Source organism: Pistacia vera, unplaced genomic scaffold (assembly GCF_008641045.1).
Source record: "Pistacia vera cultivar Batoury unplaced genomic scaffold, PisVer_v2 Contig823, whole genome shotgun sequence".
In the NCBI taxonomy this organism is placed as follows: Eukaryota; Viridiplantae; Streptophyta; class Magnoliopsida; order Sapindales; family Anacardiaceae; genus Pistacia; species Pistacia vera.
Window position 1 is genome coordinate 257,061 of NW_022196694.1, and position 72,089 is coordinate 329,149.

The 72,089-nt window shown below is 36.3% G+C and overlaps 3 protein-coding genes, 1 long non-coding RNA gene and 1 pseudogene across 5 annotated transcripts; 4 read left to right on the forward strand and 1 right to left on the reverse strand.

The window, feature by feature from the left end:
* Positions 1–6,149: 6,149 nt before the first annotated feature.
* LOC116117829 lies at positions 6,150–7,868 on the reverse strand. The gene is made up of 3 exons (XR_004126040.1): positions 7,715–7,868; positions 7,407–7,596; positions 6,150–7,278 (listed from the first exon to the last, which is right to left on the reverse strand). It is a non-coding gene; the product is annotated as an uncharacterized LOC116117829 (long non-coding RNA).
* A 15,862-nt stretch (positions 7,869–23,730) lies between these two features.
* LOC116117822 (SNF1-related protein kinase regulatory subunit beta-3-like) lies at positions 23,731–34,275 on the forward strand. Its single transcript, XM_031403832.1, has 5 exons — positions 23,731–24,062; positions 24,265–24,385; positions 29,178–29,267; positions 29,341–29,668; positions 34,124–34,275. The coding sequence occupies exons 3-4, from the start codon at positions 29,241–29,243 to the stop codon at positions 29,665–29,667; spliced, it is 354 nt and encodes a 117-aa protein (XP_031259692.1). The 5' UTR covers positions 23,731–24,062; positions 24,265–24,385; positions 29,178–29,240; the 3' UTR covers position 29,668; positions 34,124–34,275.
* Positions 33,621–34,275, forward strand: LOC116117818 (annotated as a pseudogene).
* A 4,221-nt stretch (positions 34,276–38,496) lies between these two features.
* On the forward strand, positions 38,497–45,738 carry LOC116117811 (high affinity nitrate transporter 2.4-like). 2 transcript variants are annotated; one of them, XM_031403821.1, is made up of 4 exons: positions 38,497–38,597; positions 43,697–44,491; positions 44,602–44,717; positions 44,838–45,738. In XM_031403821.1, the coding sequence occupies exons 1-4, from the start codon at positions 38,583–38,585 to the stop codon at positions 45,502–45,504; spliced, it is 1,593 nt and encodes a 530-aa protein (XP_031259681.1). In that variant the 5' UTR covers positions 38,497–38,582; the 3' UTR covers positions 45,505–45,738. The 2 variants fall into 2 exon arrangements, with proteins under 2 accessions (XP_031259681.1, XP_031259680.1); XM_031403820.1 differs by lacking the exon at positions 38,497–38,597 and having other exon boundaries at positions 43,604–44,491.
* On the forward strand, positions 38,554–40,489 carry LOC116117810 (high affinity nitrate transporter 2.4-like). Its single transcript, XM_031403819.1, has 3 exons — positions 38,554–39,392; positions 39,503–39,618; positions 39,739–40,489. The coding sequence occupies exons 1-3, from the start codon at positions 38,583–38,585 to the stop codon at positions 40,403–40,405; spliced, it is 1,593 nt and encodes a 530-aa protein (XP_031259679.1). The 5' UTR covers positions 38,554–38,582; the 3' UTR covers positions 40,406–40,489.
* Positions 45,739–72,089: the final 26,351 nt, after the last annotated feature.

Sequence of the window (72,089 nt, forward strand, 5' to 3'; positions counted from 1 at the left end):
TTTTTTAGGAATTAATTAGATGTTTGGAGCTATGCCTGTACAATGGCATTTCTGTATTATAATTTGTAATGACTAATAATATATTTACTCATAAATGATTATGTACAGCAGAAAGATATTTGGAATTTCTGTAGCGTAAAAATGAATATGAATATTTGGTGTAGCATTGTAAATTTGTAAGAAGTTAAGAGCAAACGACATGTTCCCACCCAAAGATTGGCGAAAAGGAGTCAGTGAACTCCATATGTGTAGGGGTACAATTATCAAACTACCCTCTGTTCTTCTTCTTCACCTCCCACTCCCCATCTTCACTGCTACTGCCGCCATCATTGGTTGTGGTTTTTTAACAAACACATGGAAGGCGCCGATGGGTGAGTGGAAAATGACCGTTTCAACAATCTAATCTCCCAAAATTCAACAAATCAACTCCAATCAATAGCCAAACAAACTACAAACAAAAACTTCAGTAAAATCACTCCCAAACAACTCCAAAAATCAAATCAAAGCAACCAAAGTTGAACAACAACCCGTTTTGAAGTTCCTTCGCCACACCCGCCTCATCGACGCACCGTCGCACTTCCTTTGCCACTCCCATCGCAGTCGGTGACTTTTGAAGTTCCCTCGCAATAACCCCACCCAAAACCAGCCCACCACCTATCTTTGCCGCCGCAAACACCATGGGTGCCAACCTTCGACGATAAAAAAAAGTTGCGACTGGAGTTGAAGGGTGATCGGAAAAATAGTAAACACGGCAACACAACACAACAATGCAACAATCTCCAGCAAACAAGTTCAAAAAAATGCTTAAAATGTCAAAAAAACAAAAAATCTCAATTCGTCCTTCAACAAGAGCCTTTGAGAGGCAGCGGCGGCAAATCGGTGGTAGATGGAGGACGAGTNAATTGCTTGTTTACAACCGTCGACATATGGAGTGAATGGTGTGAGTTGTTTGGTCAGGCGACATTCGTTGATTTTTTATAGGATATGTTTATCTTTTTTAGGAATTAATTAGATGTTTGGAGCTATGCCTGTACAATGGCATTTCTGTATTATAATTTGTACTGACTAATAATATATTTACTCATAAATGATTATGAACAGCAGAAAGATATTTGGAATTTCTGTAGCGTAAAAATGAATATGAATATTTGGTGTAGCATTGTAAATTTGTAACAAGTTAAGAGCAAACCACATGTTCCAACCCAAAGATTGGCGCAAAGGAGTCAGTGAACTCCATATATATGTAGGGGTACAATTACCAAACTACCCTCCGTTCTTCTTCTTCATCTCCCACTACTCATCTTCACTGCCACTGCCGCCATCATTGGTTTTGGTTTTTTAACAAACAGATGGAAGGCGTCAATGGGTGAGTGGAAAATGACCGTTTCAACAATCTAATCTCCCAAAATTCAACAAAGCAACTCCAATCAATAGCCAAACAAACTGCAAACAAAAACTTCAGCAAAATCACTCTCAAACAACTCCAAAAATCAAATCAAAGCAACCAAAGTTGAACAACAACCCGTTTTGAAGTTCCTTCGCCACACCCGACGCATTGTCGCACTTCCTTTGCCACTCCCATCGCAGTCGGTGACTTTTGAAGTTCCTTCGCCACACCCGTCTCATCGACGCATCGTTGCACTTCCTTTGCCACTCCCATCGCAGTCGATGACTTTTGAAGTTCCCTTGCAACAACCTCACCCAAAACCAGCCCACCATCTATCTTTGCCGCCGCAAACACCATGGGTGCCAACCTTCGACGATAAAAAAAAGTTGCAACTGGAGTTGAAGGGTGATCGGAAAAATAGTAAACACGGCAACACAACACAACAATGTAACAATCTCTAGCAAACAAGGTCAAAAAAATGCTTAAAATGTCAAAAAAAAAAAAAATCCCAATTCGTCCTTCAATAAGCACCTTTGAGAGGCGGCAACGGCAAATCGGTGGTAGATGGAGGACGAGTTCGAGAGGGGTTTTGGAAGTGGAATAGTAGCTAGTTTGAATGGCAGTGGTTGGAGGCGTTTCCGGTAAGTTGGCCGACCAGCGAAAGGAGAAGAAAGTGCGACAAAGTCGCAAATCCTTAACAAGTCTAGCTGTAAACTTAATTTTAGTGGGCTATGGTGTTGGCTCACAGAGAAAGAGACCTAGCAAGGTAAGGGGATGGGTGGGGATGGAAGAAGAAAGGTTGGTTAGGGGGAAAATGGGTCGGAAGCAATTTCCGTTGCTGAAAGTGGCGAAACGGCAGGGGGCCATGTTTGCTAACGTGCATCGAAGGCTGGCCGAAAAGCCCTGCGACTGTAGAAGACAAAAAGTCGTGCAGATGGGGTTTTTCGGCAACTGAAAGATGGTGTTTGAGTCGGCAAAAGGATGGTGGTGGGTTGGTGTTGCTGTTGGTGGTGGTGGTGGAGTTGGAGGCGGAGTGGAAGGATTGGGCTATGAGTGAGTTTTGAGAGGTGAGAGTTATTTTGGATAAATAAAAAGACTTAAATACCCTTTAACCGTTAAATTATATGATTTTCTATTAATTTAAAGGTGAGAATATATAATTTATGAAACCGGGGTGAAAACTTGCCATTTCGCTATTCTTTTGGGTGGGAACATGTCGTTTACTCACAAGTTAATTACTAGGGAGAACGACTTATACATACCCAAGATTTATCGTAACGACAAGTTGGTACCCAAAAGGTTTTGAAATGACAAATAGGTACTTTCCGTCATGTTCTGTTAGTGATTTCTGTTTATTACTGTTTATTAATAGTGAAAAGACTAAAATACCCTTAAAAGTTTGAATTTTAGTTTTTTATAAATTTAAAAATTTCAAAAAACCCCCTAAGTTTACAAATTTCACTAAATACCCCAATATATAAAAGTTTTATAAAATAACAAAAACACCCCCCACCGGCAAGTGCCAGATTCCGGCCACCACCGCCGGAATCTGGCCGGAAAGTTGCGTTACGACACAGACCCGTCGGATCTGTGTCGTAACGCGTCGATCTGGCCTTTTCCGGCCAGATCCGTGGCTGATCTGGCCGGAAAAGGCCAGATCTACGGCTAGATCTGGCCGTCGACGCCGCAAAACTCCATCTGCGGCGTCGAAGGCCAGATCTGGCAGTAGATCTGGCCTTTTCCGGCCAGATCAGCCACGGATCTGGCCGGAAAAGGCCAGATCTGGCTGCTGCTTCGACGGCCAGATCTTGCCTTTTCCGGCAAGATCCGTGGCGGATCTGACCGGAAAAGGAAAGATCGGCACGTTACGACACAGATCCGACGGATCTGTGTCGTAATACAGTTTTCCGGCCAGATTCCGGCGATGGTGGCCGGAATCTGGCATTGGGGGTGGTGGGGGTGTTTTTGTCATTTAACAAACATTTTATATATGGGGGTGTTTAATTAAATTAGCAAACCTAGGGGGTTTTTTAGAAATTTTTAAATTTATAAAAAACAAAAATTGAAACTTTGAAGGGCATTTTAGTCTTTTCACTATTAATAAACAAAAATCACTAACATAATATGACGGAAGGTACCTATTTATCATTTCAAAACTTTTTGGGTACCAACTTATCATTACAGTAAACTTTGGGTACGTACAAGTCGTTCGCCCTAATTACTATAGTAACACTAACAGGTCAGTAATATTTTGGAAGTTAAAAAACATAGTTTGATAATGTACGGTATTGTATAAATTTGTTTTCTTTAACATCAATTGAAACCGCTTATCTTCTGTAAGGTGAATCGAATAAATAATTAAAAAAGGATTAGAAGCAATTCATTTAATCATCGTGAGCAACATATGTATCACCATGCTGTTGCCATTTCATAACCACCAAGCAATTAGTTAGTCATGTTGTAGGGGAAGTGATCTGTATTTCACTCTTTTGTTTTGACAATAAACGACATAATCAATTTTTAAATATTTTTTTTAACTTTTAATAATTATAAATCCTAAATCTTTAATAATTGGAACATTTCTTAGAGAAAATAATCATTCAATAAATTGAATCTAATTATGTAGAAGAAAAAATAAGTTTCAAATTTAAATTTGGAAACAGTAATAAAGAGACAACCTATTAAAAAAAAAATTGAGAAAAAATGGGTGTAAATAAAAACCTTAATTAAACTTACTTAAATAGGGTTATTTTTAGTATTAAATAGAATTTAAAGATTTTTTTAAAAATAATAATAATAAAAAGATATTGATTAAATATCATCGTGACTTGGGTGTTTTAAGCCCATGTTACTCTTATTAATGGAAAGACATAAGGTTTGTTTTTTAGTGGTTAATAAATGAGAAGTAATGATATCATACCCCAGTGGCGTATGTTGTCACCAAATTACATCATTATTTGGCATCTGATATGAGTGATGCAAAACTGTCAGTGCCCTCTTAACTCAGGTCAAAACTTCAGACCACTAGGACCTACTTTTGGCCCTCAGGTTTCGTTTAACTGACAATTTCATCCTTGAGGTTACTTATATCATCAAACCTTAGGGATTAAATTATTTTCCAAACTTAAAAACTATACAATTTAAATTTGTAATTTTATATATATAAATAAAAGGAAGGTGGCTACCTAATGTCCTTTTTTTTTTTTTTTTGTATCTAAACTAGTTTGCGTGCATCTCAACTAATCGTTCGAACTCTAAAGTTGACAATCAGGTAAACCATTTAGTGGTCATCCCTATTAACGTCCGTGAAAATTGAACTCAAGAGTTCATATAACTTTATTTTGCTCTACTCTTTTATCGCCGGGCAATTGTGGCTACTTAATGTGAATAGAGGCAGAGGTGCAGAATATAGCAGAAACAGAAGGCGTAGGGTGAGTTGATAATGGAAGAATAAGAAATGGTCCTCACTTGCATGTCTGCCACGTGAACCCGCTCCTTGTGACTACATGGCGACCATTTTCAACTCCTTTCTCTTTAAAACTTCGCCTTTCTCCCACACCCACACAAGCATGCATATAATAAGACTTGTTTTAATTCAACCAAAAACTCTAATTATAATCCTCAACAATTGAAATTCCAACATTTTATGCAAAGAATCAGTGCCACCAACATTTAAAAAAAAAAAAAAATCCCCAAAAAGATATTACTGCTTTAGTAATTTTAATTATCATACTTTCAATCACCAAATTCATCTATGATTGCCTATTGAATGAAAAATAATAACAGGTCTACACTAATCTATTGATTCATGAGCTATACTTGCCATTTTTATTATTATTATTATGTTTTTTTATGACTAGGAAATCCAGACCAGTTTATACTCACCTCAACTAATCTTTCAGAACCCTAAAACTACCGACTAGGTAAGTAAGAACTCTATTGGCTACTTCTATTAGTACCTGAGGAGGGACTCGAACACAAAACCTCCTAAGTAATATACCCAAAAGTCTTTATCGAACCACTCGACCACAGAGGTAGTTGGTATACTTGTACTTGCCATTTTTCTAGACAAAATCAAATTAAAATTAGGAATGATGATCTATTAAACTCCATTCTTTCCTGTAAATTAGAATGAAAACATTCTGATTTTTTAGTTTATTAAATTCGCAATACCTGCCAGTAAACATCCATACACATATAAAAATAAAAACCAGTATGTTCCGATGCTTTTGTGATTACAGGAAAAGGAAATGCAAAACATAAACAAGTAAAAGATGGACAAATCTATTGTGCATATGGTATATAAAAAGAGGATGGGATTATATATGGATTTTGAACTTGTTAAAGATTCCATGAAAATAATGGTAATGAATGAAAAAGGAGTTCTAAAACCGAAAGACAATGGTGCTATAACAATTATAACACTAGACCATTTTACGGAAGAAATATATAGATTTATACATTAACCAAACCAGAATGCACTCGAAGACCTCGATTATTACAACTATAAAACTCATCAATTAGAACCATAGAAAGAATTGGTGGAGAAATTTGATGAACAATAGTTCAATAAACCACCCAAAAAAAAAAAACTGTATCTATGAAAACTAACGCATGCAAGTATATATAAATCCTACACGTGTCTGGTTTTACTCTTGATTACACATACAAAAGTAATTAGTCATTAATTAATAATTGGAGCAAATATATGAAAAGATTGTATGAAACATATAATTAAACAACCACCACCCAGCAAAATAGCTAGTTTAAGCAGTATTTTTATTTCTATTTTAACAAATAGGGATCATCTCAAACTTTAATTTGGACGTGAAATATGCAATTGCAGTCCATTATACTTCACAGAGGAATTTAGTATATTGTCAAAGGAAAATTGCAGTCATATAAGCAATAATGCTAGCTAGATAGAAATGGTTCAACACATGAATGCGATTAGAGGAGAAGCAAGTTCAATTTACCTACAAAACTCTTTTAAGTTGTAATATCAGACTACACAAAAACTCCAAACAAAAGACCTATTTGCATGTTGCCACAATATATATATCTGCCTAACCAAACAACTCACATACAACTACAAACAATTTGTCAAACAAGAAAACTGAAAGATTCTAAAACAAAGGATGATCCACAAATCAAATTAAGGAATTACACAAATCCTCATTATGATTAATTATATATGTTACCTAAACATTACACTAAACTCCGGTGTCTAAAGGATTAATGGAGAATTGTTTTGGGCATAGAGGACAGTGAATAGTGACAGGGGCACACAGATCTCCACAAACTGAAAATGGGTAGTGAATGAGCAGTTTGATCAATGAATAAGAAGTTATTTTGAGAAAGATTTGGGGTTTCTCTTATTGAAGTAGAGGTGAAAAATATGTGCACAGAAAATTGTCTGCAAGAGAGAGAAGCAAAAGTGAGAGTAAATATACGGGGTCCAAGCTACAAGAAGGTGACTGGAGGTTTGGTCCACAAAGGAGTTTGATAGGTTTTTAATGGTAAAGCCAATAACAATGGCTGTGCAATGTGACATGTCTCCACCATAAGCTTTGCATATGGTACTAAAGTTCTCAGAGCAGTTTCAACTTTCAAAGATCTACTCTATCCACAGACGAAGGATGTCCATAAAATAATCAATTTTTATTTTGAATAACTTCTAGTGAAGACAAAGGTGGTGGGAACCCCAATTAATTTTCAGTAACCAACTCATATAGCTGATATCATCAAACCCCATAAAGAAAAACCAAAAAACCTGAAACACAAACAGAAAAAGAAAACTTAACCATTTATCTCACCTCTTGTTCTGAACTTCTTCTGCACTTCAGTGGATCTTGTAAGCAGAAAATTGTTCTTCTCCCTTTCTGGCACTCCTGAGAGAGCATTGAAAACCCACAAAAATTCACCATTAAATAATAATAATCAAAATCAAAAGATCTGTAGGGTTTGAGATGGATCTGAAATTAACATACATGTAAAAGATTTGAGGAATGAAACTCACCTTTTGCTTATGCTTTGACATGCAGCTTCACCAAGAATCTTTTATCTCTCTGGTTATTAACAAAGTGCCTTCTATTTTCCATCAGAGTATAGTGTGCTCAGAAGAAAATGATAGATCTGCAAAGTCAACTCATGAATAAGGAGCTAGCTATATGTATCTTCAATAGCCTGCAACAAGATCTTATCGTTCCCTGCAAAGTGGAAAAGGAGCGTATGTATAAAAAAAAGACTGAAACCCATTTAATGGATAGGCCTATTATAGAAAGGCAAAGGAAATAGAAATAGAAATAGAAAATAAACCACACCCACCTGACAGCAACAGAAAGGAAAGTAGATGGAATCATCTTGTTGAATACAGAAGTGCAAAGTGGCACTGGTGAGATGTGGATTAATACTTTTCAGTAGTCCTTTATAAGTCGTTTATTGCCGATGCAGCATCATCAAGATTCTCACTTTCAAAGAACTTTGGCAGAGATTATTGCATCACTACCCTGCATTTGCATGTGAATCTTGATGATGCTACATCCGCAAACAACGACTGTCAATCTATCCATGCACTCAAACTTTACATTCGTAACCAAATACAGAAGAAATATCATCTCATCAAAAACCCAAAAAAAAAAAAAAAAATCTCGTTGAATAGTTATACAAAACTATTTGTACAGCTTAGAAAGTAGCCGACGTGGCCGGTTGCTAGTGGTTGAAACATAAAGTGATTATTGTGAAACGGCACCAAAGAAAGAATCTACCAAGTTAAACTCCAAAAGTACTCCGAAACCAAACAAACCAAAACCAAAACCCTATTTTTATTCTCAAAAAAAGATAAATACAAAAGTAATCAAAAGATAAATAAGTACCATCAAAATCTACAGTTTTCGATATCTGGGTAAGATTTCTCCGATTAGATTCTGGCAAGAATACACTTTGCAGCAATACCCTTGTCAGATTCCGGCGAAAATGGCCTTTGAGAGGGAGAGTTATCAAACAATTTTCCAGATAAAAAGAATATAATCAACAGAAATGATAAATTTGAAGAGTAAATAATAAGTGGGAAGAAATAAAAGAAAGATGTACAAAAGAGAGTTATTAGGAGACTCACAAGAATGATAACAGTAGTATTGTAGAGGAAATGAAGTGTGGAAAGGATATATATACAAATGGCTACTAGTTTTATTCGCTTTTAATGTATTGGCTTCAATACTATTGGTGCTTTTCTGTTTTTTATTTTCAGTGGCTCATGCTTAGCTGTACAGTGAACATAGCTTTATTACATACTAATTAATTCCTTTTAATCTTTCAATTTTTAGGAAATAAATGTTAGAAGTCAATGTTATTCTTATAGCCATTTAAGAAATGATACCAAAAACTTTCCATATGTTTTCATCAATTATGACTTCTTTTTTTTTTTTCAGGGTATTCGGACCAGTTTATGCATACTTTAACTAATTTCTTTAAGTCTTGAAACTGTCAATCGGATAAAAACCTTGGTGATCATCTCAATTAGTGCCTGAAAAACTTGAATTCAAGAGTTTATAGAGTCTATTTTTACTCTTTTACCATTAGGTCACGTAATTGTGGTTAATTATGACTTTTTCTACTCCACAAAAAAACTTACAAATATAATCAATACCTTCGGAAACTAAATAATAATTTTTATCCAAAATTTAGAGAATACGGAAGAGTCCATGAGAAGGAGGGTGAGGATGCCCATTTGAGAGTATTTCCTTGACTTAATTTATGGTAAAATAGGGTTTCCCACACGGGTTCAAACTCAGTGCTTTTCTTTGCTTGGCTGCTTAAAATTTAACCTTCTCTTTTTATGAGCCCTCGAGGTTGGTGTGTTCAGTCACCGCTTACCACTTGCCCACCTGCCATTGCCCTTTTGTTTTTTGCCTTTTTATTTTATTTTAACTCTTCTTATTTTTAAGGGACTTTTATTTCAATTTTGTGTGGGTTAATTAATGGAAAACAAAATAAATTGCAATTAATATTATCTTTTAAGTACGTTATACGTCTCAAACAAGGTTAATACATATATTATTTGTTCTTAAAATGACTTTCTTAGATATGTTCTTATTAACATAGATATATAGCAGTTATTAATTTAAAACTCAATAATTTTTCACAAAATAAATTGTAATTAATATTTGTAAAATGACTTTATATGAATAGTTTTACTCACATTAATTATTAATTTAAAACATATATATTGTATGTTCTTAGAATTATGATGAGAATATATGCTTCCCGGAAGATACTATTCACAACTTTTTTAGCACACTAATTATTAATTTAAAAAACGAAAATAAATTCACCTAAAATATATATGGTAATATCTATTTATAGTAATATTAGTAAGATCAAACTGATTTATTACTATAAAGAAATTATAATTTAATCAAAATATAGTTACAAAAAATACTGTTTTGATTTTTTAATTTATAATTCACGTTTTAGTAGTATTTATTGTAATTTCAATTCATTATTTTAGTATAGAAAGGTTAATTTATTGTATATTTTATATACTCAACAAGTCATGTATGGTTGTATGTTTTAATTGAAGAAAAAATCGTTATTACAATTAAACAAAAAGATAAAGGAGATAATCCCGAGGACAATAATACGAAAATACAAAAAGTTTCGTGTAAAAAAACTTTAAACATGCTTGAGAAGTGAGAAATATTTTGACTTAAAAAAGAAGATGTCTATACTAACAAGTTATTACGTACCTGCAAATTAAAAGATGTGATAGTAATTTTAAAGCATAAATTATTGTCACAAACAACTTTAGATAAATATCTTATTTCATTTTAAATTTTTAATGTAACATGTCGTATATTTTTTTGCAATAGACAAATAATTATTATTATGTGAAAGCAACTTTCTTAGGATGAGAATTAGAAAAATTAGAACTTATTACAATATGGAGTTTATTATAATTTATAATCATCCCAAGTTGGGACTATAATTTGTTATGACTACATAAAGGTTATTCCTATATAGAGTACCACTATAAAGAGGTTTTACTGTATATGATTTTAAAATACCCAATTTAATAAATTCATAATGAACTGTTAGTAACCAATTACATAAAAATACAATTAAAACAAAAAAGTATTAGTTGACACTGAATGAGAAAAGTAAATTGTATAATAACATTTTTCTGTTTTATTTTCGAAGAATTTTCCTTTTCGATCAAATATCAATCTATTAAATTTACATTGGTTAAGTTAATTTATTTTCAGAAACAGCCAGATCGGTTAGATCCAGTCGGTCGTGCGCCGTTTCGGCCACGTCGGCTGGCGATGGTCGTCGACAGGCGGTGGTGGTCTTGAGTAGATTAATTTTTAGATGAGAAGGAGAGAAAAATGAGGACAGAAAGAAAAATGTTTTCAATTGAATTAAGTTGGATAATCTGAAAACAAGTCCCACCTAGGAATGAGAAGCGAGTCGAGTAGTTCGCGAGCTACTCGAGCTCGGCTCGTGAAAAGCTCGAACTTGATTCGAAGTTAATTGAGTCGAGCTTGAGCTCGAGTGGCTCGTTTAAGGAGTCGAGTCGAGTTCGATCAGAGCGAAGCTCGACTTGATAGGCTCACAAGCCTCATCATGCTCGATGGGCCAAATTGCAAGTTTTGTAACATTTTTTTATTTTCAAGTTTTTAAAATAACAAACAACCCCTTCTCACAATAAACTCGAAGCTCGAGCTCATTCAAGCTTGATTACTCGAGCTCAAGCACGAGCTCAAGTACCCACCCATACTTGCGAGCTCGAGCTCGAGCCCAAGTATTCAAGCTCGAACGAACTTGGCTTGAACTCGATACTATTCATCACGAACCGAGCTTGAGTGTTCATATACTCTACTCGGCTCATATACATCCCTAGACTCTCACCCTAAAAAAAAAATCTTATTTGAGTTGGATTAATTTTCAAATTGAATTGACCCAATAAGTAAATAAACACATATCCTATTTTTTAATCCAAATAGGATAAAAGAATTATGATCTAGAATAGTGTAATAAACAGGGACTTAGTTCTTCAAATTTTAAATTTTGAGGGGATATAGAGAATACTTTTAGAGGCGCATATAATATCCCCGTTAGTATAAATTTCATACATTGATGATATGAACTATAACATTTTTTTATTAATGCACCACCTTGTATTTAAGTAATTAATTGTATACCTTAAATTAAATCTATGCAAATTGATTGACATATATTCCAACAACTAACATTACAAATTTTAATTAGATTTAATTTTTTATTCTCCTAATTTAAAAAATAAAATGTCAAATTTTACTACATATATTTTCCTCCCTAATCCATGATGTACTAAAATTTTGTTTATATGAGTAAACGACAGATTCCCACCTAAGGTTTGACGAAATCCCAAGTTGGTACCCCATGTTACATTTATTCCAGATTCTCATCCTTAAAGTAACGGAAAAATGTTTGATGTAACAGTAAAGGGGTAAATTGGTCATTTTACATGGGTGGTGCACGTTAGCAGATTGCCACCTCTAATAGTCCTCCGGCGTACATTAGCAGACGGCGTCCCCGACATTTTTTGCCTTTTTTCCGGTGATTCTTCCACCCAAAATCACCCTTGTCACCACCATTTGAACTCCTACCCTCCCCTCTACAAAACCATACCCTTCACAACCCCTCATCACTCGCCAATCGCCGACCATGGCAGCCGCAACATGCGACTGGTTTTTGCCAGTTTTTTACTGTTTTGAACAGCGACAACCCGAACCACCACCACCATTTGACTCCTCGCATCCTCCCCTACAAAACTCCTAACCTTCCCAGCCACGACAGCTCATCGTTTGTCGTCCACCACTTCACCAAAAAAGGGTCAATGAACATGAACTCTCGGCCGACGAACGGCAACAAAACGGTTGCTAGGGACATAGGGGTTTTATAGATTTGGAGACGGTGGTTGCATGGTGGTGTCCAATTGGATTTTCGCCATCGGAATCGACTGGAATCCAGTGAAGAACACCGAAATCCTAAGCCTAATGGCGCTGACGATTGGAGGGGCTAATGAGTTGGGAACTAGAGAGATTTTGGATGATGGACTACGGGGAAGGTGATGGAGGTGACCAGGGGGTTTGACGCCGTCAAAAACAACTCAGATCAGGCTGTTTCAGATGAGGGTGTGTAGTGACCGAGGATGTTTTTGATATAATTTGAAAATGAAATAGTAAGTTTTATAATTCTACTAATTTAGGAGTTAAAACATAATTTATTAATTTAGGATTAATGACATTATGATAATTACATCTTTTAAACCCTAAAAATTGCTAATACTGTTATTTTAAAGGTGTGAATTTGAGATAAACATAACCTAGATTACCAATATAACAATTCGTTAAATTTTGGGTGAGAACATTTCGTTTACTCGTTATATAATATACTTAAAAAAGAATGTTCTAATCCTAGCTATATCACTCCCGCTTAAAAGTAGTTAAGAGAAAATATCTACTAAAATCGTACCAACATCACATGATATTAATGAGAACCCTAGCTCTACCATTCGGAAGGAATTTGATAAAATATCTTTAAAAATCTTATCAAACATCACTTCATAAACATATAAATAAAATATAACTTATTTTTTATTTAATTTATTTGTTTTACGAAACGTTGAGCACCTTTTGCTTTTTAACGACACACAGCCCGTGATGGATAACCTAAATAACTGTTTTATTATATCAAAAATAAAAATAATATAATAATAAAATAAAATATTAAAAAATAAGTTGATAGATTCTTTCATCAATCCTTCACCTGAACAGAGGACCCATGTCCGTACAACTATGACGTGGCTGGTGCAGATTTGAGATTTTTCTTTTTATTTTGTTGGCCACTGAAACTTGGCTTTTCTATCTTATCAAAATCAATCAATCATGCTCGCCCTGAAACTTTATTTGAGTTTGTACACGGTACACCTGCCATCTTTTGATTTTTATCTGTTTAAGGGTGTGCCGTGTGCTTACATACACTCTCTACGGATTTTGAAATTACAGATGAAATAAGAATTTATGTGATTATCTCTGGTAGCATTTAACAATTACAGATGAAATAAGAATTTATGTGATTATCTCTGGTAGCATTTAAAGAGGAATTTAAATTAAGAATTTTTGAAATAATACACTCAACTCAAGTGTGGTTATTAGAATACGGTATCCGCTATATATCATATAATACGATTCGATATAAGTCATTAATAATATGTATTAGAGAGTTAATCTTAAACCTTTCGATACGTTAATATATATCCTACGATACGATACGATACGTATCCGTTTATATTCTTAAAAATATCGATACAAATTGATACTACTTTATTAATTTGGGCCAGAGACCCAAAAAAAATTTCAGGTCGAAACCAAGTCACCTAACCCGATACATTAAAACTTGCACAAGTTTACCCATTTTGCATGGAGAAAGTGAAGAGGAACATGTGCTACCTATTTTGCATGATAATAATAATAATACAAGTGGAAACATAGATATTGACATTGATCTTGAAATTAATATGAATGGTTGAGAGAAAATAATATAAATTCTTAATTTTGTAATTAATTTTGATTATGTAATACCATAATTTAAAGTCAATTATACTACAAAATTCTTTAATTAATTTTGGGGATGCTATTCATTTTTAGAAAATTTTAATAATTTTATTAATTTTTTTGAAAAATGTGTATCCTATGATACGATCCTATACAATACACGATTCAAAAAATTAAGTTTTCGATACACAATTTGACAATCATACACTCAACTACTCAAAAATAGTTGGTATTAAATTATGAATAATACTACACATACAGCATTTCTCATACAACAATATATGGTAAAATATAATTGACTAATTTAAAGTTAAAATTAAACTTTCACTCAATCACATTTTGCCACATAATGTTGTATAAGAAATGTTATATGAAAATGATGTATGTGTGACATTACTCTTAAATTATTATATAAATTTGTTTTGTTTTATTTTCAATTTCTGATTATATGATTAACCCGTTATAATTGCATTGATAATTAACATAAGTCGGATTGTTAAAATTAAAAAAATTTAACTTCATTTTCATATATGTATTAACAACCTAACCTGGTTTATTCTTTTTCTTTTCCTACCAAATCCTAATATACAAATATGTAATTTGGTGAATAAAAACGAAAGATGGAATCTTGTACACGTTGCATAATATAAGGAAAGTCATAAAAACAACACACAAGAGGCTTAATGCTTTATGACTATATATATTGTCAATTTTTGGTATAGAATAGGGATCCCACGCTCTTAAAATCAAGTGGAGTGCATGGCAAATCGTGGGGTTTGATTGATTTTAATTTCAAAAATTTATATCTTGAAAATGAAATGTCCATTTTTCTATATCAATATCAATATCATTGCTTGGTTGTGATGGATGGAAGGCGGTTTGCCATTAAGATGGTTGACGTTCATTTGCAAAGTGCCACATGTGAAGTCTTTGCCGCCCAATTTTGTGATTACCACTTTCGGTTTTCTTCTTTAAAGATGCTCTCCACAAGCTTCCCATTGAATTTTGTCAGGAAAAAGTCCTCTCGAAGTCGATTCTCAAAATGTAACTTAGCAAACACAAATGAATGTCTTTTGTTCTGATAGTAGTAATTAGTACATATGAAATGAGAAAAGCAAAATTGGTCATGTTTTGAGATTGATGACAAGACGAAAGAAGAGTTATTACTGTGTCAATTCTAGTATTATTTCACGTCTTCATTTCTTGTCTACTATGCTATAGTCAATGTTCTTTATTGATTACTGTGTTTATCAACATGATGTGTTTCTTATTACTTTGATATGTTGTTGTTCTAGTTCATTATCAATAGAGATTCGCTTATAACCTTACTTTATAAATTTTCATTAGTGAAGAAGGGATAGTTGCCTACTTGGTGGCATCTAAACGTGGAAATAAAATCTTTCCAAGTGGCATAGGCGGTGATAAAATCTAAATTGAAATGAGATTTTTTTTTTTTTTTCATAATTAATTTAAGAAATTACTTTTGAAGAGAGGGTTGTCGTTCTCAATATAAAGAAATGGAACTATGGAAGGAAGAAGAAAGTGACATCGATGAAAACATGAGTATAGGTTAAAAAAAAAAAAAAAAAAAATTATAATATATATGATATGATTATATGAATCTTCTCTTTGTGACCACATAACCAATATATATATGAATGAATGATAACAGTGAGGCTTGTGCGTGCATTTAATGAGTAAAAAGTTGTGACTGTGAGAGGGTGGAGGGGGATGGCGCGTCACGTGGGAAGAAGGGTGGTTTAGTTAAAAGAAGTAAGAAAGAGGGAAGGGAGTTGTACGGAAGGGGCCACCAAGCCACGTGACTGTGGTCGGAAACGAGTGTCCTGTCCAAATCTGATGCATTTTGAAGAGGGCAGAACCAGAAACAGAACAAGAGAAGAGATAGATAGAGCTTTGGCAAGGACAACGTTTTTGTGATTCTGATTCAGAATACACACACACACGCACATATATATATATATATATATATAAGCGTGAATAGTTCTTAATTAAAGATTCAAATGGGGTCCTCAAATATTGTAAGTTAATTTGGCTACAAAATCTGAGTCATGGTGGGGGATATTCAGATCGATTTTGACGAACGCCAGCTAGCTAACTATATTCAACTCAATCTCAATCAATTTTCTTTCTCTCGGTATTTAAAATTTCCCATCACTACTCCTAAATGCATCCTCAGATTGCTAATTGCTATTATATATATCTAGGGTTGAAGTTTGACTTCAACGTTTTAATGTTGACCACAAAGTCATAACATTTAATTGCTTTACTATACGTTTTTACGTTTTAATGTTTAGCTAGCTAGCGTTTGGGGGCACGTCAGTATGATAATCTTGCATGCATTGAATATCAAGATTCAATTATTCTTATTTTTCTTTTGAAATTTAAAATAATATTATTGCTCCTGTTTCTGTTTTATTTTATTGCCACGTTTAAGACCGTCTCTATAGGGTCGTTATTTTGGCTCTTGCTGAATCAGTTTGTTTAATTTCTTCACAGTTTGCATCCACATCACCTTCTTTAATTTAATTACACTTAACGCATTTTATAAAACAATATCAACCATAATTCCAATATTTTTTTCAATATTTTTGACTGCATTTTTTTTTTTTTTTTTTTTGGGGGTAACCTAATTGTCCAAACTAGCTTTCGCATACCATCTCAATTAATTTTTATAGTTTATTGAACACCTTATAAATCCAAAGAATTAGATAAATCATAATATTATTGTGATAAGTGATCCCAAAATTTGAATCTAAAAGCTCAAGTAAAGGAGCAAACCTCTTTAACCGTTAACCAAACCAACCTTTTAGGGTTATTTTTTGGCTGCATCATTTTATGTTAGAAATATTTAATTTTTGAGTATTCAATCTGGACAACCATACTGAAATTGACTAGAAAGTCCAATGACAAAAATTGAGATGAAAAATTCGGCCAACATTTAATAAGAGATTAATAGATAAATAAGATAAAACTTCGTTAAATAAGCATAAATTTTTTTGAAAACTTAATATGTACCTTTATTTAAGTAATGAGATAATTATAAATTGATATAACAAAAAAATTATGAATATATTTATTAATTTCGTATATATTATTTATGTGAAATGCTTTTTTCTTTAAATTTCTGAATCTGTCCTGACTGGGACTGAGGGTTCGTCCAAATTAGGTGAAATTAATAACGGGATCAAGACTTATTTTTGTTTTTCTCCTGCCAAGGACAAACGGGGCTAGATTTTAGCCAGCTATGGCTATCCAAGCAGTTTCTTAAACTCCAAATATTTAAAAATAAAGAATCGATATTAAACATAGGAATGTGATTCCCATATCTACAGGTACAGATAGGTCCAGATCCTAAGCTAAAATAATAATTGGGTATAGATATGAGAATATTACTGAAGCAGTTTCACATGGCCACCAAATGCCATGTTCCTTCATCGTTTTGAGTGGAGCTATCTGCTTTTCTTCATGCCCAAAAAATAAACCTAGTACCACTACCGCATCTTAATATCTCCGTAATCATCCACCATATATTATATGAAGATTTATGTCGTTATGCATAAAATTTATATGTATATTTTGACGACGTTGGTGTCTTAAGAATATATTCTTTTTATTAATATATATATTGCTCCTTGATTCACGGGTCACCACCATCATCGGTTTAGGTGGTCACCGACAATGTTAATTAAATATTCAGACCCAATTAAATCATATAATATACATAATTAATCCACATTGGGAATATTTTTTTTTCCTAACTGCCCGTTTTAAATACTAAAGAAAACAAAAAAAGAATCTTGCCTTCCAAAAATAAATCTATACCAAATATTTTAGTTAAAGAATTAGTATATAAAGTACTGACCATTAATATATTATTTATTCTCAAATGAATAGTGGATCTTTTTGAAGATAGTCATGAAAATGATATTCTAAATTTTTGGGACAAATTTCTTTTTCATTCTTTATTTACTTGGTTTAATTTTGTACTATTAACATTCATTTTTTAATTGTTTATTTATTTATTTTTTTGGGACCATGGCATTAATGATGCAAAATGAGAAAGACTTGGACATTTGAGTGGACCAGTCCAGGTCGAGGCCTGTAAAATAAATATGGGAGTAAATGATATGTTCTCACCCAAGGTTTGACGAAATCCTAAGTTGGTATGCCAAGTTCTATTTATTCCATATTTTCACCCCTAAAATAACACTGTTAACATTTTTTGGGTAGTGAGGGTGCAATTACCATAATGCCCTTAATCCTAAATTAATAAATTATATTTTAGCCTCTAAATTACTAAAATTATAAAATTAACCATCTTATTTTGAAATTACTTTAATTACACGCTCAGTGACTAGGCACAGTCTCTATTTTCACTGGATCTGGGTTGTTTCCGATGACGACGAAACCCCTGGTCACCTCCATTAGCTTCCTCATCGTCCGTCGTCCAAAACCCCTCTGATTCCTGACTCATTGACCTCTCCAATTGACGGCGCCGTCAGGGTTAGGTTTTCGTCATTGTTCGTCGGATTCTGGTTGATTCCGGCGATGAAAATCTATTCGATGTCACCACTACAACCAGCATCTCTTAATATACAAAATCCCTATGTCCCAGCAAACGTTTAGTGGTCATTCGTCAGTGGAGATCGACGAAAACCAACCGCATGTGGTGGCTGTCGTGGCTGGCGATCGGCGAGTGATAAGGGGTTGTCAAGGGTACGGTTTTGTAGAGGGGAGGATGAGGGTTCGAATGGTGGTGACAAGGGTGATTTTGGGTGGAAGAATCGCCGAAAAAGCGCTAAAAACGTCAGCGGTGAGGTTGGCTAACGTGCGTCAGAACTATATCAAGGGCTACGATTTGCTAATGTGTGCCTCCTTTGTGAAATGACCAATTTAACCCTAAGCCGTTATATCTAACCATTTCCCGTTACTTTAAGGGTGGGAATATAGAATAAATGGAACTTAGCGTACTAACTTAGGATTTCGTCAAACCTTGGGTGGGAACATGTCGTTTACTCTAAATATTGTTCAAAAACTATTGAGATTTGAGTGTGTGGAAGTATAAAAGTAATGAAAAATGTGGGCAAATAGCAAATATATGGGCTTTTTAGGCCCAATATATAACTGGTTCCAGTCCAAACCCGTTTTTTATGAGCAACAACGATGATTATATATATATAGTTACATACTACTTAATGAGCCAGAAGAAAAGGTGGGCTTGAGTTAGTCATTTCCCAACCATTTTAGAGCAAGCTTCATTAAATCTTAACAATAATTAAAATTAATTTATAAAGGCCTTATATTTCATTTCAAAATAATCCCTCCATAATATTTTTCTTTCTAGATCTCTTTGCTAATCCCATCATCGGTTTTTTCTCTTCGGACACCATTTTGTTAGTTGAGTACAAAATTTAAACACATTCCTTTAACAAAATATTTACACAGAATATTTTTTGTTCCAATTAACAAGCTTCCATGGGAAGAAAGAAATAAAAAATTGCTTTCAATTATGTATTTATTGGTAATGGGTAAGTGTTAAAGTAATTATTTTTCCTCTTTTCCTTTTCTTTGTTCTCCTTTACCAACTATATAAATATTGATGATTATAAAAACAGATTTTGAAATTTGATTCCTATAATAACTAAACTGAAAGTTTAACTCTTAAAAGTGTTTTTTTTTTTCTTTAATCCATAGTAATGAATCATGCTAGAAAATAAATGTAATGTACTATTATTTTAAGTTGATAATAAACTTTTGAATGCAATTTTTTGATCATACAGAATAAATATTTGCATTACTTAGAAGTCAGCATTTGTCAGTTTCAATAACAATGTATCGATTTAATTCAATCGTGAGTTTGCTAGTAGTTTTATCAATTTAATACAAATTAAATTTAAATACAACATAACCTTTATAAATTAATATCTGATAAATTAATAACTTTTATTATATAATAATTTCTTACGTCCCGACTTTTGATTATTAATAATTTTGATAAATTAATAAAGTAATATTTTTCTGTAAAACCTTACATAATTATGTGGTCTCATTCATAACATAAATAAATAATTTGTTAATTGACTATGATATTTTATTAACACATGACTCTATTGTTACTTGTTTATATAAATAATTTTTTTGTTGAATACATTTAATTAAATTAATGCAATTATATACAATGAATAATATTTAATTAAGTATATAAGTACAATGAATTTATTTTATACAATGAATATTATTTAATTAAGTACATAAGTACAATGAATTTATTTTATACAATGAATGTTATTTAATTAAGTACACTATACATAAGAACAATAAATTTAAATTAATGCTTTAATGTATATTTAGTAGATTAATTTATATTCATTTATTAAATTGGTAAAATACAATGAATCGTTAGTTGATTAAACGTATGTTCGTCGAATTTAAATACACTTTTATAAATTATTAAATTATTAATTTATTGATTAATTAATAACTCTTTTAATTAATAGAACTTATATGATCCCAAAATTATTAATTTAAAAAATTTTAATGTATTTAAAAAATTTTAACTTGTTCAAAATTTCTTTTTCATTTCATTTTAAAGAAGTGTGTCGAATAAAATACATGAATAGATAATTCTACTGATGCAAAATAACTCAAATACCAACAAATAAGAGAGAGAAGAGAAAGTGTTTTGAAAGACAAGGAGACAATTGTCAATAGGGGAATAGAAAGGGGCAGAGTGGAGAAAATAATAACTAAATTACATTTTCATACCCTGAAGTTTGAAGAAAATTATTTGAGTAACACTACACTCACAAACACTAACTTTCTCTTACAAACGTTACATGTCAGCTTATAATTCGGTAATTCACATGACTCTTGCCTGTCAAATAATAAGTCACTAAGCCAATCACAAACTCTATAATCCCTGTCAAAGTGCTACCGTTATCGTTTATCAAACAATGTAAGAGTATTTTTGGCTTTTCATGCAAGAAATTTTATAAAATTGTATATTAGAATTTTTGAAGTAATAAAATAAGATTTTAAAATTAAGAAAATAATAAAAGAGAGGTTAAAAAACAAAAAGACCAAAACCCCCACCCCCATTGTGCCTCTGGTGGCCCCCATTACACCATCATCGTTTCATTGTCATCACACTTTGCTATAGCCCGCCCCAGGTTAGTACCAGCAACGAAGGTGGCAATGAGGCCTCTTAGACCCCTATTTTATCCAACACAATGACACAATGGTTGGATCGTGAAACCTAGGTGTGAAAACCAAACAAAATAACGCTAGACTGCCACATCACGTGGCACTCGTCGTATGTGACATACTGTGTTGAGTGTAGTAGTTGCGAGAGATGTGAAGACTTTTATGTTATATTGTGGTTTTTATTTTGTTTTCTAATTTTTTTTAAATTTTTATTTATTATAAATTTATAATCAACCCAAATGGGGGTACTTGTGTCTTTACATAAGAAAATTAAGGGATCGTTCATTTTTATTTCTTTTTTTTTTTTGTGATTCTTTTTATTTCGTAATTCGTGCAATTTATACAAAAATTGTTCACTAATCTAAATCCTAATTTGGTTCTAAAACGGTGATCTAGATGAAATATAAAAAGACAATTTATAAAATATTTTATACAATATGTTATGTCTTAAAAATCACGCTTATGTCAGCCTAATAAATGTGTTGCCAAGCCCATATCTCCTTAAAGATATTCACACCAACTTTATCTCATTTCAAAGAAATGAATGGATGAGATCATTCCATGTGTCAAGACAACTTTTAAAACACTAATTACATTGAGTGTTTAGGTGTATAAATTGGCACTCATCTTCCCAAAGAGGGGGGCTGGGCATATGAGAATTAACCATAGATAAGAGCTCAATTCTTTTTCTCTGTAAACACTGTATTTCTTCATCTTTGTATGCCTTACGGGCAATATCATGAAAATAGTCAGAGATCAATAAAATAACAGTGGATGTAGGAGTCGCTTGTTGAGCATCCGAACCACTATAAAAACCCCTCTTGCCAATCTTTTATTTATGTTTTCTGCGACATATATAATCTCAACTCCATATTCAAATCTTATGGATCCATCACGTGTGATTCCTAAGTTCGCTTAGCGGTTCTCACGTGCGAGTCGTTGGCGTCCAAAATCAAGCGTCAACAGTTTGGTGGCCCATGCAGGTCCGATTCTCAAGCCTGCGTCCAAGTTCCCTGATGGTGTGCTCAGATCTCAAACCTGCGTCAGAATTCTCCAATCGTGTGGCCAGATCGTAGATCGCACGCGTCAGAATTCTCCAATCGAGTGGTCAGACGCACGTGTCAGAGTTCTCAGATCGTGTGGCCAGATCGCAGATCGCACATGTTAGAATTTGCCAATCGTGTGGCCAAATCGTAGATCGCATGCGTCAAAGTTCTCCGATCACGTGGCCAGATCGCATTCAGGTCGTGCTCCTGACAGATTTCAGGTCGTGCTCATAATAGATTTCAGTTCGAGCTCTTCAGGTAAAGACTGTAGCCATTCAGATCAAAGACCTTAGTTTTTGAAGTGCGATTACGCACTCCAAAAACTAGGGGGCTTCTGTTATGCCTTAAAAGTTACGCTTATGTCAGCCTAATAAATGTGCTGCCAAGCCCATATCTCCTCAAAGATATTCACACCAACTTTATCTCATTTCAAAGAAATGAATGGATGAGAGCCTTACATGTGTCAAGGCAACCTGCAAAATACTTATTACATTGAGTGTTTAGGTGTATAAATTGGCAATCCTCTTCCCGAAGAGGGGGTTGGACATATGAGAATTAACCATAGATAAGAGCTCAATTCTTTCTCTCTGTAAACACTGTATTTCTTCATTTTTGTATGCCTTACGGGCAATATCATGGAAATAGCCAGAGATCAATAAAATAATAGTGGATATAGGAGTTGCTTGTTGAGCATCCGAACCACTATAAAAACCCTTCTTACCAATCTTTTATTTATGTTTTCTGCGACATATATAATCTCAGGTCCATATTCAAATCTCATAGATCCATTACGTGTGATTCCTAAGTTCGCTTAGCGTTTCTCACGTGCGAGTTGTTGGCGTCCAAAATCAAGCGTCAACACAATATTTAATTAAAAAGGTGAGAAAAATTTCAGAACTTGAATTATAAATAATAAAATTTTCAAAATTGATTGTTAAGAATACTTTTGTTTTATGTTTGAATTAATCTTAATAAAAAAATTTAATTTGATTTTTAAAATTATTAATGATGTTAATAGATTAGTCTAAGCCAACGTTATTCCTTTTGTTTGATTTTTTGTATAATTTGGTCTAACTTCAAAAACAAAATGGCTATACGTTACTTTTCACATATTAAATTTATCCTTTCTCGAAACTCATTTTGTATTATAATTAGTGAATACATTTTCTCTATTTTTATTTTTCAAGTTCTGTGTTTGAAAATGATAATAACCGCATTTTCGAATTCTAAAACACACAATCAAATTACTTATATTCATTTTCGCATTTATTTTTGAAAACAAAAACGTAAAACGGGAAAATGAACGGCACCTAAATTTTTAGGTCCCCACGGTATTCTGATAGGGACGACGGTATATACTAAAAAAGTGTACTGGACCTTTAGGATATCGGCCAAACCGTAGGGACGTAAATGTATTTTCCCCGAGTTGGCATCTATGTCATCATGCCTGCGTCTTGCTCCTTTTTACTTTTTAGGCCTTCTCGCCTGCAATTTGTTTCCAGCTCTGCTTGTTAATATTTTCTCTTTAAAATTTAAATCCCTTTTTAATAAATAAAAAAAATTTGGCAGGATCTTTAGGACTAATTGATCCTACCACTTTTATTCTCGTCTTATATAGTTAAGGTTTTCAGAAATAAAAAAATTTGCTAAATTTATCTTTTTAAACTTTTTTACTCTTTCCGTTAATGACAATCTTTATGTCAGATTCTGTTAGCCGATTTTCCTAGAGAAAATAGTCTCTGTTTTGGTCTTTCTGCGACTGTCTTACTTATTAATCTTTCTTTGAAAAATTTATCTCTTTATCAGGTGAGGTTTTTTCTTGCTAAAAATTGCATCTTGGTTTATACATATTTTAAAAAAAAAAAAAAAAAATTAAAATTGGGATATTAGTGTATGGTCAGTTTTTCTACTTGAAACTGGTGCGGTGTAAATTGATGGGTAATTTTGTTTTGGTAATTTGTCTGATGGGTTCCATTTGATTTCATCTGGGTTTCGCTTATTTTTGCAGATAAGCTTTGGAAATTAATTTCTTTTACCTAATTGTTGTTTTTTACTGGGTTATGTTAATCTCAAGAAGACCGTGGCACTGAGAGTGTCTCATTGAACAGATTGAATCTTAGCTCACTCAGGCAAGTCTTATTCTTATGTTAAAGTTCACATTTTTTTTTCTTTCAAAGTTAAATTTATGTGTACGCGTGTTAGTTGAAGTTCAAACTCTTTGGGGTTTGGTTATGCAAATGTGAATGTGTTGACATATGCTTTTTCGAGGAGATTTAAGTTCTGTTTGATTTTTTTGTGCATTTTCATATTGAATCTTTTTATCTTTCTAATGTATGTTAACAGATTTGATTCTCAAAATAAGTGTTTGCTAGTGTTTTTTTTTTCTTTTGAAATTACTGTTCGTCCCATGGATTTGGCAAATGCTGAAGAGACTGATTATTATTGCCAATTTTTAAGTTGGAGAAATTATTAATTCCAGTGATGGTCACAGAATAGAGTGTATTTTGACATTATGGCTTGGTACTTCAGGTTGGTGTTCTTTTGAAGTGAGTCTGGGTTTGTTCCGGTGAACTATGTTTCATATAAGCCGTAGTCCATAAGTTCTGTCTTGCAGTTTTTAGTTGCTGTTGCACATATTATATATGGGTACACAAAATGTTGGAATTTAGAGAAGGGGATGGCATTTTTATGCGTTGGGAAGGAGTGAGATGCAGAACAGAAAGGATTGAGTGCAATTCCATTTGTTTTTCTAGGCACGAATGGGAATCCATTCAATTCTGAGTTTTGCATTGTCTTGGAGATGGAATTAGTGCGATCTGTGGGAAGTAGATTTTAAAATGCCGTTATGTTAATTTTGTAAGTCTGGGAGTAGGAGTTCAAGCTATCTGTAATGAAAAAAGAAGTTTTGCATACCTTTACCCCAACTCAGCTCTGGTACCTCTTCTCACTCATTGGAAAATAGATCATTAAACTTTCAAACCTCAATATCCTGACAATGGACCAATTCAGAACTCTTGATTTCATAGTAATAGATTGACTCAGAACTGACAATGGACCAATTCAGAACTCTTGAGTTCATATATATATATATATTTGTATGTGCATCAGTTTATAGCCCTTTGGTATATATGCGGGTCAGGCCCTCGTTGATTTTTGGCCTTTGTTTCAGTATGCTGGTGATGGCCTGATGTTGTAATAGGTAACATATTAGTTCAGGTGTATTGTAGTGATCAATGGTCTTGGTAGTACATCTGATGCGTTTGATCAATTAAACAGAAGGTCATTTATGTCAGTTGAGATTGATTCCAATTTTGTTTACTGGTGAAATGCCAATGATGTCATTGAATTCTTTTGTGTCCTATTCCAGGAAGTCAGATGCCAAATTTTGAGGTCCAATTTCTATTAAAGACCTTGATGAAATAATTAGGGATGGAGTGATTTTAAGTGAATGTGCTTATTGTTGTATATCTTAATGTTTTAATCTAAATTGATATCAATAGGAATGAAGTTGCTTTCCTGATTGTGCATGATATTGTTCTCTTTTCAAGCAAGGTACAATTTGCTATGATATTTTAAGCTATTCTCATGTTGGAATAAGGGTAGGTTTTACTTTTGAGTAAATGTGTTTCGAAGGTGGATATTGTTACAAATAAACTATATTTGTAGCGGGCTGATTCTTTTAATACCTCAAATAGTTAAAATGTTTTTTTAAAACTTTATTCCACTTTGCAAACTAATCAAACTCCTGAACCTTCTAGATGTTACTTGTACCTGAATAACACTTGCTTTCTATAAGAAATCAAGGATCTATCTACAAGAGATGAAAGCATTTAAGTTTATGGTACACGCCTTTGATCTATTTTTGTAATTTCATTATTATTGATAGTGTCTCACTTTTTTGGTTGCATTTTTGACTGATCTTTAGTCTCTATTGTTTAAAATTTTGCTTTTTAGATTGTGGAGATGTATTTTACATCTAAATACTAAATCTTTTTCTCTTTGTTCATTAGGCCTTTTGTTTCCTAAACTTGTAGGTTATGTTACACCTTTTTATACTGGTACACTTAAATTTTATTGTACCTTTTCACTTTACCAAGTTAGTGAAAGGAAGTTGTTCAATTATGTTTTGTGTTGTTTTAACATTGAAGTTCTACTATTGTTTTAGTCTACCTTGAGAGTAGGGAAACTATTACCTTTCTCCTTCATTTAGCTTGCATCAATGAAAGCAAATTGGACTTTCATTGTTGCTTAATTCCAACGATTAGTTTGTTAGTTAATGCTTGATCTCTTAGGCAAAAGAAAAGGAAAAAATATCTAAAATCAGTGAACCATTTCCTCTTATTATTCATTGGAGGCCTTACATTGTGTTCGAGAGGTAGGAGCCTTAACTTAATTTGCTATAAGCGTAAGCATGGTGTCCGAAATACAAGTTTTAAGTTTTTTAATGATGATGTCTTTGTTACATTCTGTGAAGAATTAAATGGCATTCCAAATTTGAAAATGTTGATTGCCTTTCTTTTACTGTTTCCTCTCTTTGGAAGCTTTATATGATATTTGCTAACAACACTATTAGGTATATGAACTCTTTTATATAGAATAATGGGGATAACATGACTCACATTGTTTCTTTTCTTGCAAAAGTTCTTATATAAAGCACACTTTTTGTGACATATTGGGTTCCACCAAACATATAATTTGTTTACTTCAGTGTAACGCAAACATTCTTCTCTCACAGTTTATTTTTGCACTTTATACATCTGTCTTTCACTTAGAATATGTCTCCTCCATCTAAAGTATAAACAAGCTCAAAATCTTGTTTTATAACGATGAGGGATGTGATAGAACTTTATGATTTGTTGACCTCATGTTCTTATAAGGTTTAGGCATTCCATACCATTAGATAACGAGCCCATTCTGGTACTCATTATAACAATCCGTTTTCACATATTATGATATTGTTCAATATGGATTGAGCACTCATGGTTTGCTTTTGGAATAACCCAAAAAATCTCATACCAATAGGAAGAAATCTCTTACATACATAAGTGGTGACCCTCTCTAACCAGACTATATAGGATTTTGAAACCCTGTCCTTACTTCATTTATTTTGACCACTATTTGTTATGACTTAGCAGTGGTAGGTCTTGGGTTTTACAAATGTATCATTTACAGGGTCGAATGTCCTCGTTTGGGAATTAAGCCCGAGTTGTTGGTTGTTATGTCCACACTATTAGGTAGATTTGAATCATATACCAATTGTAAGAGTCAAAGCCCAATCAAATAGATATTGTCTGTTTAGGTTTTAAGCAAGTATTTTTCATCTTAACGGTGTTATTTTTGGGCATTATGCAATTGGTTTTGACCCAAAACACATATATTTAAATGATGAAACCTAAGTTATAAACTAGCCACTAGCCTAGATTCTTATTTGGTACAGATAATGAGATGTGACAAAAGGTTGGAATCATGACTTGATGAGGCATAGTGACTAAACCTCACAAGGAAGTTAGTTCTTTAAAGTGGAGAGTTTATCACATCTCTTTGGTAAGAAATGAGAGTAAGTTGGTTTGTAAGTCTTTTGAGTCCCTTTTAAGCACTTAGACATGTTTTGTGTAAATCATAGTTGCCTGGAGTAAACCAAATTTTTAAGGGTGAAGAACACTTATATGAAGCGTGAGCTGACAATAGTTACTTGGTTGGACTCGGGCTATTAAAAATAGTTTTCGAGCTAGATCTACCTTATGGTGTGGACCAAAAAGCCCAATAAGCTGAGCTTAGTTCCCACACAAGTACGTGTGGTGCTTTAAAGTGTAAATTTATAAGACTTCATAACCAGTACTTTTGAGGCATAACATAGAGTGGTTAGGATGGATACGATAGATGAGGTGAGGGCAGAATTTTAGAGTCCCATATCGCCTGGTTAGAGAGTTAAGTGTACTATATATGCAAGAGACCTTCTTTTAGTATGAGAGCTTTTGGGTTATATACCCAAAGCAAAGTTGTGTGGGTTAGACTCAAAATGAATAAATATCATATTATGTGGGAGCGGGTTGTTACAATTGGTATCAGAATGGGCTTATTACTCAATGGTGTGGAGTCACTAAATTTCATGAGAATGCAAGGTCTTACACTGCACCCTTAGGTCACCAAGTCCATAAGTTAATTTATAAGCTTTGGGTGAAGATTGGTTGCTTAATAGTGCAAAAACCAATTTATCTGGGTGAAGATTGGTTACTTGTGAATAATGCTTGTGTTAATCCTGAACACGTAAGTGCCACCTTGATAAGTGCTACCAAACTTGTGTTTAATTTTGAATTACTTAAGTTGTAATTAATTTTCACCTGTGTTGGTTCACTATGACTATATATTGCTTATGTAAGAATAAATTAAATTATCATAGATTTATAGAAATGTTTAGTTGTATATATATGTTGTTATGAATAATAATTTGGAATGGAGCTTTCTCTGTTGACAATGCATAATAATTGCACCAAATAATCAGGAGATGAGAGGGCTATGTACTTGATTGCCTAGTAGTGTCTTAGTGGAATGCACTGCAATTCTGTTCATGCCTTTTAGAGCTAGTGTTTTGCAGTAGCCCAAAGAAGTTTTTATGGGCAGATGATTGATATAAAATCTATTATGAGCTGTTATGAGCACAAATGCCAGGCACTCAGTATCTATGTAGCTGATTCCGTCTTGTTGAGTTGAGTTGAGACTGTGAATGAAGTTTTAAATATTACACCTTTTCATTGTACCAGGGAATCTTATATTTATTTCGTACTGCCATATTGCATTTTGAGATGAGACTTCATTGAATTGACTCTTAAATACTGTTGTTATTATACAATGCAATATTCATGTGGCATATTATTGCTGTTACATATTTTTTGCTGACAAGATGTTGCTGCATCTTTCCAGGGTCATTTGTGTTGCAATCTTCGTTTGTTGATGATTTTGCATCATTAGGGGCCACTCTCCAACATGAACAACCAATATGGTCAAGATCATGTAAGCAATGCAATTTTGTGATAATTTGGACAACTGAAATAAAATGGATGTTAAATATACAACCCTTATGCAGGATGAAGTAACTGTAGCTGGTTTCGAAGTGCCAAACTCACCTGATTCAAGTTACAGTAACTTGCACCCTGGGAATGAAGACGAGGCTCGTGACCCACCTCTTGTCCCTCCACATTTGCAACATACCTTGCTTAGCCTTCCACCGAGTGGGGACACCTCTGAAACTCTCCCTTTGCCTCAAAGTGTGATCTTAAACCATCTTTACATTGAGAATCGAGAGTCCCCACGATCTGTAGTGGCCCTTGGGTTTACTCATCGCTTCCGATCCAAATTCGTTACTGTTGTTCTATACAAACCGGTTCCTAGAAGGGGGAGTAGCAGCACATAACATGCATATACTCTATCTCACTCATTGGAAAATAGATCATTAAACTTTTCAAACCTCAATATCCTGACAATGGACCAATTCAGAACTCTTGAGTTCATATGTATATATATATGAACTCAGAACTGACAATGGACCAATTCAGAACTCTTGAGTTCATATATATATATATATTTGTATGTGCATCAGTTTATAGCCCTTTGGTATATATGCGGGTCAGGCCCTCGTTGATTTTTGGCCTTTGTTTCAGTATGCTGGTGATGGCCTGATGTTGTAATAGGTAACATATTAGTTCAGGTGTATTGTAGTGATCAATGGTCTTGGTAGTACATCTGATGTGTTTGATCAATTAAACAGAAGGTCATTTATGTCAGTTGAGATTGATTCCAATTTTCTTTACTGGTGAAATGCTAATGATGTCATTGAATTCTTTCGTGTCCTATTCCAGGAAGTCAGATGCCAAATATTGAGGTCCAATTTCTATTAAAGACCTTGATGAAACAATTAGGGATGGAGTGATTTTAAGTGAATGTGCTTATTGTTGTATATCTTAATGTTTTAATCTAAATTGATATCAATAGGAATGAAGTTGCTTTCCTGATTGTGCATGATATTGTTCTCTTTTCAAGCAAGGTACAATTTGCTATGATATTTTAAGCTATTCTCATGTTGGAATAAGGGTAGGTTTTACTTTTGAGTAAATGTGTTTCGAAGGTGGATATTGTTACAAATAAACTATATTTGTAGCGGGCTGATTCTTTTAATACCTCAAATAGTTAAAATGTTTTTTTAAAACTTTATTCCACTTTGCAAACTAATCAAACTCCTGAACCTTCTAGATGTTACTTGTACCTGAATAACACTTGCTTTCTATAAGAAATCAAGGATCTATCTACAAGAGATGAAAGCATTTAAGTTTATGGTACACGCCTTTGATCTATTTTTGTAATTTCATTATTATTGATAGTGTCTCACTTTTTTGGTTGCATTTTTGACTGATCTTTAGTCTCTATTGTTTAAAATTTTGCTTTTTAGATTGTGGAGATGTATTTTACATCTAAATACTAAATCTTTTTCTCTTTGTTCATTAGGCCTTTTGTTTCCTAAACTTGTAGGTTATGTTACACCTTTTTATACTGGTACACTTAAATTTTATTGTACCTTTTCACTTTACCAAGTTAGTGAAAGGAAGTTGTTCAATTATGTTTTGTGTTGTTTTAACATTGAAGTTCTACTATTGTTTTAGTCTACCTTGAGAGTAGGGAAACTATTACCTTTCTCCTTCATTTAGCTTGCATCAATGAAAGCAAATTGGACTTTCATTGTTGCTTAATTCCAACGATTAGTTTGTTAGTTAATGCTTGATCTCTTAGGCAAAAGAAAAGGAAAAAATATCTAAAATCAGTGAACCATTTCCTCTTATTATTCATTGGAGGCCTTACATTGTGTTCGAGAGGTAGGAGCCTTAACTTAATTTGCTATAAGCGTAAGCATGGTGTCCGAAATACAAGTTTTAAGTTTTTTAATGATGATGTCTTTGTTACATTCTGTGAAGAATTAAATGGCATTCCAAATTTGAAAATGTTGATTGCCTTTCTTTTACTGTTTCCTCTCTTTGGAAGCTTTATATGATATTTGCTAACAACACTATTAGGTATATGAACTCTTTTATATAGAATAATGGGGATAACATGACTCACATTGTTTCTTTTCTTGCAAAAGTTCTTATATAAAGCACACTTTTTGTGACATATTGGGTTCCACCAAACATATAATTTGTTTACTTCAGTGTAACGCAAACATTCTTCTCTCACAGTTTATTTTTGCACTTTATACATCTGTCTTTCACTTAGAATATGTCTCCTCCATCTAAAGTATAAACAAGCTCAAAATCTTGTTTTATAACGATGAGGGATGTGATAGAACTTTATGATTTGTTGACCTCATGTTCTTATAAGGTTTAGGCATTCCATACCATTAGATAACGAGCCCATTCTGGTACTCATTATAACAATCCGTTTTCACATATTATGATATTGTTCAATATGGATTGAGCACTCATGGTTTGCTTTTGGAATAACCCAAAAAATCTCATACCAATAGGAAGAAATCTCTTACATACATAAGTGGTGACCCTCTCTAACCAGACTATATAGGATTTTGAAACCCTGTCCTTACTTCATTTATTTTGACCACTATTTGTTATGACTTAGCAGTGGTAGGTCTTGGGTTTTACAAATGTATCATTTACAGGGTCGAATGTCCTCGTTTGGGAATTAAGCCCGAGTTGTTGGTTGTTATGTCCACACTATTAGGTAGATTTGAATCATATACCAATTGTAAGAGTCAAAGCCCAATCAAATAGATATTGTCTGTTTAGGTTTTAAGCAAGTATTTTTCATCTTAACGGTGTTATTTTTGGGCATTATGCAATTGGTTTTGACCCAAAACACATATATTTAAATGATGAAACCTAAGTTATAAACTAGCCACTAGCCTAGATTCTTATTTGGTACAGATAATGAGATGTGACAAAAGGTTGGAATCATGACTTGATGAGGCATAGTGACTAAACCTCACAAGGAAGTTAGTTCTTTAAAGTGGAGAGTTTATCACATCTCTTTGGTAAGAAATGAGAGTAAGTTGGTTTGTAAGTCTTTTGAGTCCCTTTTAAGCACTTAGACATGTTTTGTGTAAATCATAGTTGCCTGGAGTAAACCAAATTTTTAAGGGTGAAGAACACTTATATGAAGCGTGAGCTGACAATAGTTACTTGGTTGGACTCGGGCTATTAAAAATAGTTTTCGAGCTAGATCTACCTCATGGTGTGGACCAAAAAGCCCAATAAGCTGAGCTTAGTTCCCACACAAGTACGTGTGGTCCTTTAAAGCGTAAATTTATAAGACTTCATAACCAGTACTTTTGAGGCATAACATAGAGTGGTTAGGATGGATACGATAGATGAGGTGAGGGCAGAATTTTAGAGTCCCATATCGCCGGGTTAGAGAGTTAAGTGTACTATATATGCAAGAGACCTTCTTTTAGTATGAGAGCTTTTGGGTTATATACCCAAAGCAAAGTTGTGTGGGTTAGACTCAAAATGAATAAATATCATATTATGTGGGAGCGGGTTGTTACAATTGGTATCAGAATGGGCTTATAACTCAATGGTGTGGAGTGACTAAATTTCATGAGAATGCAAGGTCTTACACTGCACCCTTAGGTCACCAAGTCCATAAGTTAATTTATAAGCTTTGGGTGAAGATTGGTTGCTTAATAGTGCAAAAACCAATTTATCTGGGTGAAGATTGGTTACTGTGTGATAATGCGTGTTTATCTGAACACGTATGCCACCTTGATAAGTGCTACCAAACTTGTGTTTAATTTTGAATTACTTAAGTTGTAATTAATTTTCACCTGTGTTGGTTCACTATGTATATATTGCTTATGTAAGAATAAATAAATTATCATAGATTATAGAAATGTTTAGTTGTATATATGTTGTTATGAATAATATTTGGAATGGAGCTTCTCTGTTGACAATGCATATAATTGCACCAAATAATCAGGAGATGAGAGGGCTATGCATCTGAGTGCCTAGTATGTCTTAGTGGAATGCACTGCAATTCTGTTCATCCCTTTAGAGCTAGTGTTTTGCAGTAGCCCAAAGAAGTTTTTATGGGCAGATGATTGATATAAAATCTATTATGAGCGTTTGAGCACAAATGCCAGCACTCAGTACTATGTAGCTGATTCCGTCTTGTTGAGTTGAGTTGAGACTGTGAATGAAGTTTTAAATATTACACCTTTTCATTGTACCAGGAATCTTATATTTTTTCGTACTACCATATTGCATTTTGAGATGAGACTTCATTGAATGACTCTTAATACTGTTGTTATTATCATACAATATTCATGGGGCATATTATTGCTGTTACATATTTTTTGCTGACAAGATGTTGCTCATCTTTCCAGGGTCATTTGTGTTGCAATCTTCGTTGTTTGATGATTTTGCATCATCAGGGGCCACTCTCCAACATGACACCAATATGGTCAATCATGTAAGCAATGCAATTTTGTGATAATTTGGACAACTGAAATAAAATGGATGTTAAATATACAACCCTTATGCAGGATGAAGTAACGGTAGCTGGTTTCGAAGTGCCAAACTCACCTGATTCAAGTTACAGTAACTTGCACCCTGGGAATGAAGACGAGGCTCGTGACCCACCTCTTGTCCCTCCACATTTGCAACATACCTTGCTTAGCCTTCCACCGAGTGGGGACACCTCTGAAACTCTCCCTTTGCCTCAAAGTGTGATCTTAACCATCTTTACATTGAGAATCGAGAGTCCCCACATCTGTAGTGGCCCTTGGGTTTACTCATCGCTTCCGATCCAAATTCGTTACTGTTGTTCTATACAAACCGGTTCCTAGAAGGGGGAGTACAGCACATAACATGCATATATAAAAAAAAAAAAAAAAACCTTATTAGGTTTTGCCCCCGCACAATGAAATCAATGAATGAACCCAAATACGAATTAGTTGCAAATAATATTTATTATTTCAAAACATCTTATGATCTTAGATTTATTTGATGAACCTAAAATAGCCATTATGTGATGAGTAGATTTGGTATACATTTATATTTGTCCATTCTTGTTGTTGGTGTGTGGGATTGAAGTTTTTGCTTATAATGGAAAACTAGAAGTAGTTGGCTTTGTGTGTAGTGAATGGCTGGTTTTTGAATGCCAGCCTTTTGTTTATCTAACAGTCACCCCGCAACCAGTATTATAACTGATTAGATTAACAGTGAGTTAGATTTCATGAATAAAAATGTCACAAAGCTTTTCATTATGTAGTGGTTGATTACATGTGCAGGCTGATGATTTCAGCAAACGGTTTGTTAGGTATTAGTTTAAGAATATTTAAGCCAATCATTCTGTACTGTAGGTGCTTATCCTCTTGAAAGGACAGACAAGGATCTGTACAGTGAATTTGTGATGAGTTTGGAATATAAATGTTTTAGTCAACGCAATAGCATTGCGTCCTCATAGAACTGTTCTGGCCTGTAGATAATGTTGAAGTGTATATTATTAGAAATCTGATTATGAGCGTGCATTTTTTATGAAGCTTTACATATATTGCAATGGCTGCTTGGCATTACATTATTATTGTTTTTGATAACTGTAGTGTCTGGATCAGTTTGTGTGCATCTCAATTAATTATAGGACTCATTGAACACTATATGAGTTCAAAGGATTAGGTAAACTACAATGTTATTGTGATAGGTAGTTCCAAGGTTTGAATTTAAGAACTCAAAAAAGAGAATAATCTTCTTTGACCGTTAGGCCAATCCCTTGGTATGTATTTTTAGCGAAACTTTACATATTGCAAAGGCTGATTGGTATTGCATTATTTTCTCTGCTTATTTTAAGGAACTTGCCGCATGATTCATTCTTTCTTGATTATCTTATTTAAGTAATGGATACATCGGCTTAACTGTGTAAAAAAGTCTATTTCAGTTGTGATTCTATAATATATATGAATAAACAGATGGAAGATCAGAACGATCTCATCTTCCTTTATTTTAGGTTTCATAAATGAGTAATGCTACAATTATCGAAGTGTGTGTACCGAATTTGTACATCGAATGACATGACGAAATCCTGACCGTTGATTCATTATAAGTTAATATTAACCAACGGTCAGGATTTTGTCACGTCATTCAGTGCACAAATTTAGTGAGTAACTTCCAGTAACTCTGTCATTTTCCCACATAAAAACCCGCTACAATGTATTGTTAAAAAGGCTGCCTTACTCGAAATAGGGTGGCTGTAATTTTTCTAAAGGATAATAAATTGCTGTCCGTTCTTCTATAAAAAGTTTGTGAGTTTTATCCATAAACTCTGTGATAATTTCTGTTTTGTTAATTTATTTTACAACCTTTGTTAATTTTATTTAACGATGAATAAAAATAAATTTTAGAAATTTTAGAAAGAGATTTATTTATATATAAAGAGAAGGAATAAGCATTTTCATTTTAAAACCTTTGTTAATTTTATTTAAAGATGAATAAAAAAAAGCATTTCTATAATTATGAAATTCGAGATTGAGTCTCTACCCTAGCCTCCAAGTATGCCATCCATCCTCAACTTAGAGCCATCTGGAGCCTGTTTGATTAATTCGTCTTGTTTTATCGGGTGCCTGTGCTCGTTCCTCTTTTTTGTGTGGTTTGAGCTTGGGAGCTCTGTTAGGGTGCTTGAGCCCATCTCCCTCCTTTTTTTGGAGTTTTTATGCTGGGCGATTGCTCTCATCCTTTTGTCCAAAAAGATGGGCATATCTATTTTAGTTTTCTTTAGATCTCTTCTGGAGGTATGTCTCTAGTTTTTTTTGTATATTTTCTCTTCTTTTATGAAATTTACCTTTTCCAAAAAAAAAAAAAAAAAAATTATATTAGTTTATACAAAATCTATAAACAAGTTTATAAGCACTCATAATTGAATAGCCAAATACTTTATCCAAACACAGACAAACTTATCTGCAAACATGGATCGTTGTCCTGCCTATGCAATCTGATACATAAAAGCTCTTATAATGGAGCTCTTATTTATTATTATCTTCTAACATTCTTATCTTACTAAGCAGTGCTGAAGTCATTTCTTCAATCTGATATAATGGAGCATTCTCATTTCTTCACATAATGCAGCTTTAATTTAATTTAAAAAAACACAAGAAATGCTGGTAAGATGTTCACAAAACAATACTCATCATTTCCCAACGTCAAACTATTTATCTTTTGTTTAATTTATTGAGAGGGGCCAATTATGACATTTGGTCGACCTGAAAAGTCTATTAGAAGTATAAACACCCTTAAATAATGCAAAAGGGCCTTATCTACAGTCCTCACTTCATTTCCAGCAAATCTCAACCACAAACCAAGTCATCTTGTCTACAATCTTGAAAATTATACACCAAAAAACTCTCAAAGCTCGTGAAAGGTTAAGCTGGAACTATATGATAATAATAATTGTCTGCATCACAATGGTAAGTAACTAGTTAGAAAACTAGAAAACGGCTGTTTAATTGTAGAAAAGATGTATCATTTGACCTGCAAAGTAGTAGGAGTTTTGTGGGCCAATTTTTAATTGGAAGAATTATATCCGGAGAGTTGGCAAAGTGTAAAGAAACTGAAATAAAAAGGACGATTATCCAAATTATTGGGGCAGGTTTGGTTGACTTGGAATATTTCCTAAAATATCAATAAGTTGGCCCCTAAAGTTGTGCATATCACATATACTATGAACTTGGTTGCACATTTTATAAAAAAATATAATTCCTATTGTTGACAATGTATGAACAAATCTATCAAGTTATTAACAAGTGCATGACAAAGAAAGATAAAACGTGAAACACATAAGACGGTGGATGAGGTGAGCATATGCATACTTGCAGTGCTTCTGTGAGAACACTGCTTAATTTCAGCGATCAATAACTCAGGAGTTGAATGCAAATTGTGCAACTTGGTTAATAGATATAACCTGGACGGCAGGACCTTGTAGATATTGGTTCGGTTTATCAATTTGTATGATTGTATCCAAAGAATAAAAAAAAAAAAAACATAATAATAATAAGGAATGAAAAAACATACGTAACTCTAATCTACTAGAAAACAAGCATAGCATGCAACTCAAAAAGAATCAAAAACAAGGTGGGCATAATTTGAAGAATTTGACAGTAAAAATTAGTCCAGAGTTAATAATTAAATAACATTGTCCATATTCTTAGAAACTTTTATACAAAGCTTTACCATCTGCAGATCGATCAAACCAATTAATTCTTCATCCAAGCGAATAAATTTTTTTCTCAAGTCCAAAACTTTGATTAGTTAACTTAAACTAGCCAACGTTTTTGTTAGCATATTAAATGATGAGGTCGACTTTAGATTATTAGACTATAATCGAAACTTTAAAACATCACCAACTGTTAGTATAAAATTTATATACAAATAATCACCATTGGATGAACTAATGGTAAGAGAGTAAAATGTGGTTTTATGAATTCCTAAGTTTGAGTCTCTCTAGTCATTAATAAGGGTGGTCACTAAGACTCTTACCCGATTGATAGTTTCAGGATAACGGGAGATTATTTGAGGTATGTGCAAGCTGATTTGGACACCCTCGGTAATAAAAAAAAAAAATTTATACACAAATTACTTCGAACAAGATGCTTGGTTTAGATAAAGATTATTTCATGATCTCAGTTTTATTTGAACAAAATATATTTTTATGATTGATGGTTAATAGAAAAAAAAAAAAAAAAAAAAGATAAAGAAAAAATAATAAATCTTGACCGTAAATTTTTATAAATGTATAAATGTTACTTAATTTTTAAAAGTTTAGAAGAGCTTCGATAGGGATCTTAATTATGTTATATTATATAAGTATTGTAATTTGTATTTACAAATCCCATAATTTCCTTCAAAAGTTACCGGCTTCTCCATAGCTTGACGCTAAAGTATAAACAAAGGGGAAAGGCAACTTACCTATAGATTAATAAATCATTAAACATGGAAAGTGTCAATAATTTTGAATTAGTTGGCTAGTGGGGCCAAAGAGGTGATATGATCCTTTGGGATATACGACGAGGCTTCACTGTTCATAGCTAGATGCGGCGAAATGGAATCCATTACTATGTGATTTTGTTAATTCAATTACATTTTCATAACTGTTGGGAATCTTGATATGCTCTTAAGAGAAGGCACGTATAATGTCAACGATTACCACAATATAAATACCACGCATCCTTGCCGATTCCCTTCACCACATCAACACAATTTCCTTCAATATTTCTCTAAGTCGCTTAGTTCATACTCCTAAATAGCTCCCACCTCCTCTCTTGCCATAGAAGGAAAGAAAATGGCCGATATTGAGGGATCCCCCGGAAGCTCCATGCATGGAGTCACTGGGAGAGAACCAGCCTTTGCTTTCGCTGTTGCTTCACCCATGGTTCCAACTGATACCACTGCAAAATTTGCTTTACCTGTTGATTCTGAACACAAGGCCAAAGTATTCAAACTTTTCTCTTTTGCTGCACCCCACATGAGAACTTTTCACTTATCCTGGATTTCCTTCTTCACTTGCTTTGTCTCCACTTTCGCTGCAGCCCCACTCGTTCCCATCATTCGTGATAACCTTAATTTAACAAAGGCAGATATTGGTAATGCTGGGGTTGCTTCTGTTTCTGGGAGTATATTCTCTAGGCTTGTAATGGGTGCAGTTTGTGACCTGTTGGGGCCAAGATATGGTTGTGCTTTTTTAATCATGCTTACAGCTCCTACAGTATTTTGCATGTCGTTTATATCATCTGCAGGAGGGTATATTTCCGTTCGTTTCATGATCGGGTTTTCTCTAGCAACCTTTGTGTCATGCCAATACTGGATGAGCACAATGTTTAACAGTAAAATCATTGGACTCGCTAACGGAACTGCAGCTGGATGGGGTAACATGGGAGGAGGTGCAACTCAATTGTTGATGCCTATTGTTTATGATATCATTCGACGGGTTGGAGCAACTCCTTTCACAGCCTGGAGAATGGCCTTCTTCATCCCTGGGTGGCTTCATGTCATCATGGGAATTTTGGTCTTAACTCTGGGCCAAGACTTGCCTGATGGGAACCTAAGCGCCTTGCAAAAGAAGGGTGACGTTGCAAAAGATAAATTCTCCAAGGTCAGTTTCTTTGAACAAACACGCACCTTCATTTTTTTTTTTTTTTATTCGTTTAGCTCGGAAGATCAAGTATACTCGTTTTTAATTAATGTTCTATATTATGGTTGCAGGTGATGTGGTATGCCATCACAAACTATAGAACATGGATCTTTGTCCTCCTCTATGGCTACTCCATGGGTGTTGAATTGTCTACTGATAATGTCATCGCAGAATACTTTTTTGATAGGTAATTTTGTATATCCTAGCTCCTTTTCATTAGCCTAATAAATAATAGGAATGACCGCAAGATTCATTATTAACTTTATGAAATTTGTAAATTAATCTGGAGTAATTCTACATGTCACAGATTTGACCTTAAACTTCACACCGCTGGAATCATTGCCGCTACTTTCGGAATGGCGAATCTCGTTGCTCGTCCCTTTGGTGGATTTGCTTCAGACAAAGCTGCTGTTTACTTCGGCATGAGGGGCAGGCTGTGGGTTCTATGGATCCTTCAGACTATGGGAGGGGCCTTCTGTATTTGGCTTGGCCGCGCCAATACACTTCCCATCGCTGTTTTGGCAATGATCCTCTTCTCTATTGGAGCTCAAGCCGCTTGTGGAGCAACTTTTGGCATCATTCCTTTCATTTCTCGACGTTCTTTGGGAATCATATCAGGTTTAACGGGTGCTGGTGGCAACTTTGGATCCGGATTGACTCAGTTAATATTCTTCTCTACGACAACATTCTCCACTGCAGAAGGTTTAACATGGATGGGAGTTATGATTGTTGCATGCACTCTTCCTGTTGCACTTGTGCATTTCCCACAATGGGGAAGCATGTTCTTGCCACCTTCAAAAGATGTGGTAAAATCAACTGAAGAACATTATTATGTTGCCGAGTGGAATGAGGAAGAAAAACAAAATGGTTTGCATCAAGGTAGTCTCAGGTTCGCGGAGAACAGCCGATCGGAGCGTGGCAGGCGTGTTGCCTCGGCACCAACGCCACCAAACACTACACCTTCCCATGTGTAGTGCTGCAGGCAAGATTACAATAATATATTGTTCAATTAAGCTGAACTCAATAATGAGAGAAAGAATGTATTTTGTGTGTGTTTATATTGTTTTAATCTAATTCCTTTGAATTAGAAAGCCCTTGAGAATTAGTTGTATAGATGCAACTTATTTTATGTTTGACCAAAAAGGAAAAAAAAGGTTGCAACTAAATGTTTGTAATGAAGAAACAAATTCATATAATTAATAGTTTTTTACTGGTATCGACATAAAAAGAATCTTTTATCAATTGATGTAAGTTTTAATGTTTAATATAGCTAGGTGAGGCTCTACCTGGACTAGAATTACCTCAGCAGTACGTACTTGGCATTTCATCATTGGACAGAATTATTAGGAATAAAGAATGACAAATTGACAATGTAGCAAGAAGAATCCTCAATTATTGGCCAGGTTTCAAGAAAACTCGACTTGTTTGATTAAACTTAACCATAGTTTACAAATAGGTAAGCGCAGGCCTTTTCTTCTTTTTGACAGCATTAATTACTTTAAATAAATAAATAATGTTTTATATAATATAAGTGTCAAGTATTAGTAGGTTGAAAGCGAACTGGTTAATAACTTAATATCAACTGCACATTTCTTAGCTTCGAATTGCTTGTTAATTTCCATGCCAAATTTTATATAAGACTGCTGGAAATTGGAGTTACAAGTGTAGTGTTATGATATGTATCTGTAAGAGTTGAAAGGTCAGACAGAATTACAAGATGTCCTGGCACTAATGAGATCATGCACCATCTTGTTGTTAGCCTGGAAAGAGCCGAATCTAGATTCTGATGTGCTCCAGTATCTCAATTCCAATATATATATATATATAGGTTTCGGCCACACCTGTAAGAATCAGGCGGCAAAAACGTGTTATGTGGAAAAATTGTAAACTTGTTTTCTGAATGCAATTTCATAAAATCATTCTCGTGGTTTAATCATGAAATAAATTCTTATAAATTCTTCCATATTAGATAGCTATATATAAAATTTGTTAAGATCTTATATGTAGCATGTGTGGTTAGAATTCTCCAAATTTGTATTTCAAGTGATATAGCTAACACCAATAAATGATTATCCTTTAATTCATCATATTATTTCATCATCTATATGGTAATTTAAGAACAATAATACTATACTTACAAAGAAATCTTACAAAGATTTTCATACAAAGTGAGGTGGCAAAAAATGAATAGAAGAGTGAAACAAAAAGTCAAACTCATTAAATTCACTCTTCCATTCATTTTTTGCCACATCACTTTATATGAAGATCTTTGTAAAATTTCTTTGTAAGTGTAGTATTACTTATTTAAGAACTTGCCACACCATATATTTAAGACTCAAATATAGACGCACTTGAGATATATAATATTATTCCAGCAAACAATCGTAATGGGCCAAAAATCGTGTAGGCCAAAATTATAATGGGCCTCACTAAGTCCAAACACAAAACATCTACTGCATAGCCCAAGGCTGTAGCCCAATTCCGATTGAGCTTATGCTAAGGTTCACACCACAAGTCAACCCATTGCACCAACTAGACTACACACAAGTTGGACCATCCAATTACGAAGGCCTTGCTCCAAATTGGGCCTATCGTTATCCCACTTGGGCTTAGGCCCATCGGCTCGTGGTCTCTTCAAAGGGACCAGAGTTCCATTCAAATCCAAATTCATCTACAAATTTTACCTTCATCCCAATCCGTCCAAGGGTTTCATCTACGTTCTAATTCATCTAAGATTTTAAGTCTTACTTGAATTAAGACTCTTACTCGCAAGTAAATCATGACTTTCCTATTTACTCAAACTCCGCTATTATGAACTCAAGGTTCTACTAGGATTCAAGCTCCTAGGCTCACTATATAAACAAGACATGACATTTACTTGCTCCTAAAATTCTTGCTCCTAAGAACCATTGTCACATTCGCCGTAATTTTAGTCTCTGACAAGACTCCGGTACCCTTTCCTCCTTTAGCCCTCACTAAATTGCCTTTCAAAGCCTCGTTGACTTGAGCGTTGCAGTGCCTATGATAGACACCACACATGTGTCTCCCGTGAGCTTCGTGCTTATTTTTTTTTGTGTACAGGTCCAACAGATCATCAATAGCCTCAACCTCACAGGATTAGTCTGTTCCGTAACCGTAGATTTTTACCATCTACACTTACACACTTGAGATATATAATATTATTCCAGCAAAAAAATTTCAAAATCGGAGGTATACATTTTTTTCAAAGTACAAACTCTCCTCTAAATGCGCTAGACTAACCCGGTAACGAATTTTTTATGAAAAAAAGTTCCAATAATTTTTTTATTTTAACATTTACTAACAATAATAAACACAATGCCAATAAACAAATTAATTATCTTAGATTTGATTATTACTTTGTCATATATATATACTCTACCCATGATACTACAAGGGTGTCATGTCACTGGTCACTGGTTAAAGATTGATGAGAGAAAAAAAATATCATAAGTAGCGTGAATGGTTGATAATACAAATGATGTGATACTGATAACCCATAGTATTCTAGATTTTTTCACTGTAGAAATATCTTATCCGTCAACTAACTAACTAAATTGCAAAATATATATAATTTATATGCTGCAATATTTTTTCTAAATCAACTAGTGATAGCCTAAAAACTTCTACAATTGTGTCCCCTACGTCATTAGATCAGTGTAATAAGCGCTTTACATACTAATCAAATGATAAAGAACAAAAGCATTATGTTAATATACATCAAAGTGTCTCTTACTCATGGTATCAAGCAGTTATGCAAATTTGATCAGCTATGTGATTACTTTGAAATAGACTTCTGGCTTTATCTGAGTGCGGAACGGTAGTCAACTTAACTATATCCATCACCTACTCACAACAACGTAATAAAACTCAGTTGCAATAAACAATTATAATTAAGAAGATATAATAAGGTTGATTTGAATAATTTATTCACAAATGGACCTCGCTGAAGGGGCAAAGTGATCCTTTGGGATATACGATGAGGCTCCCCGGGTCCATTCCAAAGATGCGTTGATGTCTTTTTTTGGCAGTTCCCTAAATTAAATATCTAATGAATTGGAATAACTCTGGCTCCTTGTATGCTTTTTCAAACATCAACGCCCAAATTCTTTATAAATACCACTCATCTTGAGCCCTCTTCAGGCAACAAACACTTCTTGCAGTATTCTTTATTTCTACCTTCATTCCTACAAAGGTCTTAGCTTGTGAAAGATAGACTAAGAGTGAGAGGTATGGCAGATATCGAGGGATCCCCCGGAAGCTCCATGCATGGAGTCACAGGAAGAGAACCGGCCTTTGCTTTCGCTGTTGCTTCACCCATGGTTCCAACTGATACCACTGCAAAATTTGCTTTACCTGTTGATTCTGAACACAAGGCCAAAGTATTCAAACTTTTCTCTTTTGCTGCACCCCACATGAGAACTTTTCACTTATCCTGGATTTCCTTCTTCACTTGCTTTGTCTCCACTTTCGCTGCAGCCCCACTCGTTCCCATCATTCGTGATAACCTTAATTTAACAAAGGCAGATATTGGTAATGCTGGGGTTGCTTCTGTTTCTGGGAGTATATTCTCTAGGCTTGTAATGGGTGCAGTTTGTGACCTGTTGGGGCCAAGATATGGTTGTGCTTTTTTAATCATGCTTACAGCTCCTACAGTATTTTGCATGTCGTTTATATCATCTGCAGGAGGGTATATTTCCGTTCGTTTCATGATCGGGTTTTCTCTAGCAACCTTTGTGTCATGCCAATACTGGATGAGCACAATGTTTAACAGTAAAATCATTGGTCTCGCTAATGGAACTGCAGCTGGATGGGGTAACATGGGAGGAGGTGCAACTCAATTGTTGATGCCTATTGTTTATGATATCATTCGACGGGTTGGAGCAACTCCTTTCACAGCCTGGAGAATGGCCTTCTTCATCCCCGGGTGGCTTCATGTCATCATGGGAATTTTGGTCCTAACTCTGGGCCAAGACTTGCCTGATGGGAACCTAAGCACCTTGCAAAAGAAGGGTGACGTTGCAAAAGATAAATTCTCCAAGGTCAGCTTCTTTGAACAAACACGCACCTTCATTTTTTTTTTTTTTTATTCGTTTAGCTCGGAAGATCAAGTATACACGTTTTTAATTAATGTTCTATATTATGGTTGCAGGTGATGTGGTATGCCATCACAAACTATAGAACATGGATCTTTGTCCTCCTCTATGGCTACTCCATGGGTGTTGAATTGTCTACTGATAATGTCATCGCAGAATACTTTTTTGATAGGTAATTTTGTATATCCTAGCTCCTTTTCAATAGCCTAATAAATAATAGGAATTACCTCAAGATTTATTATTAACTTAATGAAAATTGTAAATTTATCTGGAGTAATTCTACATGTAACAGGTTTGACCTTAAACTTCACACCGCTGGAATCATTGCCGCTACTTTCGGAATGGCGAATCTCGTTGCTCGTCCCTTTGGTGGATTTGCTTCAGACAAAGCTGCTGTTTACTTCGGCATGAGAGGCAGGCTGTGGGTGCTATGGATCCTTCAGAGTATGGGAGGGGCCTTCTGTATTTGGCTTGGCCGCGCCAATACACTTCCCATCGCTGTTTTGGCAATGATCCTCTTCTCTATTGGAGCTCAAGCCGCTTGTGGAGCAACTTTTGGCATCATTCCTTTCATTTCTCGACGTTCTTTGGGAATCATATCAGGTTTAACGGGTGCTGGTGGCAACTTTGGATCCGGATTGACTCAGTTAATATTCTTCTCTACGACAACATTCTCCACTGCAGAAGGTTTAACATGGATGGGAGTTATGATTGTTGCATGCACTCTTCCTGTTGCACTTGTGCATTTCCCACAATGGGGAAGCATGTTCTTGCCACCTTCAAAAGATGTGGTAAAATCAACTGAAGAACATTATTATGTTGCCGAGTGGAATGAGGAAGAAAAACAAAAAGGTTTGCATCAAGGTAGTCTCAGGTTCGCGGAGAACAGCCGATCGGAGCGTGGCAGGCGTGTTGCCTCCGCACTAACGCCACCATACACTACACCTGCCCGTGTTTAGTTCACCATGCATGAGCGAGATCAAAGTCATGGTTCAAGTGGAAAGCCCCCTTTTTGTTTTTTTTTTTTCTTTTCTTTTAAATAACCTTACTAGATTGCGTTTTAGTGCTTTTGCTCTTGTTGTTCTTTCATTCCATGAAATAAATTTTATGTTTATGGTCGTAGTTATATATATGTAGATTGTAATTTTAAGTTACATTACTTAAAACCAAAGTTTTTATCAGTTATCTCTGAATAATAGGTCTTTCAAGTTGGAGTTAAATGGAAGAATGCTGCGTATTCTTATTTCAGGTTTGATTAAAGATTTTTATTTAATATTTTATGAAAATGTAAACTTGTAAGGTTTCTAGTTTTTAATTATCATTTAGGATAATTTTTTTTTTAAATATTATTAATTAAGATGTATAATACTCAACTGAATGCATATTACAATAAGTTGCAGGTTATAGAATACGCTTTAAGAAAGACGTGGAGTAGCGTCTCAGTCATTTATTATGACACCTTTATTTTGTACTAATGTTTTTTCTCTTTCATTCCACACAACTTTTGGGAATATATTATTTACATCGAAATTAATAAAACTATCTTCTTCTTTTTTTAATCATATTTTCAGATTTTCCTCTCCTAAAATTAAGTTCAATATTATTTTATTTTATTTTAACTTAAGATTCTTTATCAATATAGTTAAAGAAATTTTGAATTTGGTGTTTCTTGAAGAGTCTGTGAATCCGATGTCGGCAGATTCAAGCGTGGTATCTCTCAGATTTAATAAAAAGAAAAAAAGTAGGGTTTTGTCCATTTCCTTTTATTAATATATTGCTATTTGCTGCATTGTTCATTGACTCGAGATAATTTAGGAATTTTAAATACAATGTGACTCTTCAAATTAGCCAAGAACAATCCAGAGATATTAGTTTAATATTTCTTAGATTCTCAAGATATACGGGGATATTCAGGAGAAGTGTTGGTGCAATTTAATTGCTTGAGATTTCTAAAACCAATAAATCAGTAAACAACACATCTCTTTTTGTAACAGACCAATAATAGTGTAACACCACAATATTAGATCTGCAGGCAGATGATGAAGCAATAATTTAGCGATCCTCATTTATTTATAAATCACGTTAATTATATGTTTATTTTATAGTCATAAATTATCAAGTTATGATACAGGTAAGAGGCCGGCAGAACAGCGTTAGCTTGCATCCTTAAATAGTTTTGACTGGCCATTAATCGACATGCAATGCATAATGTGTTACAGAAGTTTCAACTTTCTGGCAATATCAAGATCATAAGAGATTCAGAGTGTAATCATCTTCACGCTCAATTTCAAACGATACTTAATTTGTAACAGTTAGCCATGAATTTCCAGTGAAAACATAGATACTTGGAAGAGCTTTACACCATTTGAATTACTTGCCCCGTTGTTTGAAGATTGTTGTATTTTAATAATAAGAAATAATTATAACAAAAAACTTGACTCTAATTTCTAATTTTCTCAGGTCACAACTGAGCTGTACCAGTTATACATAACTTTTACATAGTATTTCTACATCCTTTTACAAAATCTACGTACTAGAAGCAACTTGATTGTGGATTACACAAAGAATGGCGGATGAAATGAGGAGCTAAGAGCTGGATGATGCATTTATGCCTATGATTTATGAAAGTAAAGGAAGTGATGTGACATCTGAATTCTGATGTGCTTCTCTGAATCAATTATTATGAAACCTCTATATTATGTACCTATGTCTGTTCTCTTTTAGGAATATTTTAGCATTGATAAAGGGTTATATTTCAGTATTCTTAACTGTTTTGTTCCGGCCTTTTTCCAATTTTGTTTTGCTTCGGTAAATAATTCATCATAGAACTAGTTAACGGATTAATAAAAGTGTTGAACTCCCTTTAAAGTATTAGTTTTATCTAGACTTAGCATTTGGGACTGGTCCCAAAAAACCAGTCCTACGACCGATCCTCACAAGGATCGGTCATATGAGACCTGGTCCCAAACCCAGACCAAGCCCATGGAGGAGGGACCAGTCCTTAGATTGGGCCCTCCTCCAAGGCTCGGGCCTGGGACTGGTCTTAATACGGGCCCAAAACCCTTTGTATTTTTTTTAAAAAGTCCTCTAAAAAATATCCAAAAACCCCCATATGATTTTAAATTAACCAAAATATTGAGGGTTAAATTGATATTTCACAAAATTTACTAATCTCTGGAAGAATTTTCCAGGCCCTTAAAATTACATAAACCCTCCTACATAATTTTTTTAACCCCTTAAATATAAAAAAAGTTGGGGGTGGAACAAAATTTTTCGGGCCTATGGGACCGGTCCGGGCCTTGAAATTTCGTTCCACCCCCAACTTTTTTTATATTTATGGGGTTAAAAAAATTATGTAGGAGGGTTTATGTAATTTTAAGGGCCTGGAAACTCATGGGCTTGGGACCGGTCCCAGGACCATGAGTGACTAGTCCCAAATGGGACCAATCCTGTTGGGACCAGTCCCAATTGGGCCCAGACCCGAACCCGGTTGAGACCGTTCCTTGCCCAAGTCTAGTTTTATCATATTTTAAGTTTTGCCTCTCCTAAATTAATTTAAAAGTTCAATGTTATTTTATTTGTTTAATTTATAAAGAATCTTATATTTTTATATTTTGGTGTTTCTTGAAGAATCTGTCAATCTGATGTCAGTAGATTCAAGCCTGGTATCTCTCAAAATTTAATAAAAAGGAAAAAGAAGTAGGAATTTGTCCCTTTCTTTTATTGATATTTTGCTGTATGAGAAAATTTAGGAATATTAAATACAGTGTGACTTTTCAACTTAGCCAAGAGCAATCCAGATTTTTCAATGATGTGTCGAGTTTGTGCAAACAACATACCCCTGGTAAATATCATTCAACTCCATCAAGAATTCTAAAATAGGAGCCTTATAGATAATTACATAAACATCAAAGGACTAAATAACACTTCACGGTGCCGTTACAACAATGTGTTTTTGAAAAAGGTGACGACATCGTTTTCTTCACCTTGAAAATACAAGGTTTCCTTTTCTTCATGGTAAATATCACATCAGTCCATCATAATCATAAGGGAGTTAACTATAGTTTAAAGACAACCTTATTTGCTTGTCTACGAAAACGTCATTTATCTTCCCACCCCATCTAAAAGATATTGTTCAGATTCTCTATGGTGAATAAACTTAAGTCCACCAGAACTCACAAGATAGGGGCTCTCAAATATTTACTGACCCCTAAGAGAGTTAACGAATACTTCTGAAATGACGAAATCTTTACAAAAAAGACGTCATTTCTCTCTTCAGAAAACAATGTCGTTTCATTTTTAGTTTTACAATGATGTTTGCTTCCCCAACTCAAATGATATCGTTCCATTTATTCATGGTAAATATCACTGAGTCCATTAAGATTTAAGAATCTCAAAAGTAGGGGTTCTATGGATATTTATTTAACTATAATGGGGTTAACTAATATTCATCCAAGTTCCGATTGTTGAACATCGCTTTTTTCCAACTCTAAACAATGTCGTCTTCTTTTGTAGGAACGATGTCGTTCTGGAAATTGAAACTGCGTCATTTTATATCAGACGATGTCGTGTGCTTTGGTTAGACGACATGTCGTCCGATTGGCTGTGATCTCTTGGTTTTGTTTGGCTATTTTTCTTTGGTCTCAGTTTCAAGGTAATTCAAAATGCTGGCCGTAAGTTGCTAACTTTGTTGTTTTTGTGTTTGTTGTTTCTTAAGGTTATTTATTTGTTCAATTTTCTTCTACAACTCTTTCCTTTTTGGTGATGTCTTGAGACCGTATATTCTGCCTTTGTTCCTCAATTTGACAACTTTTTTTTTTTTTTGGTTCTCTTTAAGCGTTGCTCTTGGTTTTTATTTTTGAAGGTGTTGTTTATTCGTGTAACTTTTATGTAGTGATTTCATGTGTTAGTAAGTTTCATCATTATTTATTTCCCAGGTAAATTGTATATGTGCTGGTCTCATGGCGTTTTCTTGGTTTTGGATTTACATTTGGGTGGTAGAGAATGTGTTATGTGTTTAACTAATGTTTTACTTAAACTGCCCCAATTTTGTATGTTGTTTCATACTTTCATTCAAGTTTTTACCGTTAACATATTCGTCTGTGCCGATAACTCTCAAAGGCAATTGCTCCGAGGTTGAGTGACTTGTATTAAAAAGACTGGCTGGCTGAACTTTGAGGTGAGGTACTTCTATTTGTTTCATGCTGGGGTTCAATTCAATCCCTTTATTTTTTTACATATAATCGTCAGATTGTTTGTTAGGTAAGGGGAGGGATAGATATAGCCTTCCCGGGTAGAAGAAATTCAACTTGATGGGCGTCATAGGATTATTAAAAAAAATTATGGTTTTTGTTGTTTACCTTTAGCTGCGCTTGGATAACTGAAAAAATTGTGTGATTTATTTCCCCGTTTGCACTTCAAATTAGCTTGATTATGTCTTCTGGTAGAATTCTTCCATATTTGCTGAGCCAGAACTTCTTGTACAGTCCCCAAAATAAAAATTAAAATGAAATACGGTCTTGATGGTGGTAGTCTATTGACAATTGACAACACAAAAGAATCATTGCGTAGTGAAAAATTTGCAAAACTAGCAAATTGTGTGGTGTGAGTACAAGTGAAAAATTTATGACAAAAAATTCATTTATTATTTGACGGTGTGTAACCTAATTATCTAATTCATTTCTTTTTGGCTAAAACACTAGTTCAGTAAAGTATGAGGCTCAGCCCCTGATTATATATATAAGAGTGAAATCCTCTTTGACTGCTTTACAACGAAATGGTAAGCTGTCCTTACCTTGAGGACATTGGAAGTATCATTTTGTGGCTCCATGATATTTTGTTAATTGATGCCGATGAGATCACTAAAAACCATTCTCATCATTCTCATTACCACCCCTCAGCGTAAAGTGACGGCTTATTTTTGCAGTATCTCTTTTACCATTTATGTTCTCCTGAATCTCAGCAATTCATTCTTTTGTTTTTGTAAGATATTCGACTCCCAGAGCTCCGTGTGTATTGGTAATGACTGGGGAACCTTTTTAAAGGTGTGCAAGTTTCTTGAAGTGGCAACAGTTTAACGTTTGTCTATATATCTTAAATTCTTAATTTTATTTGTTTTTACAAAATGGGATTGTTGGTGGGGATATTGGCATTGATGATGGATGGTGACTGTGATGGAATCAAACTAAATGCAGTATATTTAAGTGAGTTTGGTGATCTCAGAAGTATTTTCTTTCTCTTTACAATTAATATACCTTCCATTTTCAATTAGCTTTTTGGTGAAAATTCTATTTCATAAAATCTGAACTAGAAATTATTTAATTAAATTGTGTTTATAAAGAAAATCTTGTTTAAATTTAGAGTAAACGACTTTGTCCCACTCAAATAATAACTTAATAACATCTTCTTGTCCACTGACTTTTAAAATACCACTTTATTATCTAAATTTATATTCTGTTTCCGATTATGATATTGTTGCAATCCTACACCACTACTATTTTCTTCCTCGATCATCAATCATCAAAACCTTTCAAAATCTACTCCTATCGACCCTATCAATCGCTACCAACCGAGTGATTAGGGCAACCACCAAAATCCATTATTCCACCACCAAAAGACTCATCGGCATTTGCTCTTCAAAAACCTAAATAACCTAGACCAAGTTTGCTCTCTGTTCGCCATTAGAATATAAATTTAGGTAATAAAATGATATTTTAAAAGTCCGTGGATTGAAAAATATCATTAAACCATTATTTAGGTGGGAAAAAGTCGTTAACTCTTAAATTTAATGAATTATTAAAAATGGGTTGTTTGTCTAGCGGAACCAAAACAATTCTGCATCGGCCATTGATTTTGCAAACTTTCCTAAAGCTTCAATATTTTTCTTTTTAAAAATGTAAGATAAATACAGATACAAGACGAAGTTACATTTATGTTCTAGTTTAAAATTGATGATGGGTTTTAAAGATAAAATATATGCTAAAGATCACAACTCGCCCTACATTTATTGAAGCCCAATACGCTGCTTGTTCCAATGCCAATACCCAATAAATTAAGCATATATGTAACGGGCCATAATACAAGACTGGACCTAGTGTCCATTCACACCACATTACAATCGTTACAAATTTCAAGTTCAAGGGACAATCACAAAACTATTTACCAAAAATGACGAAGGGAAACGAAACCTTATACGTTATCCTTTGAATAATTTACATTATTTTCCCTGCAAGGGAAATTGCTTACTCAAGAGTGTTGAGGTTAGAATGGAATTTCATTGGAGACCGTCTCAATGCGAGAGGTGCTGTGTTTTGGACATCAAGATAGAACTTGCCCAAACTAGCCCAGGGCAACGGAAAAAGTCCCCATGTCTGAGATGGAAAGGACTCAGATGGGGGATAATGATAGTTTCCACTTTGTTTCTCGAAAGGGCAAAGGAACAGTGTCCTTTGGGTCTAAGGAGGGTCCAAAAGCCTTCAATAGGTTGGCGAAACGGCTTATACCTACCTAAAGTTTGGCAAAACTATAAATTGGTACCCAAAAGGTTTCAAAAAGACAAAGAGGTACCTTCCGTTAGTGAAAAGACTAGAATGCCCTTTAAGAAATATTAATCTATTTTTTTAATTACTTTTAAACCCCTTAAGTTTATTAATTCCATCAAATACCCCAAAAAAAAAGTTTAAAAATTAACAAAAACACTTCCACCCACCCATACTTGCCAGATTGCAGCAACCACCGTCGGTGATAGCCGGAATCTATCACAACAGTCTACACCACCACCGTAAATGGCAGGTAATTCACCGATCTGGCCTTTTTCGGCCAGATCCACCACAGATATGGCTGGAAAATGCCAGATCTGGCCGTCGACGGCAACAACACCCCATCTTTGGCCGTCAGCGATGGCCAAGATTTTGTCGTCGTTGACAGTCAATAATAGCCATTTCTTTAGCTGTCACTTTCTGGCCAGATCTGGACTTTTCCGGCCATTTCCATGGTGGATCTGGCCGGAAAAGGCCAAATCGGTGAATTGCATGCCATTTACGGTGGTGGTGTAGACCGTTGTGACAAATTTCGGCTACCACCGGCGGTGGCCACCAGAATCTGGCAAGTATGGGTGGTGAAGGTGTTTTTGTTAATTTTTAAACTTGTTTTTTGGATATTTGATGGAATTAATAAACTTAAGGAGTTTAAAAGTAATTAAAAAAATAGACTAATATTTCTTAAAGGGCATTCTAGTCTTTTCACTAATGGAAGGTACATGTTTGTCTTTTTGAAACATTTTGGGTACCAATCTGTCGTTACGCCAAACCTTGGGTAGGTATAAGTCGTTCGGCCCAATAGGTTTAAGTCTACTAATAAGAATGACAAAAAGAAGCTCCCCACCACTCACCTTGATGAGGTGTCTAATTTTTCTAGACCCGAAAAAGTTTCCACCCCTCAAAAGGTTAACTCTGATCGAGACCTGAGAGGGACGACGGGAGTGAGTATAGAGAATTCCTTTTTTTTCCTTGCTTCGACCTCGGAGGAGGTGGATGAGATGGTGACGGGGGGTGGGGGAGATCAAAATGCTTGGTTGGACTTCATAACAAAGGGATTGATGAAGAAAGGAATGCAAAGAACAAGCGTTCCTGTGAAAAGGGCAGTCGTTCGTCGGGTAGCGGTTGAGGACCTCTTAGGCTTTTGCTATCTAAGCCTTTTTGTAACCGAACCGATTTTTCTGTTTGGAGAAAAACCAAACCGAAAACCGGATCGGTTTTGGTTAAAACCGAATGTGAACCGAACCGAAACCGAACCGAATTTTCGGTTCGGTTACCGGTTAACCGGTTTTCAAACCGATTTTCAAATTACCCTTTAATCCTTAAAATTCTTCAATGTTTCATTTAAGTCCCTAAATTCAAATATTTATTATTTTATATATAATTTCATACTATGTTTCCCTTTTATTTTGTATTATTGTTGTATTCTTTGTATGAAAAATACATTAAATTACTTATTTGCAGATACTGAATCCAGAATATGAAATAAAAACATAAAGAATTCAATTACACATTACTAAATAGTCAATATCCATAAATAAACTCAAATACATAACATAAAATTACAAAGTAAAAAAAATTAATATGACATAAATCATTTTCATCCCACAATGTTGGTTTTAGTGGAGTTTCTTGATTCCGCACTCCCCGGATTTGTTAATGGTAGTACTGTATGGCACACGAAGAAGATCATCATCTGCAATTAATAACTATAAATATTAATAAATGAAAATAATAAAACATATGTGTTATGCCTGGGAAATCAAGGGCTGACGTGGGAAATCACGTGATGGGGGTGACCTGCTCCTGTCAGAACGGTAAGCACACATCAGGCATGCAAGGCGCCGTGGAGCTCCCACGTGTCCATTTCCTTGCTCCAAATCACGTAGAATCAGCTTGGAAGGTGGGCAATGTGACGTAAAGCCGGATTTAGTCCTGACATTCGCACCAACCCAAGGATTTAATGATGGTTATTTGCACTCATCTCACTATAAAAAGGAAAGATCTTTTCATTAGAGGGATTCGGCCTTCTTGCACTCTGAACTAGCTTTCTCTCTCTCTCTTATCATTATACTTTTGTATTTACTTTTCCTCAATTATTTGTAAGTCAGTCCGCTGTTGCGACCTGACCCACGATTCTAATACAAACTATCAGTGGACGTAAGATTTGCTACCTTAGCATCCGAACCACTTTAAAAGGCTCTCATTGTTGCATTTACTCTACATTTCATCCATAATCATGTGCGTCTCTTGACCAATCAACGTTACGCACGTGTCGATTAGTTGGTGTCAAAATCACGAATCAACAGTTTTGGCGCTAGAAGGAGGGCTGATTTAGTGTTCATCCTTCATCAGGAGAATCTTCAACCTACTGGTTCTACAGCAACAAATGGCCCACCAATTTGAACCTGAGCAACCCAACCAGCGCGCTGAGGGAGTTCCCCTAACCCAGGGGGATACCCCTTCCAGGATACTTCTAGTTTCACAAAATGTTGCGGTGGATATCCCGGCAGCTTCGCAGCTTGACCCCGCCATCAGAAGCTACCTGGAGATGTTCGACAATACTCTCCAGATGGTCAACCAGAGGCTGGAATGTTTGGACCAAGGCGTATCATCTAGAATAGCTGGGGCAGTGCAACCGCAAAAAACGCCTGCAGGTCGCGCGAAAGCGCAATAGAGGGAAATAGCCCGTGCCGCGAGCACTGCAGCGCGTAGACGTAAGGGCAAGCAAATGGCAAAAAACAAGCCTACAGGCTCCCAAGGACCAGCGAACACAAACCGTGCCCCAAGCAGGGTGCCAGCAAAGCTGAGACTCGATGAAAAAGTGAATCCCGAGCTATCCCATGCCATGTCGCAGATGAACCCAAGAAAAGTGCCGGGCGCGACGATTCCTATCATCGCCAGTAGAATGATCCTGATCGCTATCATGCAGGTGGTCCCCACACCTCGCGGGGCGGTTCGTACCACAGCGAGGGTCGTGAAAATGCCCTGCACAATCCATCGCCTTCACACGCCTCTAGTCAGCGTGTGTCGAGAGTGGTCGAAAATGCCGGTCGAGGCGAAGAGGAGTCCGACCTCCGGACTTTCCTGAACCGTAATCGCGAAGGCCGGACTTGCATGGGTGAAAGCAATCCCCAATTGGCTCCGTTACCACAAATTGAGGAGCTACAGCGAGCTCTGGACAAGTTGAGGGAGCAGCAAAACGAGTAGGCCTAGGTTGCCTCTGCATCTCCTTTCTCTCCCGAAGTGCTAGCTGCTCCACTCCCACCGGGATTTAGAATACCCGACATACGGCTGTTTGATGGGAACCATGACCCGCAGGATCATTTGTATGAGTTCAACGACCTGATGGAGCTCCACTAGGTTTCGGATCTTGCAAAATGCCGTTGTTTGGCCGTGACGCTGACTTCTCACGCCAAGCGGTGGTTAAGGTTGCTCCCAGCCGGATTGATCAGTTCATGGCCTCAAATGAGCATGACGTCCCTACGACATTTCCAAGCAAATCGGAAGTTTTCGATGCCTTTGAGCTACCTCAGCAACATAAGGCAAGAAAGAAACGAATCCCTACAATCTTACATCGACCGTTTCCATAGGAAACTCAACAAGGTGGCTCATACCCCCGAAGAGTCCATCCGAACGCTTATAATAGCTAGAGTTCGCCCGCAAATCGACCTATGGAAAGAACTATAGGCCGAGGACGATGTTTCCCTCACCAGATTTTACAACCTTGCAGAAAAATATCCCCGAATAGAGAATTCATTGGCGGCACTCCGTCGTCGCGATCACGGCACTTCAAGCAGTATGTCTAGTCGGGGGGAAGGTAGGAGAATTGATCGCAAAAGAGACATCGATGATCAGCGAAAAGGGAAGAAACCTCGCTACGAACACAAAAAGTCCTATGCTCCTGTTCTTCTTCGCGACCGAGACAGAGTTCAATACACTCCGCTGAATGTGTCCATATCTGTAATTCTTGACAAATCCGAGGAGGCCAGCTTGCTCGGTGAGCCGGAACCCATGAAAACCCCTGCTACGGCCAGAAACAGCAAAAAATACTGCCGTTTTTATCGGGACAACGGGCATCACACCGATGAATGCTGAGCTCTAAAGCAGGCAATCGAAGAGCTCATCAAGAAAGGGCACTTTAAGGAGTATATTGATGACTCTGCTCCAAAAGAGAACCAAGGGGAGCAAAAGAAAAAGCGTCATGATTGCAGTGGATACAGTAGTGTTAACATAATCTTCGGAGGCCCACACCTCACGAGAAACACGCGAGGTGCGCAGGAAAGGTACGCTAGCGAAGCATATCACGACCCGATCAGGGTAATGAACACTTCGCAGCGACCGCAAAAGGCTCGAAAGGAGGAGCCGATCACCTTTTGCGAAAAGAAAGCAGCTCACCTGCACCATCCTCACGACGACGCCCTGGTGATCACGCCCCTGATAAGGTGCCATAATATCTGCAGAATGCTCGTGGACAACGGATGCGCTGTGAACATCCTGTTCCAGACCACTTTTGAAAGAATGAACCTGGACAAGGCTGACCTAAAACCCGCCTCGATACCTCTTTATGGTTTTACAGGGGACCACCTGATCCCCAAAGGAACGATCCAGCTCCCAGTCACGCTTGGCGACTACGATGAGGTGACTAGGGTTACAGAATTTTTGGTCGGGGATTGCCCATCGGCCTTCAATGGAATCTTGGGGCGACCTCTGTTGAGAAGCTTCAAGGCAGTCACTTCCATATACCATCTCAAGATGAAGTTCCCAACTCCAACGGGGATAGGGGAAGTGAGCGGATCGCAAAGCGCATCTCGCGAATGCTACGTAAAAGCGGTGCAGATGGCAAGCAAGGGAAAGGGCATTTCGCGATGTGCGCCTCGCCAGGCTATAGCAATCAGCGGGATCGAGCCACAACCTGGTCCAGCGGAGGATAATATAGATCTTCAAATCCAGGAAATCCTTCCCAACGGCCCGGTTGAGGATCTGTCTGAGATTTCGGTTGATCCAAAAGAGCCGAGCAGACTGTTAAGAATTGGAAGCTGTCTCAACCCTCAGCTTGCTTCCAAACTGATAAGCTTCCTGGTTGAGAATATCGATGTGTTTGCCTAGTCGCATGCAGATATGGTCGGGATCAGCTCGGACATCACTTGCCATGCGTTAAACATCGACAGTGAGGCCAAACTGGTTCACCAGAAAAGAAGAGCAATGGATCCGGAGCGGTATGCTGCATTAAAATCAGAAGTGGAAAACCTCCTCCGGAATGGGTCCATCCGAGAGGTACTCTACCCGACCTGGGTCGCCAACCCGGTCCTGGTGTTTGGCAAGTGGTGGACCTGCGTTGATTTCAGCGACCTCAATAAGGCTTGCCCAAAAGACAGCTTCCCTCTGCCAAGAATCAACCAGCTCGTGGATGCCACCTCGGGGCACGAGCTGTTAAGCTTCATGGATGCATACTCGGGATACAATCAAATCCCGATGTATGGGCCAGACGAGGAGCTTACGTCCTTCATTATGGACCGGGGGCTGTACTGTTACAAAGTTATGCCTTTCGGCCTCAAGAATGCTGGCGCAACTTACCAGCGGCTGGTTAGCCGAATGTTCTCTGACCAGATCGGAAAGACAATGGAGGTCTATGTGGATGACATGCTGGTCAAATCCCAGGTCGCCTCAGAACACATTGCACATCTCGCTGAGATGTTTGACATCCTCCGACTGTACAGAATGAAGCTGAACCCTCTCAAGTGTTCGTTCAGGGTATCGTCAGGAAAGTTCATAGGGTACATGGTTAATCAACGAGGGATAGAAATAAACCCAGAAAAGATTCAAGCTTTGCTCGATATGGAAAGCCCGACCAGCAAAAAACAGGTCATGAGTCTAAATGGGCGAATAGCAGCACTTAGTCGCTTCATATCGAGACTAACAGACCGCTGCTTACCATTTTTCAATGTTCTGAAGGCCAACAAGAAATTCGAATGGACTCCCGAATGCGAACAGGTGTTCCAGAGTATAAAAGAACACCTCGGGAAGCCACCTCTCCTCTCTAAGCCTCTTCCACGAGAAATCCTACTCATCTACCTGTCCGTCTCTCAGTTCGCGGTCAGTGCAGCTCTAGTACGGGAAGAGGAAAAGGCGCAATGGCCAGTGTACTATGCGAGCAAGTGTCTGACGGATGCCGAGATGCGGTATCCGAAAATGGAGCGACTAGCCTTTGCTCTGCTGATCGCATCCAGAAAGCTGCGACCTTACTTCCACGCCCATACGATCCACGTAATGACTAATTATCCCCTCAGGCAGGTCCTCCAGAAACTAGAAGCCTCGGGTAAACTGCTCAAATTGGCCATGGAATTAAGCCAGTTCGACCTGAAGTACAAGCCCAGGTCGACCATTAAAGGGCAAGCTGTTGCTGACTTCATCTCAGAATTTTCCTATCTTCCAAGCGAGCAACAGCCTGGCGAAGCCATCTAGGAAAGTGTTCGGAACCTGTCGACCTGGAACCTTTACGTCGACGGGTCATCAAACAGAAAAAGATCCGGTGCGGGTTTTCTCCTTGTAAGCCCTGAAGGGACTCGAATCCATGATATTCTCCGGTTCGGGTTTAAAGCGACCAACAATGAGGCTGAGTATGAAGCCCTGCTCGCCGGGTTGCGACTTGCCAAAAAAATGGGTGCAACCGCGATCAGCATTTACAGCAACTCCATGCTAGTCGTTAACCAAATTTTAGGGGAATATCAAGCCAAGGAAGAAAACATGGTCCGCTATCTGAAAGAAGCTAAGACCGCTCTTAGGTCATTCAAACACTTTGAAATCACTCAGATTCCCAGAGATAGCAATTCTATAGCGGACGCCCTAGCAAAGATAGCCTCGTCGTTAGATTTAGAAGCTCCAGATAGGATTCCTGTTCGGTTCGTCGATGCTCCAACTATCAGTTCAACCAGACAGGCCGTAAATATGACTTAACCAGACTCCTGGATGACTCCTATTTTCCAGTACCTCAAGGATGGGACCTTGCCAGACGACAAGGTTGAGGCAAGGGTCCTGCGAGCAAGATCTGCTCATTACACACTCATCGGGGATCAGCTGTACAGGAGAGGATTCAGTGTCCCTCTCCTCCGATGTGTAACCAGTGAAGAAGCAGACTACATCATGAAGGAAATTCACGAGGGGATCTGTGGCAATCACACAGCTGCTCGATCTCTTGCGAACAAGGTCGTTCGTCAGGGGTATTATTGGCCCCGGATCCAAGAAGATACGCATAATTTTGTCAAGAAATGTGACAAGTGTCAGCGGTTCGCGAACATTCCGCGAGCCCCCTCTCACGAGTTGATAACGATGTCTAGCCCCTGGCCATTTTCCATGTGGGGGATTGACCTTATCGGTCCCATGCCAGTCGGAAAAGGAGGAGTCAAGTATGCCGTGGTTGCGGTAGATTATTTCACAAAATGGGTGGAAGCTGAACCGCTGGCCGCGATCACGACCAGAAAGCTGAAAGACTTCGTTTTCAAGAACATAGTGTGCCGCTACGAAATTCCCCACACCCTCATCTCGGATAATGGAAAGCAATTCGATAACGAGGAGTTCAAGCAGTTCTGCGACGAGCTGGGCATCCATAAAAAAATTGCCTCAATCGCCAGACCGCAAGCAAATGGCCAAGTTGAAGCTGTCAACAAGACCATCAAGCACACTCTAAAGGCCAAGCTTGGGGCAGCCAAGGGAAATTGGGCCGACGATCTCCCGGAAGTCTTATGGGCGTATAGGACAACTCCAAGAACCTTCACCTCAGAAACCCCTTTTTCGCTAGCCTATGGCTACGAAGCAATGATTCCTGTAGAGGTGGGAACTGGTTCTCTTCGGAGAGACTTGTACAATAAGGTTGAAAACAAAGCACTTATGAGAGCGAGTCTAGATCTTGTCGAGGAGCACCGCAGCAAAGCTTCGCTAAGGATAGTAGCCTACCAACAGCGTGCGAAGAGATTCTTCGATTCAAAGGTCAAGCGAAGAGACTTCTAGGTCGGTGACCTTGTGCTAAAAGAAGTTCTCCCCGAAACCAGGGAGCCAAGCGCGAGAGTATTAGGACCGAACTGGGAAGGTCCGTACCGGGTCGACAAGGTGATCAGACCGGGGACTTACCATCTCAAAAGGCTGAACGGTTCCAAAGTACCCCGAGCTTGGAATGCCGAGCACCTTCGGCCATACTATCAGTAATCCCGAGCTCAGCTCTCATTGCAAATTAGGTTTTAATTTTGTTAGATTCCTTTTTATTTTAAAATATTATCCTGTTCGCTTGTAACAATTCGCATGTGATATTGCCTATGTAAAACGAACTGAATTGTAAACTGCATTCATATATGATTAAGCGAACAACAATTAAAATTAGTGTTTCATGTACAAAAATTGTTCAAGACCCTATTAATCCCTATGGAGTCGGTCTCATCGCACTAAGCCTGGTCGGTGGGGGGATCCTTCGAAGCAAGACCCGAACCCTCTGCCTGGTCGGATCCTCGGGCGGCTGCTACTGCTTGATCATCTTCCTTCGCCAAAATCTGCAAGGTCTCTTGCCACCCCTTTGGGAGGTCGGACATATCCAGATCTAGGTTCTTTGATCGCAGGGTATAAATGGACCCGATCGCCTAGTCGGCAGCCTTATTCTCGATCTCCTCTGACTGGATCCCCGTTTCTTCAGTCAGGGAAGCAATTTTTTCCCGACTCTCCTAGAGTTTGGCCTCAAGAGCTAGCCTTTCCTTTTCGGAGGCCTCCCTTTCTTGTTCTGCTCGCTGGGCCCGTGTTAAGGTCGTCTGGAGCTCTTGGTCCTTCTCCTCGACTTCCTTGGAGAGCTTAGCGGTTGTCCTCTGAAGCTCTTTTACTTTGTCCACACACCGTTCGAGCTCCGCCTCTTGGAAGTCAACTGTCCACATAGCAGCCTCCTTTTGGTTCAAGTATCTGTTCGCTGCCTCAAACGATTGGTTTCTTCTGGCTTCGACGGTCGCCAGGCTCTGTTTGAGCTTTACGATCTCCTCTTTCAGATCATTTGCCCCCTTCGCGACCCCCAGCCGAGCTTTCTCCATGGACATCCTCATGGCAAGCAAAGCCTGCGAACAAGAAGTTAGAATGAAAATGGCGGACAAACTTTAAGAACAGTTCGTTTACCTTGCTTAGATGCTGGAACGACGTGGTCATCAGGTCATCGCCTGTATCGGAGAACTCATCATATGAATCTGATAGTCCACACTCAAGCAGAGAGTAGACTATCGGCTGCAGGTATTCGGGCAAGTTCCCCAGCGAATCCAGCACAGGGGTGTCCTTCGCCTTGTCGACCGCGACCGTCTTGTCCGCAGGCTCCTTGCCCGACTTCCTTCTGACGTCTCGCCGCAACCTTAGTGGCTCTTCCTCAGATTCGGTCTCTGACTCCTCAACCTGAATCTGCCTCCTCTTCTTCGACCACTGGGCTGGAGCCTTCCGCCTCGGGCGAGCAGGTGGTTGAGCGACCTGTTCTGTCCTGGTCGTTTCTTGCTCAGGACGGGACTGGGAGGGCGCGACAGTTTGCACCGGTTGTGCCGTTGTAGGGCGAGCAGCTTCGGCTTCCCTTTCTTTCCTCGAACAAGGGAAGTTGAATGGTGCTCGTCGGGGCTGCTCAAATTCTTTCGGAGGCATGGTCGCTCCGTGAAGGTGCGTTAGTAACTAAGCAAAAATTATTCCATGACCAGAAAGGAATCAGTGTGTAACTTACATTCTGGGGACTCTAAAGACGCCTGGTCGTTGAAAAAACCATACTTCTGCAAGTTTGCGGTCGTCACGAGCTTCCTTGCGTCTCGGCTTTCTTCAAGGATAACCCCAAAGACACAATCCTGTCCGGGTCAGTGAGCAGGTCCAGGCTGGTCGTCTTGTTAACTGCAAAAGAATGCAGGTCGTTAGAAAAAGCGTGCGCACAGTTAATGAATTTAGCGAAGAGGGACCTACTTGGTTTCTGAAAGTGGCAGTAGCCGTCGTAGCAGAAGAAGAAGAACTTCGTCTCATAGGCCCTCGCGTTGCCGGGATAGCTATGTATCCCTTCAGCGATGGTAGATCGCCGAGACAAATAATAGGAGTCTTTGTCCTTACTTCTTTTGAGGTAATACGAACAGCCGAGCTCCACCGCTGTTAGCTCTCCCAAGCCGCTCTCAAGGCACGCGATATACATCGCAACAGCGATGACATACGCTTTTGGCGTTAATTGCATTGGTGCGATCCCGAAGTGATCCAGGATCGACCTAATAAAAGGGTGGAGAGGAATCAACCCCCCACCCTTGAAGATCTCTTCGGAGATCGCAGCCAGGCCATCGGAAGGATGCCGCGACGACCAGGTGGCGTCGAGAAACACCTCCGCATGGACGCCGAACTGTTTCTTTATCCTATCGAATTCTTCTCAGGTGAGAACCGAGAAAACCTCGAGGGATTCATCCACGGGAACATCCCGCGAAGACGAATTGGCTCCTTCTTCGGATCTGGATGCTGAGGGTTCCATTCCGCAGTCTGTAACACCGACAGACAGAAGGTCATTTTAGCCATCGTACGTCGCCCTGTACGGCGACTTGGGGCGAATTCCCTAAAACCTAACAGTGACTCCAGCCGCCATTCACGACAGGAACCCGACTCCATCATCGCGCCTCTGATGAAGCATCAGATGACGCAACGCCATTGTACCCCCAAATATATAAAAAAAAAAGGGAGCAAAAACCCTTACCTTTTGGGGGACGTGACCGTGAACGGTTCTCGCTTCAGGTATCGGAAAAGAAAGGCTTCTGGTTTGTAGGGAGTTTTCGTTCGAGACAAATGGGATTCTGGCGGCCTTATCTGGAAAATCTGGACTTTTATATGGACTACGAACCGGCGTTAACCGCCCCTCGAAATCGAAACGACGTTTCTCTCTCTCCGCATTAAATGTGCCCCGCGCTGCATTTATTGTTGTGATAAGGGTTGTCGTTTCGGGTGTGTCGTGCAATTAATGCTCTGCCAAAGCAGTAACGCGTCAGCACACAACACATTTAATGCGCCTGGCAGATGCCTAACATGCGCAGAGCACCTATCAGCGTAGAAACGACCTCATCAGTTCTCCATCTCTAAGGCATGGTAAGGAGCGCCCGATGAAGTCAGGACGCTTGGGCAATGGCTATCAGGTCGTTCGGACGAGGTTTGCGCGAAGTCATGTTCGCAAAAGGTCATATCCCGAGCTTCTTTCATTCAGGTCGGAATGGTCAGGGCCTCCACTCGCGGCATGACTTAGTTTCCAAGGTTTGACCCTCAAAGCTTAAAAACTAGGGGACTTTTGTTATGCCTGGGAAATCAAGGGCTAACGTGGGAAATCACGTGATGGTGGTGACCTGCTCCCGTCAGAACGGTAAGCACACGTCAGGCATGCAAGGCGTCGTGGAGCTCCCACGTGTCCATTTCCCTGCTCCAAATCACTTAAAATCAGCTTAGAAGGTGGGCAATGTGACGTAAAGCCGGTTTTAGTCCTGACATTCGCACCAACTCACGGATTTAATGATGGTTATCTGCACTCATCTCACTATAAAAAGGAAAGATATTTTCATTAGAGGGATTTGGCCTTCTTGCACTCTGAACTAGCTTTCTCTCTCTCTTATCATTATACTTTTGTATTTACTTTTCCCCAATTATTTGTAAGTCAGTCCGCTGTTGCGACCTGACCCACGATTCTAATACAAACTATCAGTGGACGTAGGATTTGCTACCTTAGCATCCAAACCACTTTAAAAAGCTCTCATTGTTGCATTTACTCTACATTTCATCCATAATCACATGCATCTCTTGACCAATCAACGTTACGCACGTGTCGATTAGTTGGTGTCAAAATCACGCATCAACAATATGAAATATTATTTTCTCTATCTAATTTCTCTCTTTTCAACTTGACAAAACCTTCTTCCCACTAATATTCTTTTCAAATATATATTCTTTCTCCAATCTAACAAATCTAACAAATCATTTTCAAATATATATTCTTTCTCCAATCTAACAAATCCACACAAATAAGCAATTAAAACATAGTTCAGAACCAATTAAAAATTAATTTCTAAAGTTCATTTTAATAACATGATAAAGATGCCATGTCAATATAAACAAACAGTCATAACCAGTACTTATTACTTGGTGTAGACACTTGGGAATTTCATTTCATCTGTTTGTAAATCAAATACTGTTAAGCATTTCAACTTTACTTTTCTGGAAACTTATTCTTTCACTTTATTCTCACAGGGTTTTTCACTTTTCACACTAATGCGTGTCCTACAGATCATTTCTTCAAACTAATTAATATTCTGAATTTATTCTCTCTTGCTTTTTCTTTAGGTTTTCCTAAGATTTCACTTACTATATTCACAATTCTTCTCCTGGAGCTCTCTTGAACTTCTGTTCTTAATTTCTTCCATTGTTTTATGTTCCTCCGTTACACAAAGATTTTGACTTTTTTTTTATTTGGGAATCATATAAAGAGGCTCATGATCATAATTTTGTTAAAGTACTTCTTGCAATGACTTTATGCATTGTTCAATCATTTTAAAGATGGTTATTTTCTAACTGTCTCGAATTTTGGTCTTTATAGTTTCTCTTCACCCAAGCGAAAAACTGTTGATATTAATTCCTCCAGAATCCCAGTTATAACAAAACAAACAAAAACTTCAGCCAACATGTAATGTAAATGCTTGCAAAAGGCATGTTACGTAGCCAACATGTAATGTAAATGCTTGCAAAAGGCATGTTACGTAGCCAACATGTAATGTAAGAGTACAAGGATATCTTTAGCCATTGCAAATGGACCATCGCTTGACACAGTTCAAATCAAGATTCAAGAGTATCCACAGTTCAAATAGCATGGCATATAACTAATAACTTGTTCAAATCAAGATTCAAGAGTATGCTCACGGTGGGTCTGCTTAGTGGCTCAATGCTCACGGTGGAGTCTCTTCAGGGTGGGTCTGCTCAAGCCTCACGGTGGAGTCTGCTCACGCCTCACGGTGGCTTGACTGGAGAGTGATCTGTTGACTGTGAACGTGAAGCTCGGCAGATCGAAGCTTGGAGAGAAGACTCTGTTCACGGTGGGACAATGGCATGACTCTGCTGGAGTGCTAGGTGCTGGCGAACGACGAACATAGCTCACAATGTGGATGGGTGATGGCGAACGACGATTGACGAAGACGAAGTGCAGAGATTTGAATTTTGAAATTTTCAGATTTGGTGACTGTAGGCGGAGAGAGTGAAAGACGAATGTGGATGGCGCTGTTGTAGCGTGACTGCGTGAGGAGTAAAAAAAATTTTTTTGCTTTTATATGTAGGGTAAAACTGGTTCGCAATTTTTTTCAAACCGAAAACCGAATCGGTTTGTAAAAAAACCTAATTTTCGGTTTGGTTCGGTTTGGTTTTTGGATTTTTTATCCCACCCCTATTTTTGTAAAGGCTAGTGTTGTGTTTGGTTGTGGGCTCTTTTTGTCCTTTTAGCCTTTTGTGTTGGGCCTCGGTGTGTTTTGTTTTGTTTCTCTCTTTGGGCTTGTTCAAAGTTGTTGTTGTGCTTTGTGATGCTTCTTGGGTTTCTCCAAGGTGTTGCTTTTTTCTCTCTTGGGCTTGTCCAAGGTGATTTGTTTAAGGGTAGTCCCTTTTCTTAGGTTGTAATTCCTTATTCCTATTAAAATTACCAATTACCCAAAAAAATAATTTACATTATTACAATCTTATAATCACTGTTACTTCAAATGCTACGACAGCAAAGTGACTACTGTTAAAATATAAGTGCTTATTCTTGTCTTGCTTGATTAATATTAGTCAATAGATGTCTACACCCGAACTTCCCTTTCCTTGAGCCCTTTTAAAGTGTATTTTTCCCATCCAAAATATTCAATTTCAAAATGGTAATACAAATGAAGTCACCTCAATTTAATAATATGATCAGTATCAACTACTCACCCAAAAAACACAATGAAGGTGCACAGTAGCTCGCTGGTTTTGCAAAGGTTTTGGAGACAAGTTCCGGTTGTGCATGTTATGTCTAGGCATGTAATACGCCGCTACAATTGATTTTGTTGTTTCTCAAGACCCCAATATAAATTTTGATTCCATCCAGTGTCAAGTTTATTGATTTCTTTTCTTATAAGATTTTTTTTTTTTTTTAAATATTTGATGATTCATTGATATAGTGTTTCTAAGAAATCAGGTTGCTATATTGAAAGGTGTTTGCAATGGTGAAAAAATAAAAATATATTGGGTTGACAATTGGCTGTTAGCAATTGATTGTTACTAGTTTGTACTTTGTAGTAATTGGCAGCAACTGTTATTAGACTAGTAGTGAAAATTCTAGTAGTCAATTCACTACTATGAACTGGGTTTTCATTGTGACAAACAAAGTTTCGTAAGGATGTGATATTTATATATTTCAATTCCGATGATTTTCTTCTTAGTTTTTTGAGTGGTTTTTGATAGAATTTGAGATGGTCTAACTCTTTACCCAATAAGGTTTTTTTTTAATGGGAGGATTATCCTCTCTTATAAACTAATAGGCTTGAGCGTACCTAGTCGGTGTAGGACTCCAACACTCCCCCTCAACGTCAAGCCCATATGTTGGGTCATGCCTGTTGAGGGAGGTAGTTGTTGGCTTTAACTCCTCACCCGCTGGTCAAACACTCAGCTCAATTGAACATGAGCTCTGATACTATGATAAAATTTGAGATGAGCCTAACTTCTCACCCAATAAGGCCTTGTTGAATGGGAGGATTACCCTCTCTTATAAACTAGTAGGCTTGAGCGTGTCTAATCGGTGTGGGACTCCAACAGTTTTGTATAGAAATATTATTTGTTGGTTTGCATTTCCATAAGAAAGTCTTATTAAATAAAGAATACCATTGAATTAAAAAAAAAACATTTCTAATAATCTACAACGGTAAAAATTAATAAACAGAGTTTCAATCCTAGAAGAATAGATCATCCAAAGATCAATCAATAACAGGTCAACACAAGCACCAGAGAGAGGACTCTTTGAAAGATTATTTTTCTTGTGTGTGATTAGAGTCTTTATAGCTAGAGAGATAGATAGAGCTTATTACTAGAGTTCTGTAAAGGATATCCCACAAGAGTAAATGATCGTAAATTTCTATAAGGGTTTGAAGTGAGTTAAAGGAGATTTTTGTTGTGTGAGTAAATGATTGTTTTCCTGTGATTATAATCTCTTCATTGGTAGTAAATAAGTCGTGGACCTAACCTAATTTCGGATGAATCATGTAGATTGTTTTCTTTTTACATTTTTTTTTTCTTTTTTTTGGTTTGAATATGTTGTTTTCCAATCAGAAAGAACTTATCTTAGTGCTTAATATATCATTGCATAATTTTTTTTTTTTTTTGGGTGACCATGGTGGTCAGACCAATTTACACGTATCTCAATTAATCTCCTAGAACCTTGAAGTTGACGACTAAGCCTCTCCGTGGTCACCCCTATTAGGGTATGTGGAGACTTAAACTCATGAGCTCATAAAACCTCTTTTTACTCTTTTACTATTAGACCATCTAGTGGTGGTTTCTCACTGCATAATTTGACAATAACAATAAAGTACATCAATGTTACAACACATTTTTTCTCCCTTTTGAGCATAAAAATAATTTTGAGTAACTTGACATGGTATAACTTGTTGAAACCACAGTTAAAACACACAATAATAAAGCAGAAAAGTAAAGAAAACAATTGATTTATCTTGGTTCGTTCCAATAAAGGAACTACGTCCAATATTCAAATAGAGTAATTTTTATTGAGTTTTAGAAATCTGCAAAATATAATAATCTTAAAACGGAACCCTTGAATGTGTCGGCTCGAGCCGATAATCCATCAAGTTCTTGCGAAGTATGAATCATATCCATCATAACTAACATATTCTACATTTAATGATTTCAATTAGGGTGTTATAATTAAATAATATTACACGTACAATATTTTTATATAACATTTTTCATACAACATTATGCGATAAAATATAATTGGCTAATTTTAAATTAAAATTAAATTTTCACCCAATCATCTTTTGCTATATAATGTTGTATGATAAATGTTGTATGAAAGTGTCATATGTGTAATATTATTGTTATAATTATAGCAGTATGTACTTATAAAAGTTGTTAATTAATTTTGTAAAGTTTCCAAGGTTAGATTGAAACTGTATTTTTTATGTGGATAACTGTCGATCCATTAATTATCAAGAACCGGTAATATTACTAGATTGTTAAGACCTCGTAATATTAAATTATTGAGGTCTGCTCAGCAATTGAACAACATAAACGTACAAACGACTTGTAAAAGACAAATCACAGATCGGATGGTTTTTGGCTTCATAATTACTGTAAAGAAACTTCCTCTGATTATTCAAACGTCTTTTTAAAAGGGAAAAGACGTATGCTTAATTGCTTATCTAAGTATTGGCTACGTACACTTTATCGACTATTTTTATTAAGAGTTTATGGTCTTAAAAATCTCTTGATTCAATGTACTTTGTCATAGTTAATTACTTAATTATTTTATATATTAGTCTTCAACATCGTTTGGCCATTATTTCTCAGGGTGATGTTAAAGATTATAACATGAAGCTGGCAGGTTTTGACCATTGACCAAATTTCGTTCTCCCTACAAATTAATTACCTTAGAAGTCACTCTCTACTCTCTAGAACTATCTTTACTCTAATTTGCCAAGGTTTACATACATTAACCGAGCGATACTGAAGTTTATCATATTAATTACTTCGCAACTAGTTCAATCATATAATGTAAATGTTCACTAATTGTGTAACTCTTTTTAAGCTGATGTATAAGTTAGGAAGAGGTACTTTTTTTTTTTTTTTTTTTTTTCTTATAAGCACTCTGCTTATAAGTTAGTTTGACCAAGTATATTACCACATTATCCTTGTTTAATTTTAAAATTTCATAGTATATCCTTAGTTAATATAGTACATTTTTTAGTCATTTTATAATAAAATGTATTTATAAGCCACATTTTATCAAACACGTCAACTACTTATCAGTCACTTATAAATACTTTAACCAAACACGTAATTACTTAAAATTTCAAATGTTTATATAAGCACTTGTTGCTTATAAGCTAATTTTCATAAGTTGAGACAAACACTCCATTGTTTCTGGAGAGGTCAAAAGAACAGTGTCTTTTAGGTCTAAGGAGGGTCCAAAAGCCTTTAATAGGTCCAGGTCTACTGATAAGAATGACAAAAAGAAACTCCCCACCACTCACCTTTATGAGGTGTCTAATTTTTCTAGGCCTGAAAAAGTTTCTACCCCTCAAAAGGTTAACTCCGATCAAGAGGGACGACGGGAGTGAGTATGGAGAATTCCTTTCTTTGCCTTGCTTCGACCTCGGAGGAGGTGGAGGAGATGGTGAGGGAGATCAAGAATGCTTGGTTGGACTTCATAACAAAGGGATTGATGAAGAAAGGAATGCAAAGAACGAGCGATCCTGTGAAAAGGGCGGTCGTTCGTCGAGTAGTGGTTGAGGACCCCTTAGGCTTTTGCTGTCTTAAGCTTTTTTGTAAAGGCTGGTGTCGTGTTTGGTTGTGGGCTCTTTTTGTCCTTTCAGCCTTTTGTGTTGGGCCTCGGTGTGTTTTGTTTTGTTTCTCTCCTTGGGCTTGTTCAAAGTTGTTGTTGTGCTTTGTGATGCTTCTTGGGCTTCTTCAAGGTGTTTTGTGCTTTTTTCTCTCTTGGGCTTGTGCAAGGTGATTTGTTTAAGGGTAGTCCCTTTTCTTAGGTTGTAATTCTTTATTCCTATTAAAATTACCAATTACCCAAAAAAATAATTTACATTATTACTATCTTATAATTACTCTTACTTCAAATGCTACGACAGCAAAGTGACTACTGTTAAAATATAAGAGCTTATTCTTGTCTTGCTTGATTAATATTAGTCAATAGATGTCTACACCCGAACTTCCCTTTCCTTGAGCTCTTTTAAAGTATATTTTTCCCATTCAAAATATTCAATTTCAAAATGGTAAAACAAATGAAGTCACCTCAATTTAATAATATGATCAGTATCAACTACTCACCCTAAAAATACAATGAAGGTGCACAGTAGCTCGCTGGTTTTGCAAAGGTTTTGGAGACAAGTTCCGGTTGTGCATGTTATGTCTATGCATGTAATACGCCGCTATAATTGATTTTGTTGTTTCTCAAGACCCCAATATAAATTTTGATTCCATCCAGTGTCAAGTTTATTGATTTCTTTTTTATAAGTTTTGTTTTTTAATATTTGATGATTCATTAATATAGTGTTTCTAAGAAATCAAATTGCTATATTGAAAGGTGTTTGCAATGGTGAAAAAATAAAAACATATTGGGTTGAAAATGGGTGTTAGCAATTGATAGTTACTAGTTTGTACTTTGTACTAATTGATAGCAACTGTTATTAGACTAGTAGTGAAAATTCTAGTAGTCAATTCATTACTATGAACTGGGTTTTCATTGTGACAAACAAAGTTTCGTCAGGATGTGATATTTATATATTTCAATTCCGATGATTTTCTTCTTAGTTTTTTGAGTGATTTTTGATAGAATTTGAGATGGGTCTAACTCCTTATCTAATAAGGCCTTATTGAATGGGAGGATTACCCTCTCTTATAAACTAGTAGACTTGAGCGTGCCTAGTCGGTATGAGACTCTAACACTCTCCCTCACGGTCAGGCCCATATGTTGAGTCATGCTTATTGACGGAGGTAGTTGTTGGCTCTAACTCCTCATCCGTTGGTCAAACACTCAGCTCAATTGAACCTGAGCTCTGATACCATGATAGAATTTGAGATGGGCCTAACTCTTCACTCAATAAGGCCTCGTTGAATGAGAGGATTATCCTCTCTTATAAACTAGTAGGCTTGAGCGTGCCTAGTCGGTGTGGGATTCCAACAATTTTGTATAGAAATATTATTTGTTGGTTTGCATTTCCATAAGAAAGTCTTATTAAATAAAGAATACCATTGAATTAAAAAAAAAACATTTCTAATAATCTACAACGGTAAAAATTAATAAACAGAGTTTGAATCCTAGAAGAATAGATCATCCAAAGATCAATCAATAAAAGGTCAACACAAGCACCAGAGAGAGGACTCTTTGAAAGATTATTATTCTTGTGTGTGATTAGAGTCTTTATAGCTAGAGAGATAGATAGAGCTTATTACTAGAGTTCTGTAAAGGATATCCCACAAGAGTAAATGATCGTAAATTTCTATAAGGGTTTGAAGTGAGTTAAAGGAGATTTTTGTTGTGTGAGTAAATTATTGTTTTCCTGTGATTATAATCTCTTCATTGGTAGTAAATAAGTCGTGGACGTAACCTAATTTCGGATGAATCATGTAGATTGTTTTCTTTTTACATTTTTTTTTTGGGGGGTTTGAATGTGTTGTTTTCCAATCAGAAAGAACTTATGTTAGTGCTTAATATATCACTGCATAATTTTATTTTTTTTTGGGTGACCATGGTGTTTGACCAAGTAAGCCTCTCAATGGCTACTCTTATTAGGGTATGTGGGGACTTGAACTCAGGAGCTCATAAAACCTCTTTTTACTTTTTTACCATCAGACCATCTAGCGGTGGTTTCTCACTGCATAATTTGACAACAACAATAAAGTACATCAATGTTACAACACATTTTTTCTCCCTTTTGAGCATAAAAATAATTTTGAGTAACTTGACAAGGTATAACTTGTTGAAACCACAGTTAAAACATACAATAATAAAGCAGAAAAGTAAAGAAAACAATCGATTTATTTTGGTTCGTTCCAATAAAGGAACTACGTCCAATATTCAAATAGAGTAATTTTTATTGAGTTTTAGAAATCTGCAAAATATAATAATCTTAAAACGGAACCCTTGAATGTGTCGGCTCGAGCCGATAATCCGTCAAGTTCTTGCGAAGTATGAATTATATCCATCACAACTAACATATTCTACATTTAATGATTTCAAGTAGGGTGTTATAATTGAGTAATAC

Bases quoted from the DNA above. Each gene is read 5' to 3' on its own strand.
- LOC116117810 (XM_031403819.1), top strand. From the start codon at position 38,583: ATGGCCGATATTGAGGGATCCCCCGGAAGCTCCATGCATGGAGTCACT. The intron at 39,393-39,502 runs GTCAGTTTCTTT...TTATGGTTGCAG, and splicing joins CAAAAGATAAATTCTCCAAG to GTGATGTGGTATGCCATCAC. The intron at 39,619-39,738 runs GTAATTTTGTAT...TACATGTCACAG, and splicing joins GCAGAATACTTTTTTGATAG to ATTTGACCTTAAACTTCACA.
- LOC116117822 (XM_031403832.1), top strand. From the start codon at position 29,241: ATGAACAACCAATATGGTCAAGATCAT. The intron at 29,268-29,340 runs GTAAGCAATGCA...ACCCTTATGCAG, and splicing joins ACCAATATGGTCAAGATCAT to GATGAAGTAACTGTAGCTGG.
- LOC116117811 (XM_031403821.1), top strand. The intron at 44,492-44,601 runs GTCAGCTTCTTT...TTATGGTTGCAG, and splicing joins CAAAAGATAAATTCTCCAAG to GTGATGTGGTATGCCATCAC. The intron at 44,718-44,837 runs GTAATTTTGTAT...TACATGTAACAG, and splicing joins GCAGAATACTTTTTTGATAG to GTTTGACCTTAAACTTCACA.